Source organism: Balaenoptera physalus, assembly GCF_965194825.1.
Source record: "Balaenoptera physalus genome assembly, chromosome: 1".
Classification (NCBI taxonomy): domain Eukaryota; kingdom Metazoa; phylum Chordata; class Mammalia; order Artiodactyla; family Balaenopteridae; genus Balaenoptera; species Balaenoptera physalus.
Window position 1 is genome coordinate 178153227 of NC_138882.1, and position 72089 is coordinate 178225315.

The 72089-nt window shown below is 37.0% G+C and overlaps 1 protein-coding gene across 6 annotated transcripts; it reads left to right on the forward strand.

Moving 5' to 3' along the window:
* Nucleotides 1-7626: 7626 nt before the first annotated feature.
* On the forward strand, nucleotides 7627-42801 carry HNRNPR (heterogeneous nuclear ribonucleoprotein R). Of its 6 annotated transcripts, none has more exons than XM_082451418.1 (11): nucleotides 7627-9009; nucleotides 12262-12430; nucleotides 14677-14795; nucleotides 15348-15455; nucleotides 17606-17719; nucleotides 30114-30290; nucleotides 31879-32013; nucleotides 33451-33666; nucleotides 38512-38661; nucleotides 41262-41383; nucleotides 41520-42801. In XM_082451418.1, the coding sequence occupies exons 2-11, from the start codon at nucleotides 12274-12276 to the stop codon at nucleotides 42130-42132; spliced, it is 1911 nt and encodes a 636-aa protein (XP_082307544.1). In that variant the 5' UTR covers nucleotides 7627-9009; nucleotides 12262-12273; the 3' UTR covers nucleotides 42133-42801. The 6 variants fall into 6 exon arrangements, with proteins under 6 accessions (XP_082307544.1, XP_082307543.1, XP_082307545.1 ...); XM_082451417.1 differs by having other exon boundaries at nucleotides 7629-9009; nucleotides 12265-12430; XM_082451419.1 differs by having other exon boundaries at nucleotides 7646-9009; nucleotides 12265-12430; nucleotides 31879-32014; nucleotides 33461-33666.
* Nucleotides 42802-72089: the final 29288 nt, after the last annotated feature.

The window sequence follows — 72089 nt, forward strand, 5'->3', positions numbered from 1 at the left end:
GTGTTATGTGGGATCTTAGTTCCCCAACCAGGGATCAAACCCCTGCCCTCTGCAGTGGAAGCGTGGAGTCCTAATCACTGGACCATCAGGGAATTCCTGATTCTTGTTTTCTTTCTTTCTATTTTTTTAAAATTAAATTTATTTATTTATTTTTGGCTGCGTTGGGTCTCCGTTGCTGCGCGTGGGCTTTCTCTAGTTGCCGTGAGCGGGGGCTACTCTTCGTTCTGGTGGGCGGGCTTCTCATTTCGGTGGCTTCTCATTGTGGAGCACGGGATCTAGGCTTGCAGGCTTCAGTAGTTGTGGCACATGGGCTCTGGAGCACAGGCTCAGTAGTTGTGGCTCACGGGCTTAGTTGCTCCGCAGCATGTGGGATCTTCCCGTACCAGGGCTCGAACCCCTGTCCCCTGCATTGGCAGGTGGATTCTTAACCACTGCGCCACCAGGGAAGTCCAATTCTTGTTTTCCTGAGTTTGACTGAGGAAATGGAAGGTTGGAAAGGAGAGCTCATTTTGCTAACTTTCTTTTCACTTCCCCCCCCCCCACTTTTTCTATATTCCCTCAACAGAACCCAAGGAGAGCAGAGAACTCATTTTTAAAAAAAGGACAAAAATAATTTCAAATTCAGAGACTACCAACTTCAGGTTTGGAAATATGAAGGCTTAAAAAGACAAAGGTTTAACTTTATTGGGTTTCATTCATCTCTTCTGGCCGTGTACCATAATGATTATGAGACTGGAATTTGGAGTTACATCAGAGTCTGAGTCTCAACTCTGACCTGGGAATTAGTTTCTTCATCTGCAAAAGGGAGATGATACCTTTTGGTACTTGCCTCATATATTGTGAGCATTAAATGAGATAGTATGGCAAATGCTTTAAAACGTTAACTAGTATTATGAAGTCTATGTAGGTATAATCTCCATGGGATGTTTTCTTTTCTAACAAAGCTACCCAAACGGTTGTTGCTCAATGTTGAGACCTTGTGAGGCCACAGTTTTGTTCTTACATACTGTCATTTCTCAGAACATGTTCAAACTGCATTGCAAAGCCAATTTGCAAAGCACATAAGGAAAATGTTCTCATTATCTTATATCACAGTTTGCTTTGGGCTCTAAATAGTATTTTCTAACTTATTCATCAGATTGACAATGATGGCTTTTTGACTGGTAAAAATGTCTACCTCTACAAATGAAGAATCTGCCAATACTAAGACTTTAATTGAAAAGGGAAAAAAAAAAAAAAAAGAAAAGGAGCTTGATGAAGTAGCTCAAAACTCGGTTTGAGTCTTTGTTCACCTGTGTGGCTTTGAGCAAATGTTTTAACCTCCCTGAGCCTTGTTTCTTCAATAAAATGGGATAATATTACTAGCCTTTAAGATTTCATGAGAGGATCAGCAACAGCATTTGTAAAACACTGGAACATAGTAAGAGCTCCATAAATGGTAGTGATTATTGTTTAAAACGTTGTGTCACTAAGATGAAGAAACACTCTTTCCATTTTAAAACAGCTTGATGAATTTGAGAATTAGAAGGGAACTCATTGGGCCAGCTAGGATAATCTTCAAAAGAAAAAATGCAAAAATGATGATAAAGCAGGCACGCAAAAATGATGATAAAGCGGGCCTTGGGGTAAGTTGACTACAAGCTATTGCAAGCCACCCATATGGCAATTTATTTTTTAAAAGAAGCATAATCCTAGGAGGTAAAAATGAGAGACAGTGTTCAGCTCTGGCCAGTCTTGATTGGAGCACTACCATTTTGGAAAATGGTAAATAAAGACATTTATTATTTATTTATTTATTTTATTTTTGGCTGCGTTGGGTCTTAGTTGCAGCACGCGGGATCTTCGCTGAGGCATGCAGGATCTTTCCTTGCAGTGCGGGCTTCTCTCTCGTTGTGGCGTGCGGGTTTTCTCTTCTCTAGTTGTGGCGCGTGGGTTCCAGAGCACGTGGACTCTGTAGTTTACCGCACGCAGGCTCTAGTGGAGGCGTGTGAGCTCAGTAGTTGTGGCGCGCGGGCTTAATTGGCCCGCAGCGTGTGGAATCTTAGTTCCCTGACCAGGGATCGAACCCGCGTCCCCTGCATTGTAAGGCAGATCCTTTACCACTGGACCACCAGGGAAGTCCCTCTATATTATTTCTTTTTTCCTTTCCCTTGTGTGTGACTTTGAACTGTGTCTGGGATGGCTTAACATTGTTAGTAGCAAGTGAAGGCATTTTGAAGAGGCTGAATTGATGTAATCTTGTTTGGAGTCTGAGGAATAGACTGTTTCTTTTAGAATCATGAAAGGGACAAGCAAGATGAAGATTAATCTAAGGATCCAGTAAAAAGGTTTGGTAATTTTAAACATTCTTTGTTAGTTCAGGTTGTAAGTGGTAAAAGTCAAAGCTTCAGTTTGAATATTCTGGTGCTCTGTAATTGTTTTAAGAAGCAAAAGCATATTGTTCATTGACATACCAGTCAGACCACAGATTTGGTCTGTCACAGGGCAGGGCTGTGGACTCTCGCTGTGCTGTGTTACCTCATCTTAAAAGGTTAGAGATAGCTACCCACCACCAGTCCCTCCCATCAGGAAACCTGCACAAGCCTCTTAGATAGCCTCATCCACCAGAGGGCAGACAGCAGAAGCAAGAAGAACTACAATCCTGCAGCCTGTGGAACAAAAACCACATTCACAGAAAGATAGACAAGATGAAAAGGCAGAGGGCTATATACCAGATGAAGGAACAAGATAAAACCCCAGAAAAACAACTAAATGAAGTGGAGATAGGCAACCTTCCAGAAAAAGAATTCAGAATAATGATAGTGAAAATAATTCAGGACCTCGGAAAAACAATGGAGGCAAAGACCGAGAAGATGCAAGAAATGTTTAACAGAGACCTAGAAGAATTAAAGAACAAACAAACAGAGATGAACAATACAATAACTGAAATGAAAACTACACTAGAAGGAATCAATAGCAGAATAACTGAGGCAGAAGAACGGATAAGTGACCTGGAAGACAGAATGGTGGAATTCACTGCTGCAGAACAGAATAAAGAAAAAAAAAATGAAAAGAAATGAAGACAGCCTAAGAGACCTCTGGGACAACATTAAACGCAACAACATTCACATTATACAGGTCCCAGAAGGAGAAGAGAGAGAGAAAGGACCCGAGAAAATATCTGAAGAGATTATAGTCGAAAACTTCCCTAACATGGGGAAGGAAATAGCCACCCAAGTCCAGGAAGCGCAGCGAATCCCATACAGGATAAACCCAAGGAGAAACACACCGAGACACACAGTAATCAAATTGGCAAAAACTAAAGACAAAGAAAAATTATTGAAAGCAGCAAGGGAAAAACGACAAATAACATACAAGGGAACTCCCATAAGGTTAACAGCTGATTTCTCAGCAGAAACTCTACAAGCCAGAAGGGAGTGGCATGACATATTTAAAGTGATGAAAGGGAAGAACCTACAACCAAGATTACTCTACCCGGCAAGGATCTCATTCAGATTCGATGGAGAAATCAAAAGCTTTACAGACAAGCAAAAGCTAAGAGAATTCAGCACCACCAAACCAGGTCTACAACAAATGCTAAAGGAACTTCTCTAAGTGGGAAACACAAGAGAAGAAAAGGACCTTCAAAAACAAACCCAAAACAATTAAGAAAATGGTCATAGGGACATACATATCGATAATTACCTTAAACGTGAATGGATTAAATGCTCCAACCAAAAGACACAGGCTTGCTGAATGGATACAAAAACAAGACCCATATATATGCTGTCTACAAGAGACCCGCTTCAGACCTAGGGACACATACAGACTGAAAGTGAGGGGATGGAAAAAGATATTCCATGCAAATGGAAATCAAAAGAAAGCTGGAGTAGCAATACTCATATCAGATAAAATAGACTTTAAAATAAAGAATGTTACAAGAGACAAGGAAGGACACTACATAATGATCAAGGGATCAATCCAAGAAGAAGATATAACAATTATAAATATATATGCACCCAACATAGGAGCACCTCAATACATAAGGCAACTGCTAACAGCTGTAAAAGAGGAAATCGACAGTAACACAATAATAGTGGGGGACTTTAACACCTCACTTACACCAATGGACAGATCATCCAAAATGAAAATAAATAAGGAAACAGAAGCTTTAAATGACACAATAGACCAGATAGATTTAATTGATATTTATAGGACATTCCATCCAAAATCAGCAGATTACACTTTCTTCTCAAGTGCGCATGGAACATTCTCCAGGATAGATCACATCTTGGGTCACAAATCAAGCCTCAGTAAATTTAAGAAAATTGAAATCATATCAAGCATCTTTTCTGACCACAACGCTATGAGATTAGAAATGAATTACAGGGGGAAAAAACGTAAAAAACACAAACACATGGAGGCTAAACACTACGCTACCAAATAACCAAGAGATCACTGAAGAAATCAAAGAGGAAATCAAAAAATACCTAGTGACAAATGACAATGAAAACTATAAGACACTGATGAAAGAAATTAAAGATGATAAAAGCAGATGGAGAGATATACCATGTTCTTGGATTGGAAGAATCAATATTGTGAAAATGACTATACTACCCAAAGCAATCTACAGATTTAATGCAATCCCTATCAAATTACCAATGGCACTTTTTACGGAACTAGAACAAAAAATCTTAAAATTTGTATGGGGACACAAAAGACCCCGAATAGCCAAAGCAGTCTTGAGGGAAAAAAACGGAGCTGGAGGAATCAGACTCCCTGACTTCAGACTATACTACAAAGCTATAGTAATCAAGACAGTATGGTACTGGCACATAAAACAGAAATATAGGTCAACGGAACAGGATAGAAAGCCCAGGGATAAACCCACGCACCTATGGTCAACTAGTCTATGACAAAGGAGGCAAAGATATACAATGGAGAAAAGACAGTCTCTTCAATAAGTGGTGCTGGGAAAACTGGACAGCTACCTGTAAAAGAATGAAATTAGAACACTCCCTAACACCATACACAAAAATAAACTCAAAATGGATTCTAGACCTAAATGTAAGACTGGACACTATAAAACTCTTAGAGGAAAACATAGGAAGAACACTCTTTGACATAAATCACAGCAAGATCTTTTTTGAACCACCTCCTAGAGTAGTGGAAATAAAAACAAAAATAAACAAATGGGACCTAATGAAACTTAAAAGCTTTTGCACAGCAAAGGAAACCATAAACAAGATGAAAAGACAACCCTCAGAATGGGAGAAAATATTTGCAAACGAATCAATGGACAAAGGATTAATCTCCAAAATATATAAACAGCTCATGCAGCTTGATATTAAAAAAACAAACAACCCAATCCAAAAATGGGCAGAAGACCTAAATAGACATTTCTCCAAAGAAGACATACAGATGGCCAAGAAGCACATGAAAAGCTACTCAACATCACTAATTATTAGAGAAATGCAAATCAAAACTACAATCAGGTATCACCTCACACCAGTTAGAATGGGCTTCATCAGAAAATCTACAAACAACAAATCCTGGAGAGGGTGTGGAGAAAAGGGAACCCTCTTGCACTGTTGGTGCGAATGTAAACTGATACAGCCACCATGGAGAACAGTATGGAGGTTCCTTAAAAAACTAAGAATAAAATTACCAGATGATCCAGCAATGCCACTACTGGGCATATACCCAGAGAAAACCACAATTCAAAAAGACACATGCACCCCAATGTTCATTGCAGCGATATTTACAATAGCCAGGTCATGGAAGCAACCTAAATGCCCATAGACAGACGAATGGATAAAGAAGATGTGGTACATATATACAATGGAATATTACTCAGCCATAAAAAGGAATGAAATTGGGTCATTTGTTGAGATGTGGATGGATCTAGAGACTGTCATACAGAGTGAAGTAAGTCAGAAAGAGAAAAACAAATATCGTATATTAATGCATATATGTGGAACCTAGAAAAATGGTACAGATGAACCAGTTTGCAGGGCAGAAATAGAGACACAGATGTAGAGAACAAACGTATGGACACCAAGGGGGGAAAGCCAGGGGGGGTGGGGGTGGGGGTGTGCTGAATTGGGCGATTGGGATTGACATGTATACAGTGATGCGTATAAAATTGATGACTAATAAGAACCTGCTGTATAAAAATAAAAAAAAGAAGAAAAAATAATAATGGCCAAAAAAAAATCCCCAAATTAATAGAAAACACTAATCTACACATCTAAGAAGCTCAAAAACAAATTGGATACAAGATTTGTTTAAAATCCAAAATCATTTACTGTACTAATAAAGGACAAAAACCACATGATCAATAGACAAAAAACATTTGGGAAAATCCAACATCCATTCTAAAAAACTCTCAACAAATTAGGAATAAAAGGGAAGTTCTTCAAAGTAATAAAGAACATCTACTAAAAACGTACAGCTAGTAAAAAAAAAAAAAAAAAAAAAAAAAGGTTAAGAGATATAGCTGGGGCTTCCCTGGTGGCGCAGTGGTTGAGAATTTGCCTGCTAATGCAGGGGACGCAGGGCACGCGGGTTCGAGCCCTGGTCTGGGAAGATCCCACATGCCGCGGAGCAACTAGGCCCGTGTGCCACAACTACTGAGCCCGCATGTCTGGAGCCTGTGCTCCACAACAAGAGAGGCCACGATAGTGAGAGGCCCGCGCACCGCGATGAAGAGTGGCCCCCGCTTGCCGCAACTAGAGAAAGCCCTCGCACAGAAACGAAGACCCAACACAGCCAAAAATAAATAAAAAAAAAAAAAAAAAAAAAAGAGACATAGCTGGAGCTCTCCCTAGCAACTCATTTTTATTATATCTATTTGTATACTTGTCCTGACTTGTCAGCTAGAATGTAAGCTCTCAGAGGACAGAGATTGTTTTATTCATTTTATATTTCCTGCTTTCAACACAGTGATTTATATGTAGAGGGTGTACAACAAATAACTGTATAATATTGCATTCACGAATGCACACACACACAATTGTTTTTGAAATGCAAAGCTCAGATGACCATATTTTCCAAATCAAAAAAATCAAGATATATGGTCTGAAAAGGTGGAGTATACTTAGGAGGACCATATGGGTGAATATTTGAAATATTATCTCAGAAAATATTGGGTGATAGAATCACTTTAATTACAGTATCCAGTCCAGGGGTTCTTATCCTGTGTTAAATGGACTTAAAAGAATCTCTGAATGGAATTCACTGGCCCTTCAACTTGGAAGGGAAAAAAATAACTTTATTTTCACTAATATACTGCCAAAATTAAGCATTTTCCCCATTGTGAATGTAGGCAACAAACCAGAGAATTAGCAGTACTTTTCACTCTGTCACCAATAGGAATCACAGATATTTTCATACACATTATAGTTGTGGGATTTCTTGAAATATCTCCTCATTGCTTACATTTCAATAGTTCTTTGACCTGCTTCACAATCTTGATATTTAATATTTAAAGAAAAAGATTACTATGTCACAAGAGTTTTAAAAATGTATTTCCTGATTGTATTTCAAGATTTGTAATGCTACGTATTTTACGCATTTAAAAACCTAAAAGATCCATAGCTTTTACCAGACTGTCGAATGGCACAAAATAGGTTAAGAACCCTCGAGCTAGAAGCAGATTTATGTGAAGCAAATAAAGGTTAAGCTTCAAAGTCCCTTTACCATGCCCTTCCAAGACTCTGTTCCTAAATTTGTATTCATCATTTTATATTATTTTTCTAAAGGATCCCAGCATTTGTATAAGTTTCACACCCCATAATACAAAAGTTGGATTCACCGTGACGTTTAGCCCAGTACCGGGCACATAGGTTTTCCATAATTAATTTTTGGTTGATAGCTTCTGGGAAATTTAAACGATCCTCGAAGTTATCTGGAAATCTTGCAGACCACCGCTTGGCTTCCTCCACTTCCCGAGAGGGATGGGGCAGTGGAGATGGGGTCGGGAAGGAAGGGCCGTGGGATGAGATAGGTTTGGACTAAGGCAAGACAGGGAACAAGCCAGTAAGGGGTGGAAGGTGAGAAATGCTTAGGAATAACGGGAATTAGTCTCCTTTGGGAATGAGCCCTTTTCCTTGCACGGCTCCTTTGGTTTCATAGATGCATACATCTGCCCTATCTACCTTGTGAATATTCATTAGCTCCAAACCCCGTGAAGAAAGGACTCTGCTCTGTCATTTGTAGGTAACATTGCTCTTGAGAAACGCCCACTTCAGCGATTTCCCTCACATTCTGAGCTGCTCCCAACGATGTGTGGAAGGGAGCCCGGGAGTCAGCTTTCCGAGCGTTCCAAGGGACGACTTTCTACACGAAGAAATTCTCCAACAAAACAGACGAGCCAAATCCTTAAACCGCGTTCTAACTAGAGCCCAAAAGACGACCTAGAGGGAGGCCGGACCGCGTGGCGGTGGGCGTGTCTGGGGCGAACGCCGGCGGCGGCGGCTCCCGGGGGGATTACCGGCGCTGTGGCGCCAGCCAAGGGGCGGGAGGGCCGCGGCCGAACAAGCCGGTGCGGACGGTAGGGGGCGGGGCTCCGGAGGCGGCCTACTTTTTCGGCCTCGCGCCGGCGGCAGACGAAGAGGGAGGAGCCTCGGCACCCTGGGACTGGAGCACCGTAGCCTCGCCTCCACCCGAGGCTTCGCCACAGACCCCTTTGTGTTCCTGCCCCCGCCCCGGAGGCGCCCCAGCCGGCGGCGCTGAGTTCCCTCATTGGCTCAGCCGACGGCTTCATCGATTGGCTCCCAAGTCGTCCGGCGTGGTGCGCCTCTTCTCGCTACTATTGGTCATCTGAGCTGCTCCTCAGGCCGCCGCGCGCGGTGATTGCCCGGCCGCTCGGAGTCCCTGGAAGCAGTTCCGGGAAACCCCGCGTGCTGCCGGGATCGCGTCTCTGTCCATGAGGGGGGGAGGGGGTGGCGCGCGCGCCATTTCTAGTCGTTTTCAAAGCGCCTCGCGCTGATTCTCACGGGCCCGGCCTCCGGCCCCAGCTCTGCCCCGGTGAGTCTCGCGCCGGCCCGCGGGGGGAGGGGCCGGGAGCCCCGATCCGACCCTACTGGGCCCGGCCGGGGCACGGCGCCTTGTCCCCAGTTTCGTTTTCGCTCCGAGGCCCCGGGGTGGGGGTGGGGATGGGCTGGTGGTGGCTTCAGCCTCGTCCGGCCGCTCAGTTGAGGGCCTGGCCCAGCCGAGGCGCCTCCTCGCCTTCGCTCATCCTCCCCCCGCCCCTCCAACCCCCGGCCCGCGGTCCGGCCGGCCCGGCGCCCTCCGCGCAGGCTGCCGGTCCGGGCGCGCTTTTCCCGCCTCCGCCCGCTGCTCCACGCGGCCGGGCCGGGCCGGCGGCCTGGGGCGCCCGCGGCCCCATTGCCTCTCCCCGCCGGAGCCGTCTCGCTCCCGTATCATCCGGCCTAGCCACGAGTGGGATGTGTTGATGATCCGGACCGGCACGGGGAGGGGGTGGGCAGAGGGCGGGATGCAAACCCCGGGTGACCTGAGCCGGGAGAAAACTTTTGTGTGAAGCAGAGGCCAAAAGGCTGGTTTGTGTAGGAAGCCTCCCTCCCCTCCCCCATTCTGCATGCTGCGAGTCGAGATTTGAAGGAAAAAATGACTACTAGAGGCCATGAAACTTAGCCTTCGAGCGGCGCCTGAGATACCTAATTTTAAGACTGTCATAGGCGCACGAAATTGGAAAGGCGATTCTTTTTTTTCTGCGGTAGAAACCGTAATTGCCAAAATTTAAAACTTGAAGCCACGGGGCTCTTGAAGGGTTCAATCCTTTCACACTACCTGTTTCAGATTTTTGCTGTCCTCCGGAGGCTGAATTTATGTCTCATGAGTCAGTTGTAGGTTAAGGGCTTGACACTCCTAAGCCATGAGATAACCATTAGTCTTCATTGCGTTGGTTCTTTTAAAGCCGGTCTCTTAAATGTGAAGAATTTTCACGAGATGTTGAGAAAAAATCAGAGAGGGGCTAGTGTCAGACTTCCCAAATCTCCCAGCAGCCCTTATTTAAATTTCTGCTTTTCGCAAAAAAGTTTAGATCAAATGACTTAAGTCACATTAGTGTATTTGCTGCATCCAGAAATATGGTTTGGCTGTGTGGCATCATATTGAATACACACAAGAGTTTTAAATGGTCTCATATGACATGAAAGTCTTTTTTTAAATGAGCACATTGTATTTGGCTTGAAGAGAGCTTGTTCCTTGATCCGAAAGGTTTTATTTTCTGGACTCTAATAGTTGTACTTTTTTGTTGTTGTTAAAGTTTACAGACTTTTTTTGGTAAATTTCAAACAATTTCAGAATCAACTTGTAGAGAGCCTTTGCAATGAATGGTAGTCATAAATATTTCTGTCTTGTGCTTAATATGCAACTTGTCTTTTTGCTTTACACATACTTAAAAAAAATACCACCTTAACAGATGTTCGTTGAACTTTTCTGTTAAAAATTTGCTTTCTTTCCGTGACTAATAGTATTCCAAGGTGCAGTACTGCAAGGGTCTTGTGATACGGAGAACTTTTGAGTTCTGATGATCTTATGGTCGTATTTGGGGGTGGGGGAGCATGGAAAACTCTATGTTCACAAAGATGTTTTGGACTTTAGGATGCATCTTTATAGAAGTAGGTTGTATTAATCAGTAAACTGTTCATCTTACACTATAAGTAGTTTCTTGATGAAAAGTGCCAGTTTTGAATGTTTTTGTTTTTGCACGTTCATCAGAATTTGAGGCTTGCCTTGAGAAACATTTATCCACCCAGCGATTAACCACGGAGTCTGCGTCTGTATAGACATTAGAGGGTTACTAAGTCTTAATAATGTTTTGTAATCATAAGAAGTCATGATATTGTTTATCCCATTTTCAAAGTAACCCTTTCTGCATTTTCCTCTCTTCCTACGCTGTATTACCTCCTTCTCGGTCTTCTTCCCTTTTTCATTAACTTCAGCTAAATATCGGTGGACTTTGAAATGAAGTTGTTTTAAGTCGGAAAACTGTACCTGGTGCATTTGCACAGTGTTTTGAAAAGCAGTCTGGAGGTGTGGTTATCTTACGTATGGGTTTTAGTGCTTTTTAGGAAACTTGTATTTTCTTTATAGCTGACTAGGTATCTTGAGCTTCATCAAGAAAAGTAGGCTTTTCCTTGAAATCCACCTTCATGTCCTTTATTTCAGTATTCGTTGCAATGTCTTTATTCTGGTGCTTATTATCTTCATCACATTATAATTTCACCACAGACAAATGCACTTTAACTTTAATTCCGTCTTTTGAAGAGGTAGTATAGAGACTGGCCTTGTATGGTTTTATTATTTAATCTCTCTCTTCGGGGAGTTGATCCATTTCAGCATTACATACAGGTTGAACACCCAAAATGATTTGGGTAGGTTAATCTGAGACATCTGACCTAAGTTTATCCTAATTAGGTAATGTTTGTTGAAACTATTTGGAAGGAATTAGTTATCCGTTCTAAAATACGTTTTTTAGGTTTATTTTACTGACATGAAAAATTCAGTATACACTCATGATTTTTTTTTTTTTTTAAGAAGCAACCTTAGGGGTGGGGGGGGGAAAAAAGAAGCAACCTTAACTATAGCTCACTTTTTATTTTATGTGGACTTAAAACAATCATTTAGCTTTTAAACCTGGTCATTTTTTCTTTTAAATCTGTGAATGGGAATAGCAAATTAATTTTAGAACAAAAATTAATGTCAAGTTGTGTTTTTTGTTTTGTTTTAAGTGAGGCGGAGAAAACCCAAATCACCAGAATGTTGAACTAGAGACAGCAGGGCATTTATTTCACACCTATCTTGGATTTGAAGCAGAGCTAGGAAAATTTGAAAGTCCTTGAACCTTAAGTTGTCTGTGGGTGTTCATTCTGTTTTTAAACCAAACTTTTTAAAACTGTGTAAGAATTGAGAGCTTGAGGGGCTTTTTAGGATTTTGTGGTGATTTGTTGATAAGCTCGTCAGGACACAACAGCTGCTTTTGTTAATCAGTGATTCTACCTTAAGTAAATTCAAGGCTTTATTTAACCTAGTGTACATGAAGTTCCTTAAATAACACTTCCATGTACATTTTCCATGGTTTTACAGAATTATTATGCAAATTTAGGTCAGATACATCAGAAAAGGCATCATAAAATAATATTTTGATAGAAGTTATTAGCAGCATGTATACAAATTAGTTTAGATAAATCATGCATTGTCCTACAAACTAGTTATTTCTGGCTTAATGTAATATAGCTCCTGAATTTTTTCCAGCAGCATAATAAAATGGCTAATCAGGTGAATGGTAATGCGGTACAGTTAAAAGAAGAGGAAGAACCAATGGATACTTCCAGTGTAACTCACACAGAACACTACAAGACACTGATAGAGGCAGGCCTCCCACAGAAGGTGGCAGAAAGACTTGATGAAATATTTCAGACAGGTATAATATACATTTCTTGTTTCTGACTGGTTATGAAAGTGAGGGCAAACCACTTCGAATTTTATAGACTTTTTTTAAGGTTAAATATTATTGTTTCTGATCTATATAGAGCTGAATGTTACTTTCCCTTCATTGAGGGCATATTGGGTTTGACTTTGATATTCTTATTTCATTATTTCCAAGACTTCTTAGTGTTGAATATGCAGTCTTAGTTGTTTCAGAACAGTACATCAATTTGTCTTAGATTTACCATCAATTAATATATATGTTTCAGCATATCAAATTTTACATTTTTTCTTAATCTAAATCAGTCATCATTTTGCTTTTACTTTTCTACTTTAGCTTCTTAAAGTGATTGTTAAAACAGCTTAGGTCTGATTAGGTGGCATAATAAGAGGACTAGTTAGAGTGTATTGTCTGAAATGATAATAAATGTCAGACTCCTTGAGAGTTTGTGGCCTGTCTAGTTTCTAACAGACAGAAATCCCCAACTCTCAGTAATTTGGAAGTGTTTGGTTTGTAACAGCTGCTTTTTTTTTTCTTTCTTTTTTTTTTTTTTTTAAATCTAGGAGTCCCATGCTTAAGTGCTTAAGGAAATTTGAACATTTTAATATGGTGGTTGTAAGTGGTTTGAAGTTCTAAAGAGGGAGAGAAATATATCCCCTTAGGAAGTGTTGTTCATAAATAAATGTGTCCTCCCCCTTTGGGACCATAGATGGAAACTTTCTTCCTCTGTGTTTTGTGTGCCTATCCAGATTCTGGGAGAGAGAATTGAACTGTCTCACAAATGTGTCTTAAGTACCGTAGTAACAAATTTCTGGGGTTTTTTTGTCCTTAAAACATTTTTTTTTTTTTTAATCTGAGAAGCTCAAGATAATTTTAGACATTAAAATGACTTCTCAAAATGACTCCTGGGTGATGGTCCCATTTGAAAATCAGTCCTCAGGAACTTTCTGTGACATTCTGCCATAGAGAATTGGCAGTGATCTGCTTCGAGATACTCTCTTGTAGAGTGTTCTGTTACTAGTAAGAGGCCGATGGTTTGGGTGTAGGGTTGGATTGACAGAACGGACTGATGGGTATCCTGAGTTGTGGCTTTAGGTGGTGATCTGGAATATTCAAGTAAGGAAACTCCAATTATTTAGGCATGCTCATTTTGAGCTCTTAAATCATGGCAACATTTTTTTAAAAGTAACTTCGCAAGTGACAGTATATATTATGGAGTAAAGTTCTTTTTGGCTTTACCAAAATGGAGTCACTTTTGATGTTAGTTCATATGGATTTGGGGGTTTTAATCTGCCAAATATTTCCATTTTACTTTGGATCAATTCTGAAATATATTGAGAAATATAAAATTTAACAAACTTAAGAAATTATACTTAAACTTAGTAAATGTTCTGTGTGCAGTTAAATATACTGTATATATATAGAATGCAGTGCATATATTTTCTGTATAGTTTGCTCGTTAAGTTCACAGTAAAGTCCTTTTAATGCCATTTGCAAAAATTGTCATTGTTGACAGTGTTGTGAATGCCACAGCATCTTTTAAAATCTCATTGTGACACTTCTGAAGAACAAAAAAATGCCTTAAAATATGACTTTCAGAATTGATTAATCAAGCTGCACTGGCATTTATAGAAAAGTTTAAAATTATGCCTTTCCACATTCTGACTGCAGCAAAATAGATGTTCAGATAAACAGATGAATTTCATTTTATCTTAGGTGTTAAGGAGGGAAAACCTGTGACACTTTTTGGAGAGTGGAAAGAATTATTTAGTAAAAGAGGTTCTCTCTTATTTTTTTCCCCACTTCTTGTGTGGTTAGCGATAACTCCAACAGTGCATGTAATTTGAAGGTTGCTCCTTGGGAAATACAGTGTGTTCTTATCACCCTAACATAACTTGTTATATTAATGCTTAATCTGTAGTACAGTGTGTACATCAGATTTAAGTTCCGGAACTTAAACGTTTTGGGGAGTGGGAAATGGGGTTAGGATTTTTTTTGGTTTTTTGGGGGATATGGGGATTGAAATTCATGTTTACAAGTGTTGACATTTTATCTTTTGTTTTCATACTTGTACTCTTGACCTTTATAGTATTTGTATAGCTGCCTATATGCATATAGTTAAATGAAAATTTAGTTAGTGATAGTATTGAATATAACAATTCTTGATTAAACACTGATAACACAGTTTAGATTTTCCCCTTTGTTGCAATAATGTTACCCCTTTTCAATTTAATTTTTAGGATTGGTAGCTTATGTCGATCTTGATGAAAGAGCCATTGATGCTCTCAGGGAATTTAATGAAGAAGGAGCTCTGTCTGTACTACAGCAGTTCAAGGAAAGTGACTTATCACATGTGCAGGTAAGGTCATTATTCAGAAATGTCTTTGAACAACTAATGATCTGAAATTATTTTACTGTTACTTTTTTTCCTGTGGAGGAGTGGTATTTTTGTTTCTGACTACCTCTGCTTCTTTTAAAAAATTAGCTTAAAGAAAAAAAGATCTACATGGCAGAGAGTTTTCAGAAACACAAGCATAAAGTAAAAGTCCCCCACTCCTTTGTAATATTTTTGGATTATGTGATCCTGTTTTATTATCTTGGAGGGAAATAATGTTGGTGGGAGGAATAGATTCAGGATACCTGGCAAAATAGCCCAGACACATTTAAATATCAACCAATGGAAGACTGTTTTGCCAGTGTAGCAGGTAAGCTCCCTAGAGGTCTTGTGTGTCTTAACTGCTCTCTGCTCCAGTTTGGCATGTAACAACCACTCTGCAAATATTTGTTGAGTGAATAAATGAGTAAATATTTTGTTAAAATTCTGGTCTTCTGAAATTTAAAGTTAATTATGTATTTGACCCTTCATCAATTCCTGGTGATTCTTTTTCATTGAATTACTTGGCTGTTCTAGAACAAAAGTGCATTTTTATGTGGAGTTATGAAGACCTACAGGCAAAGGGAGAAACAGGGGAGCAAGGTGCAAGAGTCTACAAAGGGACCCGATGAAGCAAAGATCAAGGTAAAACTTGACTTGGATAGTTGTAATGAAATTAAATTTAATTATGAGATCAAATGCTTCTTTTCATGTTTCCTAGAAACAGCTTTTATTGCACGTAAAAAAAAAAGAAAAAGAAAAACTAATGTTTGGAACTGAGATAATTTAGGGAAAATTAAGTAAGAAGAATTTTGGGGGCAGACATTTAATTATATGTTTGGTGAAAATTCCTAAACATACTCTCCCTTATTCCTTGTTCTTTTGGCTATGAATGACATATTTATTGATACTTCCAATAATAGTTTTTTAGATTGATTCAATCATGTCTCTTCAGTTTCTTTCCAAGTATTTTGTGTCTTTTCTCTTGCTGAAGAGGTGTTTTAATAACTGCTTTCCTCCTTCTCAGTTTTTATTTACTTCAGTTTCTTTGTTTGTAAACTGGGAACAGTAATAGTACCTACCTCATGAAGTGTGAAGGTTAAAGGAATTAAGATAGGTAAAGTGCTTAGAGTAATGCCTGGAATGTAGCGAGAACAGTGTAACTATGAGCCATTATTATTATTACTATTATTATTTAGATAAACTAAAAGGTGAATATAGGGCTTTTAGTAAAAGAATTAAATGGATATTGATGTTTTGCTGCAGTGATGGACTTTTGGGTTTGAAATAGTTAATTTATTTAATGTTGAAGTTTGTACAATTCTATGTTTTAGACAAGAAATATAACATAGTTTTTATCATGTAACTAGCTTATATAAAGCTCCTTTGTACCTTTTTTCCCTCATCTGTAAAATGGCACAATCCCATTCTTACATCTTTTAACTAATAGATGAAAACTCTATTTGCTGTAATGGTTGTTTTTTAAAAAACTTATTGCTGTTCATTGGATAGATCTGTATTATTTCCCTAAAGCTGGCTATTTGCTCTTGAGAAGGTGCATATTATATATGTAATATGTGTATATTACATATTATACAAGTAATGTATAATATGTAATATGTTTTGTGTGTATTCTATATTACGTGTATTTCTGTGGTTAAAATAGTCAAAGGTAGAAGAATGGAGAATCTAAGGTAACTGGAATCCCGGGGTTCCTCCAGAGATATTTTTGAAAACTATTGAACTTGGTGATGTCTGAAGTCTCTTGCTGCTCTGACATGCTGTGATTTTAAAAACCTGAAGTGTAAAATTCTCCTTTCTAGGTAGATTCCATTTCTTTTTTTCCATGTGTCTTTGTTCTGTAGGCCTTTCATATGAACACAAACCCTTAAGGGCAAGGACATTATCTTCTTTTCTATGATTCCTCTTAATACCTAATATAATGTTGTGAGGAAGGTTGGAAATCAGGAAACATAGTTTGTTTTTTGAAACCTGAGAGTATATTCATTTGGTAATTGCCAGATGTTTTGAGTCTGTGCTGTATGAGAAATGGTCTGGTTTTTATGGAGCTTATGGTATAGTAGGAGTACAAAACAACAGGATTAAACAAAATAAAGGTTAAATTATTTGAGTACAGTAGAAAGAGTAGGACGATGTGAGAAATAGTAAATTAGAGAAGCTGCATAAAAGAGCTAGGACTTGATTTTTTTAAGGATAGAGAACTTTTTTTTTGTTAGTTGTATTATGAATTTATTATTGTCAGTATGATATGGACACTCAAATCACTTTGATATCCTTTAATGCCAGCATCCTCACTGGAATTAATACAACCTTTCCATAATGTTCTTTAAAGGGGATAGAGAACATTTCATTTGAAGAGTCACTGGATGTAAGTATGCTACGTAAAGGGAGCAAATAAGGAAAAAATCTAATTGATGTAGAGGGGGTGCAAAATGAGGAATACTGTGGTACATAAGTATGAATAGGTAGCCTGGGGTCAGCTTATGTCAAAGTTTTAGTAATCCTTTCCCCTTTTTTCTGTTCTCATAACAAAAAAGTGATGTGTGCTTGGAGACTTAACTTGCCTGCAACTCCTTCCATTAAGTGTATGGAAAGGAGAAGTAAAAGTCAACACGTGTGAGAGGAACCAGTGTGAACTTTGTGATTTTTTTTCCCCTAACTAAAATACATAACCTAAGATGTTAGGGAACCTTTTGGAAAAGATTTATATTTTGATTTGTGTGTGTATGATATTTAATATTCAACTATAAATAATTATGTATAATTATCTTTAGGCCTTGCTTGAGAGGACTGGTTATACCCTGGATGTAACCACAGGACAGAGGAAGTATGGTGGTCCTCCACCAGACAGTGTGTACTCTGGCATGCAACCTGGAATTGGAACAGAAGTAAGTGTTCTTCAGCTGTTCGCTAAAATCTTTCCAGTTTGTAAATAATTCTGCCTATTGTATGATGGGGGAAAAAACTGATTTTTTTCAAAGAGTAGCTATTATTATTTTTTTGGATATCCATCTGTATTTTGCTGCCATCATAAGTAGGGATAATCATGTGACTGGTAGATACCCAGACACTTTGTAAAGGAATGTAGAGTGTTTGGAACTGGCTACTAAAACTATGCAACTAACAACACACCATTTTAGGTCCTTGGGGTGAGGTTATTAAGGAGAAACAATTGCTTTATTCTGTTTTTGTTTTTGTTTTATGTCAGTAATTTTGAATGGTGCTTGTCCTCCCTCCTTGACCCTCCCCTTCATCACATAGAAGATACTCAGTGTTTACAAAAAGATTTATTGAAGGGAGTGGGTTGCGCAAGGGAAGGATGTAGAATCAGATAAAAGGTTGAGCACATTGGTCTATACTTGAACAAAGAAGGAATCCGTCCTCCATCTGTGTTTTCATGAAGGTCTCTTCATATACCTTTGTGCTAGCCTATTCTCATCCTTTAAATGGAAAAAACTGTGTGCCAAAAGGTAAGCCCTGTTATTGCACGGACCTTTTCTGTTTGGTGTCTATTTAGTACCTAGCATAATGCCGGGAGTATAGTAGGCACATAGTATTTGACAAATAATTGGTTATGGTTTTTTTCTTTGAGTACTGTAATCCTGACTTCGTAACTTAAAACTTAAACTAGGTTAAATGATAATCTTACAGGATTTTCTTTAAAACAAAGTGATGGCGGTAGCTTCCTTAGGTGATGATGTCAGTTAAAATATTTAGGTGGTATTGTTATGTATCTCCTACTTATATTAGAATTCTAAGAAATCTTAAAAGTTTACTCAAACGTTGTCAATGGCACCCTTCTAAAAGCTGAAACTTAACTTTTCAGGTAGTCAAAAGCAAAGATTATTATTTCTGGTTTGTGACTAGATAAATAAAGACATCACCATTTAACATAACACTTTAGATGTATATCAGAGCTAATTCTAATTATGTTCTGTGTATGTAGAATGTTCTCTGTATGTAAATGTTTACAGTTACTGGTCTTTGTTCCCTGAACTTCTTTTATACGTTATTACAGTTAATGTTCTGTTTCTTGATATTTAACATTATTAAAAGGGCTCTAAGCATTTTTGGTTTTTTTGATACCTGTATCAGCTACATATGTTTGTTTTGAGTCTCAAAAAACTACTGTAAATTACTTAATGCTATATAATTATTGATAGAGTTGGGATTGGGACTCTAAACCATCTACATTCCTTACAGGAGCAAGTGTCATTGAAACAATATACAAGTGAATGATATCTTTAGCCTTTCACTCACTTTTGTCCTCTCATTAATCCCCCTCCACCATCCTTTATCTTTAATGTTCTATTTATGTTGTGAACCCTGTAAAATCTACATTTATATTTTATTTTTAAATATGGAAATATAGTTCAGCTTTCTTACAGGGACTCCTACACCATACGTATTTTTTTCTAATGGTTTTAAATTTTGTTCCTGGCATCAGGATTTTTTTTTCCCTTACCTTAAGCCCTCATATAAAATGAATAAAAATGGAATTGATGCTTTGCCTTTTTTCTTGTTCTTGAGGCAGCTTGAAACACCTCCAAGAGGAGAATACATTTTGAAAAAGTTATCTGTAGTATACCATGTGATATCCTTATCAATTATTGCTACATTTTCTTAGTTTTGTTTCTTTGACTAATTATAAAATCCTTAGGAGTAAAAATTGTTTGTATCATATGGTTCTGTTCTTCACAATGTCGAATATAGCCTGGTGTAAAATTAGTTGGTTGTATCTATCTCATAATTATAGAAATAAACTTTTTTTATTAGATTGGTTTCATTAATGAGCTCTTTAATGGAAACTTGTTTTATCTTTGCTTTATGTAGATAAGGAAGGAGTTTGCTAGTACTTTAAGATTTCACTGGAAGTATTTGAACAATTTAATAGAGTAAACTTTGGAGTATCCAGTTAGAAACAAATAGTATGCTAATTGTAAAATATGTATACATTCTCTTATATTGCACTCCCTCTTTAGCAGAAAGATGCGTTTTTCTGTATGTTAGATGTCATTACATACAGCAGATATGGTTGCAGCAAAAATCCCTATATGAGATCACCAGCCTAAGCCACTCTTGTCAAGCAGTTTGTTGCAATAAGAGTGCAGTGTAAAAGTTTGGATTTCTCCCTTAAATTTAGATTTCATGAGATTTGGCCTATATGTTTTGAAAATTAAAGTTTTTAACATACTGGGTTGATGATAGGTTTAGTACATAATTGGTTTTAACTGGTGTCATATTGATGCTCTAAGGTTTGGGTTTTTGTTCCTTTATGGTTCATTACAGTTACTAAAAATTATTATTAGCTCTTTCTTTTAATGTTTTATTTTATTTATTTATTTATTTTTATTTTTGGCTGCGTCGGGTCTTCGTTGCGGCACTCGGGCTCTTCGTTGCAGTGCGCGGGCTTCTCTCTAGGTGTGGCATGTGGGTTTTCTGTTCCTAGTTGTGGTGCGCGGGCTCCAGAGCGTGTGGACTCTGTAGTTTGCGGCACTTGGGCTCTCTAGTTGAGGCGTGCGGGCTTAGTTGCTCCACAGCATGTGAGATCTTAGTTTCCCGACCAGGTATCGAACCCACGTCCCCTGCATCGGAAGGCGGATTCTTTTTTTTTTTTTTTTAATTTATTTATTTATTTTTGGCTGTGTTGGGTCTTCGTTTCTGTGTGAGGGCTTTCTCTAGTTGCGGCAAGCGGGGGCCACTCTTCATCGCGGTGCGCGGGCCTCTCACTGTCGTGGCCTCTTCCGTTGCGGAGCACAGGCTCCAGACGCGCAGGCTCAGTAGTTGTGGCTCACGGGCTTAGTTGCTCCGCGGCATGTGGGATCTTCCCAGACCAGGGCTCGAACCCGTGTCCCCTGCATTGGCAGGCAGATTCTTAACCACTGCTGAAGGCGGATTCTTAACCACTGGACCACCAGGGAAGTCCCCCAAAATTGTTATTAGCTCTTGACTGAGGAAGTTGAAATTAGGGTCAGTGCATGAGACTGACATTATTAAAATTAAGCTATGAGAAGACTACGAGGTTTTATCTTTGGATAAAAGCTACTGTAAAGGGCTTCCCTGGTGGTGCATTGGTTAAGAATCTGCCTGCCAGTGCAGGGGACACGGGTTCAAGCCCTGGTCCGGGAAGATTCCACATGCCGTGGAGCAACTCCAGAGCCCAAGAGCCACAACTACTGAAGCCCGCGTGCCTAGAGCCCGTGTTCCGCAACAAGAGAAGCCACCACAGTAAGCCCGCGCACTGCAACGAAGAATAACCCCTGCTCACCGCAACTAAAGAAAGCCCAAGCATAGCAACGAAGACCCAATGCAGCCATAAATAAATAAATAAATGAAAATCTACTGTAAATTAACCCTATAAGTGAGTACTCATTAATGGACGTAGTTGCTAAGCACTGACCTTAAGATGAGAAATACACAAGAATGATAAGTATCAATTTTGAAATGTGTTTTTTTTTTTAGTGTGCCTTGGCTCTCAGACTTAGTCTGGTTATAGTGTCTTTGTATCCTTTTTTTTTCCTTTTTCTTCCAGTTTTATTGAGAAATACTTCACATACAGCACTATATAAACTTAAGGTGTACAGCATAATGGTTTCACTTACATACATCATGAAATGATGACCACACTAAGTTTAGTGGGCGTCCATCATCTCATAAAATTAAAGAAATAGAAAAAAATGATTTTTCCTTGTGATGAGAACTCTTAGGATTTACTCTCTTAGCAACTTTCTTATATAACATACAGCCGTGCTAATTATATTATGTTGTACATTACATCCCTAGTACTTATAACTGGAAGTTTGTACCTTTTGACTACCTTCATCTCGTTCATCCTCTCCTCAACCCTGCCTCTGGTAACAACAGATTAATCTCTTTTTCTATGAGTTTGTTTGTTTGTTTTTGAAGTACAGTTGACTTTCAACACTATGTTAGTTCCAGGTGCACAACACAGTAATATTGATAAATATATTGATATTTCTGTAGTTTCAAAATGATTACCATTGTAAGTCTAGTTACCATGTGTCACAGTATCTTTGTATTCTTCAGCTGGTATTGTAAAACTGTTTTAATTTGTTTCCATTGACAAATGTAATCTCTGTGGAGATCATGTCTATGTAATAAACTCTTGTTTAAAGAGCATAGCACTGATGATCTGTGGAGGAATTCAAAGGAAATGGTAGATTGGGATCTAACTCTTTGGTGTATTAGCTAGTTGAAGTGTTAAAGAACCAGTGTATTTAACAGACCTGTAAGTATATGACTTTGTAGCATCTGACTTGAATTACATATAAAGAAAAGCTGCTTTGTTTGCAAAATAGCGAATAGGAGCTGGATAATGGAACAACCCTAGTAGATAATCAAAAGACACTGTTGAGGGACTTCTCTGGTGGTCCAGTGATAAAGAATCCACCTTCCAAGGCAGGGGACGCGGGTTCGATCCCTTTTTGGGGAACTAAGATCCCACATGCAGTGGGGCAACTAAGCCCGCACGCCTCAGCTAGAGAGCCCGAGTGCCGCAAACTACAGAGTCCACGCACCCTGGAGCCCGCGTGCCACAGCAAAGAGCCCGTGCCGCAATGAAAGATCCCGTACCCCTCAACGAAGACCCCCCCCCGCGTGCTACAACTAGGACCCTATGCAGCCCCCCGCCCCCCAAAAAAAGACACTGTTGAGCTATCTGGTTACTTCTGTTGATTCCTTCCAGAGTCTCAGAGGGCTTCCTCTATTACTGTTGAAGTAATGAGTGGATAGATAATAGACAGCCAAAACTTTCAAAGCCTTATTGCCTAGTGAGTAAAGGAAGAACTGTTGTGAGGGTATTCACTAGATTCTTTTGGTCCTGGAGGGGGAGGATTAACCTGCACATGATTGAGTGGTTACTCTGAACAGCTCATATGGAGCCAGAATGGCTCAACAAGTTAATAAAAGGAAAACATTTATGTTACATTTTAGTTAATTAAAAATTGAGCTTAAAAACTTTAAAAAGAGTGATCTTAGTTTTTGAATACTATTTATTTTCAGCCTTTTTAAGTTCTTTTAATGTCCTAAGTTAAATTGATCTTGAAATGAGACCATCTCCTATTTCTCAAACGAATCAGTATTTTTGGCATGTTTCTTCATGGACCCCAGTGATTATAATATTGGGCACTTTGTTAACCATAGGTTTGTGGATGTTTCTTTTATTTATTTATATTTTTAATTTTAATTTTTTGTTTTGTTTTGGCCGTGCCACGGGGCATGTGGGATCTTAGTTCCCTGACCAGGGATCAAACCCATGCCCCCTGCAGTAAACGCATGGAGTCCTAACCACTGAACCACCAGGGGATTCCCTGATGTTTCTTTTAAAATAGAACAGTATTCTTATGGAAAAGCTATAAGTTGGACTTCTAACATTCAAATGATAATTTAGAGTATGAGGAGCTTGCTGTTATGAATTCTTTCTGTAAGGTAATCATTAAATTGCTTTTCCTGAAAATACAGATTTTTTTCATTTTAGGTATGCTTAATGAAGCAAACCTGAATGGTTCTAAAAATATAGACATGTGTTACGAAAGAAGTATAATAATCTGACACTTAGCTTCCTCACTTAGGTGTGTTCAACTATTTTTTTTTTTTTAATTTATTTATTTTTGGCTGCGTTGGGTCTTTGTTGCTGCCCGCGGGCTTTCCCTAGTTGCGGTGAGCGGGGGCTACTCTTTGTTGCGGTGTGTGGGCTTCTTATTCGGTGGCTTCTCTTGTTGCGGAGCGTGGGCTCTAGGCACGCGGGCTTCAGTAGTTGTGGCTCACGGGCTCTAGAGCGCAGGCTCAGTAGTTGTGGTGCACGGGCTTAGTTGCTCCGCGGCATGTGGGATCTTCCTGGACCAGGGCTCGAACCCGTGTCTCCTGCATTGGGAGGCGGATTCTTAACCACTGCGCCACCAGGGAAGCCCCTCAACTGTATTTTCACAGTGCCACTGCATGTGCTTTCTTTGCTTTTGCCTGTATTTGTAATGGGTAGGGAGAAAATATGGATGGTGAATGATGTAATTATGAAGCACAACTGCATTATGTTAATAGAAACAATATAAAGCAGAATTTACTTCCCAGAACAGTTTTAAAATACTCAAATACAGATTTTCTCAAATTTAAAAATATTCAAACCAGGCTAGGCCTAGTGTGGCCAGAGAACCTAGCCACACCAAAAAATACATTTCAAAATTAATACCAATTACTCTTGTGTATTTTTTGTTTCAGGATACCTTTTATCAGTAGCTTTTTTTTTTTTTTTTTTAAGTGTCGTGCCCTGTTAATGAATGCTGATTTATAGAGTTGATAATGTTGTAGGGTGATATGGCTGAAGCTAGTGAGAAGTGGTCAGATTCTGGATAATTTGAAAGCATATCTAACAGAATTTATTGATGAGTTGGATATGGAGATATGAGAGAAAGGAGCCAAAGATGACTTTAAGACTTATGACCTGAGCGGCTGGAAGGATGGAATTGCCATTTGTTGAAATGAGGAAGGCTATAGAGAAGAGCAAATTAGCAGGACTGAAAGATAGTAGTTCAGTTCTGGACATGTTATGAGTTAGATGTCTCTTAGACATCCAGATGGAGCTGTTGAGTGAGCAGTTGCTTATATCATGGAGTTCATAGGAGAATTCTGGCTGGAGATTATAAATGTGGGAGGCATAAGCATCTAGATGGGTTATTTATTTATTTGTTTGTTTATTTATTTCTGCCTTGGGTCTTAGTTGTGACGTGCAGACTTCTCTCTAGTTGTGGTGTGCAGGCTCCAGAGTGTGTGGGCTCTGTAATTCTGGCACGCAGGCTCCCTAGTTGTGGCACACAGGCTCTAGAGCGTGCGGGCTCAGTAGTTGCAGCACGGGCTTAGTTGCCCTGCGGCATGTGGGATCTTAGTTCCCTGACCAGGGATCGAGCCTGCATCCCCTGCATTGGAAGGCGGATTCTTAACCACTGGACTACCAGGAAAGTCTCTAGATGGTATTTTAAAACCATGAGTTTGGATGTGTCACCAAGGAAGTGTGTGTAGCTAGAGAAAAGGTCTAAGACCTGATTCCTGCAGCCCTTCAACATTTAGAGTTTGGGGAGACAAGGAGGAACTAGCAAAGGGGACTGAGAAGAAAGAGCCAGTGAGGTAAGAAAAACCAGGAGTAGGGTGTCCCAGAAGTCAAGTGAAGAAAGTTTTCATAGAAGGAAGAATGGTTAATTATATCAAACTTCCCAAGTAAGATGAGGACTAAGAATTGACATTTGATTGTGACAGCATTGATGGCATTAATGACTTTGACTGGAATGGTGGTAAAAGCCAGATTTGGAGAAGATTCAAGAGACTAAGGAGATGAGAAATTTGAGGCAGCAAGTATATATGGCTCTTTTGAGCAATTTTGCTACAAAGGGTAGCAGAGAAACGGGGCAATAGCTAGAAGGTGTTATAATCAAGATATATATTTTTTTTAATTTAAATTTTAAGGGAGAAATTATAACATACTATGTGCTGATAGGAATGATCCACATATAAAGGGGGAAATTGATGATAAAATTGTTGCCGGACCAAGTGTCCTTGAGTAAGAAAGAAAGGATGGGATCTAGCGCATAAGTTACAGTATGAGGTAGATGTTCATTCGTATATTCATTCAAAGATGAGCAGCTGTTGTGTCCCTGGCACTGTGTTCAGTGCTGGGAATAAAATGAGGATCAAGATGTGGGCTCTCTGCTCACATGGAAATTGAACCCTCTTGCTGATGTTATTCCCAGATAAGGATCTTGAGACTCACTAATTGAGAAACTTGCTCAAGGTAACTAAAATGTAGATTTGAATCCCACATAACTAAAAACTCACTGTTTCTCAAATTCTCCCTACCTTTAAGCTATCATCCTACTACACCAAGCCACCATCATCCCTTGCCCTATTAAGCTGACTGGTCAGCCTGTTTTTCCATACAGTCCACTTTCTATCCAGCTGCCAGAATATTCCTTGTTTTTTTTTCTTTTAATTAATTAATTTTATTTTTGGCTGCGTTGGGTCTTGGTTGCTGTGCGTGGGCTTTTCTCTAGTTGCGGCGAGCGGGGGCTACTCTTCATTGCGGTGAGTGGGCTTCTCACTGCAGTGGCTTCTCTTGCTGTGGAGCACGGGCTCTAGGTGCGCGGGCTTCAGTAGTTGTGGCTCGCGGGCTCTAGAGTGCAGGCTCAGTAGTTGTGGTGCACAGGCTTCGTTGCTCCGTGGCATGTGGGATCTTCCCGGACCAGGGCTCGAACCCGTGTCCCCTGCATTAGCAGGCGGATTCTTAACCACTGCGCCACCAGGGAAGCCCCAGAATATTCCTTTTAGAACATAGGTAATACTCAGTTATTTGTCTGCTCAAATCCTCTGTCTTCCCAAGAAATAAAACTCAAACTTCTAACCATGGTTTAACTTAATCTGGCCCCTGTTCTTCCTTTCCCATCACTGTCTCCTGTGTGGACATTTTATTTTATTTTAATTTTTTAAAATAAATAAGTATTTATTTATTTGGTTGCACCAGATCTTAGTTGCAGCTGGTGGGCTCCTTAGGTGTGGCATGCAAACTCTTAGTTGCGGCATGCATGTGGGATCTATTTCGCTGACCAGGGATCAAACCTGGACCCCCTGCATTGGGAGCATGGAGTCTTACCCAGTGCGCCACCAGGGAAGTCCCAGATCTTTTATTTTAATCGCTGGCCTATTTGCTGTTCTTCAGATATGTCAGTTGTACTCCCCATCTTTTTGTACTTGTTCTATCACCTTGGAATGCTCTTTCCTCAGATTTTTACTTAATTTTCTCTTAGGTCTCAGTTCAAATTCACCTTCTCAGGGAGGCCCTTCTATTAAAATACAACCTCTTCTTTCTTTATCCCTTTTCTTTGCTTTTTTAAAAAATATATTTATTTATTTATTTGGCTGCGCCAGGTCTTAGTTGGGGCTCGCAGGACCTTTTTTTTTTTGTAGTTGTAGCATGTGGGATCTTTTAGTTGTGGCGTGTGAACTCTTAGTTGCGACATGCATGTGAGATCTAGTTCCCTGACCAGGGATCGAACCCGGGCCCCCTGCATTGGGAATATGGAGTCTTAGCCACTGGACCACCAGGGAAGTCCCCCTTTTCTTTTAAACATTTTTTTAAAATAAATTTATTTATTTTATTTATTTTTGGCTGCGTTGGGTCTTCGTTGCTGTGTGTGGGCTTTCTCTAGTTTTGGCGGGCGGGGGCTACTCTTCATTGTGGTGTGCAGGCTTCTCATTGCGGTGGCTTCTCTTGTTGTGGAGCATGGGCTCGAGGCGCACGGGCTTCAGTAGTTGTGGCATGCGGGCTCAGTAGTTGTGGCGCACCGCCTTAGTTGCTCTGTGGCATGTGGGATCTTCCCAGACCAGGGCTTGAACCCATGTCCCCTGCATTGGCAGGCAGATTCTTAACCACTGCACCACCAGGGAAGTCCCTTTGCTTTTATTTTACTTAGCCTTTAACACCTCCTGAAATCATATTGTTTATCTTTTAAATTTTTTTGTCTATCAGTAGAATATAAGCCTCATTAATGCCTAGACCTGTCTGTGGTGTTCACTCTTATCTCTAGAATGTAGAAAAATACATGGCTTATGAGTCCACGTCTCGTGAGAGGTCTGGACAAGTTCTCTGAATAGGAAGGGAGCCAGTTATCTGTATAGGGTAGCATTATACATTGGAGTGACTTCAGCTTATATTTAAAAAATAAATTGGATATGGATGGGAATGGGAGGGATTAAAAATATCTGAGGTTTTTATTTATGAGAGTATTATTTCCTCAGTCATCTTGGGGTGGAGGGGGGAGCAGAAATTAGGTTCTCCCAAGAGAAATGTGGGGAAAATCAGAGGAGCTGACTGACAAGGGTAGGTTTTAGTCATTTTGATTTTTGGATAAAGGAAACGTTTGTTACAAATATATTATACCTTTATTGTAAAATATTTAGAAAATATAATAAGGAAAATAAAGTTAGAGTAGTTTTTTTCATGCATTGGTAACAACTTTTAATATTCTGATACATAGTCATTCTTATCTATACATACATTTATAATCAAAAAACAGAAATTGGCATTGCTAAACTTACTGATGATTTGGGGTAAAATCAGGACTACCAGAGGAAATGTTTAATAGGTAGTTGGAGATCTAGAATTAGGTCTTGGGATGTATGGGATGTATTGAGAGATGACTGTAGAGTTGTAGCCTTTGGGAATGGATATGATCCTTACGAGTGAAGAAAATACAGTGAATTATGGGAAATAGGGCCATAACTTTGGGAAACATGCAGATTATTATTAGATGGATAGACGAATCACCATGGAAAGGATAGAGGAGTAGTTAAAGATAAGACCAGGTTAGTGGAGGATTCTGAAAGCTTAAGGGAAGAGAATTTTCAGAAGATAAGATCACCAGTGTTAATGCTTGTTGAGAAGGCAAGGATGATGAGACTGAGGAAAGAAAGACTTCTGAATTTGGTCCTTAGAAGTCCATTAGTGACGTTAGGGCATACAGATTAGTGATAGAAGAAGCAGCCAATTTTTAGAGAGTTAAAGAGAGCGTAGATGCAAGTGCTTTTCAGAGTGAGCTTTTATTAGAAAGATGGTTCTGTAGGGAATGTCACTCAGATGATGCCTGATGTCTTATTTATACTTCTCGTAGCTGCACAGTACTAAGCATACAGTAGATGTGTTGAAAGGAATAACTGCATGAGTGAAATAAAACAGATATGGGCCATGTGTTCAAAGCATTTAAAAGTGAAAGGAAAGATATAGGCTAAAGAAGGGTTTTTTTGTTTGTATTTTGTTTTGTTATGGGAGATTTGGCATGTTTGAAGATGGAGGAACCACTGGGAAGGAAAGAATGCACTGAGCAAAATAGGACAGTTGAAGAGATGAAGATTTGCGATTATTTCCAGAAGAAGGTAGTGAGAAGAAATGGGCTTATTTATTAGGGTTAAGGAGCTAACCTTTTTTTGGAAAGGAGGTAAACTTCTGAGGTATAAAGGAAAGAAGTGAAAATAGATGTTGAGAAAGGTTTTTAGCACTGAGAGGAAAGAATGTTAGGAAACCAATGGCTTTTCAGGTGATCTCCTTAGAATGAGGTTTAGTGAACGAGGATTGGAGACTTTAAGGAGGTAGACAAATGAGAATAGCTGTCGTGTGAGAACTGTGCTAGAGATTTAGAAGAAGACCTCAAGTTTTACCAGGTAGCAGTGAAGGTGAATCTGATTATTTTGAAAAGGATTGTCTTAAGATAGCACAACTGTAGTAGAGCTTAACACCAGAAACTTAATCTCTAGTAATAATATTGGCATCTTTTGGATTGCTATTATTATTACTTCATTAATCAGGTCATTTCAGAATATGAAATGTTGATGTAGATGAGTTTCACTAGAAAATTCATCTCATGCAAACACTGATTTACTCTTTAAGACTTTGTGTGTGGATTGCAAATGTTTTAACATAAAAGATTATTTTCAATGTTGCTGACATGGTGGAAATTTGAAGAAAATTGTAGTCTGATATTAAATACTGAGAGGGTTTTTGATTGTTCTAATTTATCATTTAATTTATCATTCTTATATAACTTAATCCTACTTACTATATAATTTTAACTAAGCACACAAAATCTTCAAATGTTGAAAAATTTTTTTCATACTTACTTACTTACTTAAAATGTAATATCCTGATAGAGAAAGGGATAGATTGAAGCACTGGAGTTTTTTTTTTTTTAAGCCGCGCAGCATGTGGGATCTTAGTTCCCTCACCAGGGATTGAACCCGCGCCCCCTGCATTGGAAGGGCCGAGTCTTAACCACTGGACCGCCAGGGAAGTCCCAGCACTGGAGTTCTAAGTAGTAAAGAATTTGGAGTTGAGGAGAAAATATGAGGAAGACCTCATCAATCTTTCTTTTCAATTATTGTTTTTATAAAAATGCAGAGGTGTTTCCATGAAGATTCATACATGCCTTTTATTCTGTTTTTTTTGTGAGAAAAAGACAAATTATAAAAATTCAAAATTTAGAGTTGTTACTACAAATTTTGCACACTTTTATTAATCATTTTCCATTTTTCAATATAGAATATTGTTCTGTGTTGATGCCCTGAAATTCATTATAATAAAAACTAAGGTTAGCTTTGCAAGATTCAAATTGTCCCCATTTTCCCTTAACCATCTTTCTGTCCCCACCCCCTAAAAAAAAGGCAGCTAGGCTTTGTGGCTCTAAAATCAAATGCTTACATTGGGATTCTAACACAGAGGTTTTATTTCAGGTCTTTGTAGGTAAAATACCAAGAGATTTATATGAGGATGAGTTGGTGCCCCTTTTTGAAAAGGCTGGTCCCATTTGGGATCTACGTCTTATGATGGATCCACTGTCTGGTCAGAACAGAGGGTATGCATTTATCACCTTCTGTGGAAAGGAAGCTGCACAGGAAGCTGTTAAACTGGTATGTGATAAGCAAATGCCCACTGTCTAGCAAGTCATTATTTGAGAGAAATACGTCAATTAAAAACATTTGCAGTTAACATTGTTTCACTTTCTTTAGTTTTTGCTTTGAAAGTTTTTATATTGACTGAGTTGGTATGTGACCGTTGGCTATTTTTTTCTGATTATAAAAGTAAAAAAGAAATGAAAATACCCAAGAAATAAGGTGTTAGAGAAAGTCTCCCATAATTCTAAGAAGTTATTTATTAGAGTGATTAGTATCTAAAGTGTCATTGAATATTTGGCTTCTGCAGGTCTCTCTTTTGATCTTAGACAAAAATGTCAATTCTTGCTGTTAAACTTTAGGGTAGGATTCTTAAAGTGTGATGAAGTCTGGGATGGGTTCTGGGGAACATAACTGGGCAACGGTGACTTTTAGGACACAATTCAGGAAATGGCTGTGAATCTCTCTTGTTTTTGTCATAGCCTAATCATAGTTTATTTTCTAAGTATATTCTTGTTCTTTTCTATCTTTTTGTTTCCAAGCCCTCCAGTTCTCTCTGTCTTTAATCTTTCTCTCTTTTTCTACTGTTTTATAACCAATCTAGTAATTTCCTTTCTGTAGGGCCTTTTACCCTTTGTCTTTATTTCAGAGTAGTAGTAGTAGTATTAGCAGTTATGCCAATTAACTATATCTTTGCTCCTGTTCTGTTAAGATACAACCCTCTCAGTAACCCAAAATAGCAATATCATTGTTCCTTGGCATACTCTTTTGCCAGACAGCTAAAGGCCTCACTTAGTCTAGTTCTAGTTCTTCTAGAATGGTAACCTCTTTCACCAAGGCTTTTGGTTTTATTAGTTGCCTCAAAATTAGTTCTACTTCTAGCTTGACCCAGATTTTAGTTTTTATTATGGACTTTTCCTTCCAGTTTGTTTATTCAGTACCGAGAAGTTTTCAAAGCTTTATTTCCTTGTTTCTGACAACATATGGATGATTTTTTTGAAAAAATTACATATCTTTTAGTAAACTAATAGGTAAGTAATGTTAAGCCATTAAAAAGCTAAAGTTTATCAAGGAAATCATCACCATAGCCATTTAAATGAAACATTTTTTATTCCTATCATTTCATATAATTTTATAAGTATTGTGTTTGATATGTAGTTTCAGATGTTGGAATTCTGTGTTTTATGTAAAATGTGAAATTCTTCTAAATTTCTTTACATTGATTAAACATAGCTGGTGTTCTTTATATATTGTTATTTTGCCTGTGGCTTATCTATATCTAATTTCATCTCCAAGGGCAGATGAATGATCAGTCTCAGGTATTTTTTCTGAAATTCTCTGGGAGAAAATCTTCAGATAGATAATACTGAAATATGAAATCACATCTTTTTAAAGATAAAGTGAATAGCAGTGAAGGTTAAAACTAAAACGAGAGGCTGTAACAAGTTTAAAAATACACATTTTATGTTACGGCAAGCATGAGGGAGCTCAGTGAGTTCATTAAGCAGGGAGTGTTTGACCTTAAATTGTTCAATTTTTTAGATTGAGATCAGTTGTTCTGAGTTTGGGGTGGTTGTGGGGTGTCTGGTTCTTTTCTTCCTTTCAGTGTGACAGCTATGAAATTCGCCCTGGTAAACACCTTGGAGTGTGCATTTCTGTGGCAAACAACAGGCTTTTTGTTGGATCAATTCCGAAGAATAAGACTAAAGAAAACATTCTGGAAGAATTCAGTAAAGTCACAGGTAAAACAAAAATGTATTTAGAAATTAGTTTTGGGAAATCTGTGGTACTATTTATAAGTGCAAAAAAATGAGGTGTATCTTAATCTAAGAATTCACATGTCTATTCAGTGTCTAAATTGCCTCCTTTCTTCTTTTTAGTGGTTTGGACTAAGCAGCTTCCCTCATAGCCTCAATTTCTTGGAATGTCCTCTTTACTTTGCCTTAATTGAACCCTAGCTTTTGACACAGTCTTTGCCCTGGTAGCCCTCAAGTGAAGGAAGGCTTTTCCCCCTTGACATTCAGTGTGCTTTAGGGCGAAGGGGGTGAGAGTTCTTAATCCGCCTTCTTCCTCTTACCTTGTCTAGATCAGATTTTTCCAGATTTCCAATTCTAAATCCATGGAAGTGATTGAAAAGAACATTTTATATCACAGATTTATATACATTTATATATAACTGAAACAAAATTTAACAAAATTATATTTTCGCTTACTGCATATGATTTAGTCTGACATTTCCTATTCCATTTCATTGTTTTAAATGCTAATGGAGATCCACTAATGCTAGCTGCATTTAAAAAAACACTTTTAGACCATTACTTCTCCATCCCATATAAAAACCATTATTTCTTTACATTTTTGTCATCCCGACATATACTACAGATAAACAATCCTTTCCCCCTCCTTCAAGCTGTCACCTATTGCTCTTCTGGTTTCAGTCTTGCATTAATTGAAGATTTTTTCTGGTTCACAGTCTTTCTCTTCTGCCCGAAATTGACTTATTGTTAGGACTTTTAACATCTATGTGGATGAACCATCCAATGCTGTAACCTCCTAGTTTTATGACTGCCTCATCTCTGGTCCTTCACTTCAGCTCTCCCACATCCAAATCACATTCTGGATCTTGCTGCTAGGAGTAAATTCTAAGCACTCTTAAGGATATGGATGGTATTTAAAAGTAGGGACCACCTAGAAAGAACGTATATGGAAAGATGAGGGTACAGGACTAAGACCAGAGGTACACCAGTTTTAAGCAATTACTTTTATTCTTGGTAAAAATAGTAACTTTTAAAAAGTTAGATTCAAGGATGATTTTTGGTCATGATTAGTTGTTGAGTGTTCTCTTGGATTTATATTATAATTTGGTTTTTAAGTTCCTTGGTAGTATTTTCATAAATTTTAAGCTCACGTTATGTCAAACACTCTAAAACGTTGTATGTCAGAATACAGTAGTTGGACTTGTTCATGGCTGTACCTTCAGGATCCCTAAAATTTAAAAGGGAACATAAAATACTGTCCCTAGCTCCATATCTAATAACGCTGATTTAATTGTCTACTAGGTAATTAGCAAATCATTTTGAGGCTTCTTCAGTTATTTTTTGCTCTTCGGCAAGTGGATTTAGGTCTGCCTAATCGCTAAATGTGTGGTGGATGCTTTTGGCTTATATATCTGGCTGTTGGTTTAACAGAGGGTTTGGTGGACGTTATTCTCTATCATCAACCCGATGACAAAAAGAAGAATCGGGGGTTCTGCTTCCTTGAGTATGAGGATCACAAGTCAGCAGCACAAGCCAGACGCCGGCTGATGAGTGGAAAAGTAAAAGTATGGGGAAATGTCGTTACAGTTGAATGGGCTGACCCTGTGGAAGAACCAGATCCAGAAGTCATGGCTAAGGTAAATGCAATTGCTTGGGTTGGGGCTGCGGTTGTCATTTAAATTTTGTACTCAGAATAATGCTCGAATATTTCAAATTTTACAGTAAATACAAATTGTAGCCCTTGATCTTAACCATTTAGACACCAAATTTAACAGTCTGTCTTGGTATCCAGCAATTTCCATTAACCATTCCTTTTTCTGCAGATTAAATGTGTAAAAGGAACTGAAATAAAATCCCTTCAATTAAGTGTTTGTTTAGTGCTAGGCACTATGAGAGATACAAGGTAAAAAAGTTAAGAAGAAAAGAAAAAAGACAAGGTCTTACTGAATAAAGAGAGAAGTAATGTTCTGGTGATTATGAGTTATAATCTGCATTGACCATACTATGACTTTTATTACATGGCCATGAACTATATTTCATTGAGATTTATAGTTTACTTTCCTTTTTCTTTTTTTAAAGCTTTTCTTTTTTAATGATCAAGCTCCCTTAGAGTATTGTCTCCATGAAGACAGGCAAAGGGCTATCACGTTTGCTGTTATACAGTAGTGGCAAAATATGCATGGCAAGTCCTGTAGCGGGCCCTCACTTTCCTCCTAAGTCCTGTACTTGCATTGCCAGGATCTTTGCCTGGTAAAGGATGGTTCCAAGGGATCTGGTTCTTAGGCTTTCCTCTGGGAGACTCCTGGGGTTGAAGGGACACGTCTGAAGTTGCATCTCTGCTGCTTTTAGTGAGTTTTCGAGTATTTTGGTGTATGTCTCTTTCCTTTATGGAGGCAGCAACTCTGTGGGTGGTGATAAATGAGTGGTTGGATTATTCTGGACTGAGAAGTCTTTTCCTCAAGCTTTTTATTCCAGATTCTGAGGAGACAGTCCTCACTCTTGATTAGTTTGGAGGAGAGCCCTGGTTTATACTAGCATGGTAAAAGTTTTTGTAAGCAAAAGCATTTTTGGATTAAGCAAAGAAGATTCATTGAGAATGAACTGGAGAGACTCAGATGTGTCGCTCACTCTTTTTCTCATATTCTTTGAGTAGATAGGTGTCAAGGAAAGAGACTGGGAATCTAAAGAGCCCTGATTTTTTATTTTTATTTATTACTAGCTTGATTTTAATTCCACTTGTTTCTTCTCCTAATACAATTGTGACTTTGAGCAAACTTACTGAATTTGGATGTTATCTATTTTATTGGAGTTGGATAAATCTCTGTACAAGATCTCTTACAACTTTGAATCTACCTTGTAGAAACTGACTGTAGCCTGTATTGCATTTCCTGTAAAAACATTTTAAAAATAGCTTATAGATTGAGAGGGGAATGACATCCCCAGAATATCTAAAGTATAGCCAGTAATTTGCTTATTCGACCACTTTTCACATACCTCTGGTAACCTTTCAGATTGAAATTCATCCTAAATCTTTTTATGAGATTAGAAAAACCTCATGATTTTATTCTAGTAACTATTCTTCCTGGATCAAAAACAAGTTTCAGAATGAAAAGGAAGCCTCTATAAACTTGAACAATGCCGATTTGAATAAACTTGATTGAATAATGCTCCTTTATTGTTTTCTATTCCGGGGTTGGGCAAGGGGGAGTATACCCAATAGTATAAAGCTTCTGCTGTTGATTCACTGTATCAGTGTTATCATTCATTGAAGATTTTTTTGCCAAGTTGGGTCATTTCTATAATCAACCAGAACCAAAGAGCCTAAATGTATCTTTCTTTCTTTTTTTTTTAATTTTAATTTTTATATTGGATTATAGTTTGATTTACAGTGTTATGTTAGTTTCAGGTGTACATAAATATATCTTTCTTAAAGGGACCTTTTTCCTATTGAATGTTTTAAACACAGTTTCAACTAGTAATTTTTATATAGGATGCTTTGGTTTCATCTCAGAAAAGAATAAAAGATCCATGTTGAGTTTTAAAAAAAAGGTAAATAAACCAATTGGAGGCCTGTCTAATGTAGAATTAGACTTCAGTGTGACAACATTGAGAAAGATAAAGGGTGTAATGATAGAGGTGGAAAACTTTCCTCCCTTGAATTAATGTCTTCTCCCCAAATCCTTTTTACTCAGATAGCCCTTTATCTGAGGCGACAATTTGTTCGGTAGGTGTGTTAATTTTTTTTTTTGAATGAGTAATGTATTTCCTTAGTTCACAAATCAAAATTATACATAGAAATTCATCCTAAATCCTAAGTAGGAAGTCCTACTTCCACCTTTAGCCTCATCTACCATGTCCTCCTTGTCCCTTGTAGACATCCAGTGTTAATGGTCTCTGGTTTGTCCTTTTAGTGCTTCCTTGGACAAACACAGGCAAATATTAGTATATATTCTTTCCTTCCCTACTTCTTGCACAAATGGTTACTGGTAGCTGTATTAATGATCTATGTTTGCTTTATTCACTGTCATATTTCATCTCTAAGGAAGTATACCGTTATTTTATGTACCACTAAGAAATTATAAAATGCTGCCAATTAAACTATGACAAGTGCTTATCTGTCACATTGACTGTAAATTGGATCCCTATTTGGAGGTATAAAAATGGGGGAAAAAATCTTAGCAACAGTGTATCCTCGCATTTTTTTCAAAGTAGCTCTTAGAGCTCTTCTTAATTTTTTGACTACGTAATTTTCCGTTTTGTAGATGTACCATAGTATATTCAACCAGCTGGGCATTGGATGTTTCTAATCTTTTGTTATTATAGTACTCCAGTGAGTAAGCTTATATCGTTTCAGTTAATTCAAGCGCAAATATATCTGTAGGATAGATTCTTGAGGATAGAATTGTGGGCCAAAGGGTAAATGCATCTGTAATTATTAAGATATTGACCATATTCTCTGTAGGAGGTGTACTTGTATTCTGCTCCCCACCAGCAGAATACAACAGGCTGATGTTCCTCATCCTTGTCAAAAGAGGATAGGATCAAACTTCTGGGTTTTGCCAAATCTCATAACAAATGGTACCTCAAAGCTGTTATGATTTGCTTCTCTTTACTAAGCATGCGTGAGTTTACGTTTTTTATACATTTAAGGACCATTTGTGTTTCTTTGTATGAACCATGTATTCATGAATTTTGCCTGTCTTTCCATTCATTTTGTTTTTCTGTTGATCTTTTTCTTATTTTCTGGAGCTCTGATATGAAAGAGATTAACTCTTTGTGATATAAGTTGTTTTCTGACTTTGCTTATGGTATTTTTCTACTGTGTAGAAGTCATTTCTTTTCAGTAGTTGAATTTTTCAGTCCTTCGTAGTTTATAGATTTTAAGTCACAAAGCCTTCTCCAAGTGCAGTGTTACATAAAGAAATTGCCTTTATTTTCTTCTAATGCTTTCAACATCTCCCCCTTTTAAATTTTTTATCTATTTGGACTTTATCCCGGTGTATAATGTGAGGTATGGATCCAATTTTCATCTTTATTCAGATTAACACTACACTGATTAAATGATTTAAGCATTGAATTGATAGAGTTTGTTATGTCTAGTAGGGCTAGTCTCTAAATTTTGTTCTTATTTTTTTCCTGGCTCTTCCTGCTTGTTTATTTTTTCATATGAACTTTAGAATCAGCACATCCAGTTCTGGGGGGTAAAAACAAAAACTTGTTGTTTTAGGGGGACTTAGGGACCATATTAAATTTGTAAATTAAATTAACTTAGTAATAAATATATCTTGGTTCCTTGAAGGTCCTGTTCACAGTATTAGTTACTTTTAACGACATGGCAGGAGAAGGAACTGATAATTTATATAAATTGGTAACTAATAGAATCATTTTCTTGGTACTTTTCATACTTTCTATCATAGCACTTTTTTTTTTTATTGAAGTATAGTTGATTTACAATGTTTTCCCAGTCTCTGCTGTACAGCAGAGTGACTCGGTTATACACATATATACAATTTTTTAAATATTCTTTTGTATTATGGTTTATCACAGGATATTGAATATAGTTCCCTGTGCTATACAGTAGGACCTTGTTTATCCATTCTGCATGTGATAGTTTGCACCTACCAACCCCAAACTCCCAGTCCATCCCTTCCCCCCGCCCCCCGACCCCAGCCCTTGGCAACCACAAGTCTGTTCTTCACGTCTATATCACAGCACTTTTTTTTTTTTAACACTTCCATAAATTGCCATTTATTTTCTTTATAATCTTAACATTTTAGTAGATTTACAATACCGTATTTTTGAACAGTTTTGTATACTTTTTTTTTTAAGCATTAATCTATATACCATTTACCTTACTAAAAATAGTGTACAGAAATACAGTAGCACAGTGTCATTAGCCTCCAAGTTACAATATACTTCTTTTTTTTTCACACACACACACACTGTATTTTATTTTTACAAGCGATAAACTGACATGAAGCATTGTAAATGGATGACCACAACAAAAGCAACAATGATTGTAATTACCAAACACGAAACACACTCATACTATGTCATAATATTGACATTCAGTCCCCAGTAATCCTCCACTGTAACAGCTCCTTTACTTTGCAGTGAAAATTGATTTGTATACTTTTTGCCTCTCAGTCCTTGTGGGATTTTTTTTCTTTTTTTTTCTTTAAACAGAAAGTCACAAAAATTATAATCATCCTCATCAGTTCGCTCAGTCCCATGTAATTAATTTATTTTTCATCTTGATCTTTTGTTAGCACTTTTATGAATTCATCAGTTTTCCATTAGAGTTCTGAAAATGCTTATTTATTCAGTTCAGCAGTATAGTCAGTTACCAGATCACAGCACTTTTAACACTTAATGTTTTAGAGAAGAAAAGCCTATGCCATGAAGATAAGAAGAAATACTTTAATATAGGACTTCAGCTAAAATTAAGTAGCCAATGCCAATTTGTATATTTGTTATATTAGGTGAAAGTTTTATTTGTGAGAAACTTGGCTACTACAGTGACAGAAGAAATATTGGAAAAGTCGTTTTCTGAATTTGGAAAACTTGAAAGAGTGAAGAAGTTGAAAGATTATGCATTTGTTCATTTCGAAGACAGAGGAGCAGCTGTTAAGGTAGAAAATTTAAATTTTGTTTTTTGATACTTGAATTTTGTTGAAACTTGCTAAACACATAAAGTGACTTTAAAAACAAATAAAATTGTTTTCAGCTTTTACCGAACTCTGGAACTTTCTTTTAATAATCTCTGTGAAGTGGTAGTAGTATAACAGGTAAGACTCCATATTTCAAAGCCTGATTATTACTAACTGGGTTTGTGATCTCAGGCAAGTTATTTTTAATCTCTGTATTATTTTTGTAAGCCTAAGGTTTGATAGCATGATACCTTGGAAATGTTACAAGGAATAGTAATTAGCTGGTGTAAATACTAAAATGGTAATGAGTGTACTGTAACTACTTTGTTTACCTTGGTTTGTGGACCTATGAATGGAACTGAGCAGTGTACATGGCTTCATACCTAGTACAACACATTTAATTCAGTAGCTGTGCTCTGAGGGAATGGTTAGTTCTTCATAGTTTTGCCTTTCTTTAGTCATTTTAGAATTCTCATAGTATTGACTGTGTTTTGCCAGTTTCAGTAGTTTTTAGAAATATTTCTTGCATGGAATAGTTAATTTATTTGTTGATGATAGTATTGAAAGGTGTGAAAAAAGTCTTTTCATACAGTATCTAGAACATATAACCCGAATACTCTGCTGCTTTCTGATGATAATGGATCAGCACCATCCTTAGTGGGTGAAATTTCAGGTTTCTTCTTCCTCTTGTTCCTCTCTCCTTTCTGGGGGAAGGCGGGGGAGGGGTGGAGGGGAGGGGGATGACAAAAGAAAAGACAAGACAAAATAAAAGCTTTTTTATGTAATTGGGGAGATAGGTCTGAAATCCTTGGTGACTCAGACCTGGTTCTTTTTCTACATGTTCTGTCGGTTAAAGTGATGCCACCTCTAATTTGAGCAGTTTTTGTTTCCTGCTCAGGGTACTGCTTTAAAATGTGCCTTACAGAATCTTTGACTAGTTAGAATTTATTGGTTTGCTTTTTCATGGAAGCTAATTAGTGAGACAATATTGCTTATAAAATTCACAGCTTAATACAGAATTTAATGTGTGGCTTCTGAATTGCCAGTGGTACGAAGGACAGATAACTAATACATTTATACCTTCTAAATACTCCTTTTGAATCAGTTGGTATTAAATAACTAATTAATTTAAAATAATTTTCAAGGGTGGTTTGCCAAAGAAGTCTCTGAAATGATAAGATTTCTAGCTCAGTAACTGGAAATCAGAGGATGGCCAGAGGGGAGAGTAGACAGATGCCCCATTCTCTCGTTTATACCAGGAAGCTTTTCTAGACTCATTTAGTTGCTTCAGTTGAAGCAGCCAAGAGCTAAGGTGGTAAAGGGGAAAAACTAGTTAGAGGAAGATACTGATTTAATCTTTGTCTAGATACTTGTAAAGCACTAAATGTTCTGTATGGATAGAGCATTTTATTATGTATATCCAGAGAGGAAAAGGTTGTATAGGGAACAGAAAAGCTGTGGTGAGGAGGTGAGACTTTGTTACTGAGTTACCTGAACCCTGAACCCTATGGCAGAGGCTATTAGGTGGAACTACATAAATAAAAAACTAGAGCCTAGAATACTTTTGATTACTGCTTTCCAGGTGAGTACTTGAATCTTCATTAGTTCAGGCCTTTGCTAGGCTTTGTGCTTTTAACTATTCAGGCAAAGTATGTTCCAGGTTAAGCATTGTGGGGCTTTTTTTGGTCAGTATCTTATTGAATTTCACTGATAACCTCATTTATGTTTCAAATCCTTAAAATTTTTATAGAACAACAGTTTAAGACCTACATGTTGAATGCCACATGTTTGTTTAAAAATTTGAATCCTGAAAAGTTTGTTACTACTGGCACTTTTTCCAGATGTGAATTTGCTGCTTTGGTTTGGCTAAGCTTGGAAGTTATTTGGAGTTAAGTTTTTGGATTTAAGTAGCAGCAACAGGCAGCTCTCTGGCAATCTTTTATCTTTTTTTATTTTTATTTATTTTAATTTTAAATTATTTATTTATTCATTTATTTAATTTTTGGCTGCATTGGGTCTTCGCTGCTGCACGCGGGTTTTCTCTGGTTGCTGAGAGTGGGGGCTACTCTTCGTTGTGGTGTGCGGGCTTCTCATTGCGGTGGCTTCTCTTGTTGCAGAGCACAGGCTCTAGGCGCCTGGGCTTCAGTAGTTGTGGCACACAGGCTTCAGTAGTTGTGGCTCGCGGGCTCTAGAGCGCAGGCTCAGTAGTTGTGGCGCACGGGCTTAGTTGCTCCGCGGCATGTGGGATCTTCCCCGACCAGGGCTCGAACCTGTGTCCCCTGCATTGGCAGGCGGATTCTTAACCACTGCGCCACCAGGGAAGCCCCAATCTTTTATCTTTTTAAATATAATGGTGGGACATCAGTTTTGTTCTCAACATAATTTACACATAAGAATGTAAGATTGAGGGGAACAAGTACTTTCTTTGTGTATTTTTTTTTAACTTGGTGGGTATATTCATCTTGCAAATTAAAATAGTTATGAAGTAAATTGCTTATCAAGTGTATTAATGGCACAGATATGTTTGTTATGTTTAAAGTACTGTTATGTGTAAAGTAAATTTATTTCCTAATTTTGTATAGGCCATGGATGAAATGAATGGCAAAGAAATAGAAGGGGAAGAAATTGAAATAGTCTTAGCCAAGCCACCAGACAAGAAAAGGAAAGAGCGCCAAGCTGCTAGACAGGCCTCCAGAAGCACTGCGTGAGTCTACATTTTAGTAAATACATCTTTGAACAGAGAATAACTTGATAACAGAGATCAGGTAATTTAAAAAGTCAGGAAGAGTCTTGAAGCAAACTAACTTGTTTTTTCTTTTCTCCCTTCCCTCCATTGCTAGGTATGAAGATTATTACTATCACCCTCCTCCTCGTATGCCACCTCCAATTAGAGGTCGGGGTCGTGGTGGGGGGAGAGGTGGATATGGCTACCCTCCAGATTACTATGGCTACGAAGATTACTATGATGATTACTATGGTTATGATTATCACGACTATCGTGGAGGCTATGAAGATCCCTACTACGGCTATGATGATGGCTATGCAGTAAGAGGAAGAGGAGGAGGAAGGGGAGGGCGAGGTGCTCCACCACCACCAAGGGGGCGGGGAGCACCACCTCCAAGAGGTAGAGCTGGCTATTCACAAAGGGGGGCACCTTTGGGACCACCAAGAGGCTCTAGGGGTGGCAGAGGGGGTCCTGCACAACAGCAGAGAGGCCGTGGTTCCCGTGGATCTCGGGGCAACCGTGGGGGCAATGTAGGAGGCAAGAGAAAGGCAGATGGGTACAACCAACCTGATTCCAAGCGCCGTCAGACCAACAACCAACAGAACTGGGGTTCCCAGCCCATCGCTCAACAGCCGCTTCAGCAAGGTGGTGACTATTCTGGTAACTATGGTTACAATAATGACAACCAGGAATTTTATCAGGATACTTATGGGCAACAGTGGAAATAGACAAGTGAGGGCTTGAAAATGATACTGGCAAGATACGATTGGCTCTAGATCTACATCCTTCAAAAAAAAAATTGGCTTATCTGTTTCATCTTTAAGTAGCAATTTGCTGCCATTTGTATTGGGCTGAAGAAATCACTATTGTGTATATACTCAAGTCTTTTTATTTTTTCCTCTTTTCATAAATGCTCTTGGACATTATTGGGCTTGCAGAGTTCCCTTATTCTGGGAGTTACAATGCTTTTATCCTTTCAGGCTTCATTTTAGCTTCAAAACAAGCTGAGCACACTGTTAAATCATGATTTTGCAGAACCTTTGGTTTTGGACAGCTTCATTTTTTGGATTTGGGATAGATTACCTAGCAGTATGGAGTATGCTGTAAATAAAAATACAAGCTAGTGCTTTGTCTTAGTAGTTTTAAGAAATTAAAGCAAACAAATTTAAGTTTTCTTGTATTGAAAATAACCTATGATTGTATGTTTTGCATTCCTAGAAGTAGGTCAACTGTGTTTTTAAATTGTTATAACTTCACACCTTTTTGAAATCTGCCCTACAAAATTTGTTTGGCTTAAACGTCAAAGCCGTGACAATTTGTTCTTTGATGTGATTGTATTTCCAATTTCTTGTTCATGTAAGATTTCAATAAAACTCAAAAATCTATTCAAAACATTACCTATTTCAAATTCAATTGTGTCCTAAAACATTATTTTATTCGTAATCCTTGCAAGGAATATTGTTTTCGAACTATAACTGCCTATGTGAGTGATCAAATTCATGCAAAATTTCTTGTCTATTCCAGTATGTATCGTGGATATCAGACTGAGAATTAGACTAAATTCTAGTATTTATTCCAAATAGCACTGCACTGATTGATGTTCTCTCATAGTCTTTTCTAATTTGGCAATTTTATCCTTTATTTTTATTAAAAACAGGTTCAAAGGCTTTTGAACATTCTTGCAGGCATTGGATAATTTGCGTTAAATAAAATGGGGTTGGGGAAGCAGACTGCAATTTATTTTGACCCACATTCTTTCTATAAAGGATAATTTGTTGTCTGAAGACCTTATTTGCTGGAGTGAATGTACATAACAGGAAAAAAATGTTAGTACTGTGGCGTCAATTGCTCTGCGGACTAAACTTCATGTAAACTTTTAGTATACATGATTGTGACTACCACTTCAGTTACTGGTTTAGGAATATAATTTCCTATTGCTATGTAAATTTACTCTGAGAAACACTCATGCCTTATTAAGAGAGGCTTAAAAATATCCAGTAGTCCTACTTCTGCTTTCTGTTAATAACCTCTTATTTTAATTTTTTTTTACTACTCGAATGGCTAAAGTTTTGTTGGCCAAGTCATAGCATCTATTTCCATTTCCTTTAGAAATTCTGATTTATTGTAACTACTTTTTTTTGCTTGAGAATAAAAGGAACAAAAGAATCTGACCCTAACAGTGCAGAAAACTCTATCACTTTCAAATTACCAATAAAATTTTCCCTTCTATTCTATTCTTAGGTGGATCTAAAATGTTTTTAAATTATAAAAATAAGCCATTGGAGAATAATTAAAATGGGCACATCTTTATTTTGTGTTTTGTTCTTGTTTGGTGTCTTTTATGACAGGAGTATTAGATTTCAAAATTATAAGCCACTTAATTCCTTGTGAGCTCAGGTAGATCGTATTTTGGGTTTCAAGGCTTCTCTTTTGACTTTGAGGAGGAAAATGAATATTTGCTGATGAAGGTCAATATATCTGATTTCTCTTTAAAAGTACACTTATTACATAGTACAGTAAGTTAACAGACCTTGTTAATATTCCTTTTATGTTTTAGAAGCTGATAAAGGAATTATATATAATTGCTGTGTATAGTAGTGTCAAGTTAACATGGGTATCTATTCGATGAAGCTTAGATCTGGTTGTTTTTCTTATGCCCATGTATGCAAGTAAAGACACCAAACATTCTTTAAATTCTGCCTTTAAACTTTGAAAATACAATTTGAAGCTATAACTATAAATCTAAATTAGACTTAAGTAAAACCTTAATTTTTCTTGGAAAGAAGAGAGGATCTAGAAATAAAATTTGAATTGTTTGTATTTATTACAACTTAGATGTTACCAGCTACAAAGTTCTTAGGAACAAAATTAGGAATGGGAATAGAAGTGATTCTGAAAAAGTAATATATGTGCTTACCCCGCCCATCCTAAAATATAAACCCTAGCAAGAACATAAGAATCAAACCTAGGTTCCCTGTCAAAATCCTTTTCTTTAATTACAAATTATATTTCGCTCTCACCAATTAAAAATATATCTATAGAGGTGTCCCTCTAATGTTGCCTTATAGGTTTTTTAACGGACAGACAAAACTTTATAAGCATTAAATCTCACTCTAGAGCTTTTCCCTTGTTGATGTCTTCTTGTGAGCTATTACGAGAAAATAGCTGCAGAGCTGAAATTTTCACAGAAGTAAATTTAACAATCTAAATAATATACAAACCTGAAAAATGTCAGTTGAGGAGATTTTTATTCTAGATTTGCATGAGGTTTTTTCTTAAATAGGCACAAATTATGAGTTCTAGGAAATCTGATTTCCGACTCTCCTGCCATCTTTTTTGTTCCCCAACCTAATTCATTTGGTTTTATTTCTGAGCCTGCTACAGTAACGTGTGTGTTGGGAAAGATTTTTACTTTATGTTGAGGATGACCTCTTCTTTGTAGGTACCCTCCTGAGATTGACATATATATGCCCCCTCCCCATAATGAAATACTAATTTTTATTTGATCACTCATTTATAGCAGTTGCTTAAATGTATGTATTTATATGATGGTGTTTTAATTTTTTAAAAGCAAAAAAGTTCTAATAAGTAGCCAGATTTTTAATAATTCCAAGTTTATTTGATCAATTGATGTGGAAATTGAGTTACTATGGTTCTGTAGGTAGTTTTTTTAAGCAAAAGAGTTCAGCATAATTGTTTTTCAGTTATTCTAGTTACTGGGGTTATTCTGCATAAGAAAGCCCAATGCTTTCTGTTAGTAGATAATTTTTCTCTCATTTGACTTTGAAATGTGATTTAGGAGTTGAACCCTCTTTTTAAAAAGGTCAGCATGCATCAAAATAAATTATATATATTAAATTCCAGAAGAGAAGGGACGTAAAATTCCATTCCTAGCATAAAGCCATATAATATTCTTAAAACTCATTGCATCATTTGCCTCCTGCCCATTTGGATAATCATACCTACGTTTTATTAATTGTGTATTATTTGTAAAATCAAACCCTTCCAGTAAATACTTGCTATAAGGCTATCACTTGTCAAAAAGACTTCTGAAGATGTTAAAATTTACCATTTTGACTTTTCCAAAGAGAATTTTATTATATTGAACTATCCAGTATTCTTAAAACCAACCGAAGTATATAGAAGAATTGTTAATGTTGTCCTTTATTATCTGAAGCCACTTAAGTGAGCAGCTAAGAAAAAGCCTTATAGAAAGAGTGCACTGGATTTATAAGTGTGTTTATGTTTCTCTGAGAATGGGAGCTTCTGTTAACTTAGTTGTTCTAAGACAGTGGACTGGGTGACTGACTAGAGAATCCAGAATGACAAATCCATTGACCAGGCATGTTTACTTTTGCATTAGAAGTTTGTTGATTAGTTTTTATTTTTGAAATGCAAACACTAAACTTTAAAAATATTGCATATTTAATGTATTGGTCAGTAATTTAAATATTTAATTGGAAGTGATCATTATTAATCTTTCTAGGAAAGTTTTTTTTCCTTTTAAATATATATACATATATACTTTTTATTTAGAGGTTACCAGAAGCTCTGGGTTTTTTGTTTTGTTTCTGTTTTTTAATCATTTTCAGATGTTATCCAGAAATCTGCAAGTGTACTTTTCCTGTTTTAACTCCTTCCTTTTATCACCTGACTATCAGGGAAGCGAGGTTGAGGCTGCCCTGACCTGACATGTCATGATGTCGACTTGCTAGGTGGGGTTCGCTGGGGACGATAACCAGTGGAATTATTGGTAAGAACTTTTTTTTTTCCTATTTTTTTTTTTTGTCAGTAGTGGGTCATTAAGTTTGGGAGAATGCCCATATTCTGTAAGTGGGCATTTATGTCAGCCTTGTAGAAAAATAAGGCTTTAATATTAGGTAATTTGGTTCTTAATAGGAACATATAATAAGTACTTCATACTCTTTATTCTCAAATTCGTAGATTAGCAGGAAAGGCCTGCAAGTATGAAGTAATGAAATATTCAGGGTATATTTTAAGTGGTCAAGATAGACTCTAAATAAATCTCTTGGAGAAACAGTAAATTTGCTTTGTTTTATGTGATTTCAATCCCTCTAATATTTTCCTTATATTTACATTTTTATGGGGTAGATGAGCATATAATGCATCTTTAAAAATATTTATTGCACATGAATGTTAGTAAAAAATAGGAAGGTGTTAAGAGAATGGAAGGTTTAAACACCAGGATAAATTATTTTTTAAAGTCCTCCAAAAGAGATACTAATATTATAAAATGAAACTTAAAAGTTTTAGCAACTTGACAAACAAGAGTGGGCTCAATTTAAAGGTACATTTGATATTATGACTTTAGGTCAAGAGGAAATTACATAACTGAAATATTAGGGCCTTGAATATAGCAGTAACACAAATCTATCAACTTGTGTTTCGTCTGAAACCCAGGACAGCTGATGGGATTAGTAGATATTGATAGAATTAGAGTAGATTTTTAGGTCATTACTGAAGAGCAAAATCTCGTACTCAGGGGATTCTATGATGGTAAAGTATAAATTGAGGAAATTAAATGTAATAATTAGGCATTTCTGACTATTTACCACATAAAAAGTAATTGTATAACATAAGCACTGGTTAAAAGTAATTATGAAGTCTCATGCCTAGAACCTCCTCAGTATTCTTATGCCTTCTTTGTTGGTTGGGCATATCAGTCTAGGGAGAATCTCCTAGGTATTAATGGGCTAGTCAGTGTCATGAATGTAAACCTTTATCTGTAAGCTTGCTATAGAGTAGCTGTATATTACTACAATGAAATTATACTTTAAGAACTGCAGTGATTGTATCATTGTGTTAAAGTACTTGTTTCTCTTCTGACACATTTTATGCATATATCAGTGATAGAAAAGATTTGGGTGTTGAACTTTTAGATTGCACTTAATACCGTGTTATCCTAGGGAAGTTTTATAATTAGCAATAGGAACACTCAAGTAGTGCTGAGGGGTTCGTATAACTTAAGGAAAATGCAGTGTAAACTTGCTGGCTTTTATACACTAACAATAAAATACATTTCATGGGACCAAAAAAGAAGGAAGCATTATGGGGGAAAACTTAAATTCCTCAAATATAAAAAAGGGCTTTCATTTTCTGTAGTAACTTTGTCAGGATCCCATGAACATTGCGTATCTTGATGTCTCATTTATGATGGTTGGACAAAGGGGACTTCTCTACCCTGTTCAGTAACATAGATAGAATTGTACTTTAATGAGTCTTATTATGATGTTTAGTACTGTTATAAGGCTATTTCTATAATTGAGCTGAAAGCTCCTGCAAACATTACATTGCTGATACGCATACAGTAACATGAGAATATTAAAATAGGAACATTTGCAAGACCATTTAATCAGCAGTTTAATAAAAATTAATGCTTTTGGTACAGTGTTCAGGTATCATAACTGTGTTGGAATATTTGTACAATGTTAAATATTTTTAATAAAATCTAACATGTTCAAAGTGTTGTGTTGGTGATTTTGGGTGGGGTGTGATGGGTTCAATTGTGCAAAAAAGATTCAATAATACTATAATTGAGACTTTTGTAGTCAAATGGAGTTCTTTTCCTCAAATTTAGTACTAGATATTGGGCACCTGTTCAAGTGAAGGTAGTGAAGGAGTGGGATAGTAAAAATAAAAGTACCGAATGAACTCTAGTGGGTTTATTAGAGTATCAGGAAGTAGCTTTACTGGGGTTAGAACTGGGTCTACAGGTGTCAGATGGGATTGTTGTCTTTGGCATAATAGGCTACTTATAAAGCTTCTCTGATGAAATTGTGGCATATCCACATTGGAGATGATCCTAGAAAACATAGAGTTGGGCAAAGGGAAACACTTGTACAGTGCTTTCAGTAGGCATTTTATTCTCCCAGTGTCCTTGACCCCTTGACATGACATTTCAGCAAGTGAAGGAGAAGTGAGGGAATATTTGAGAAAGGCTATGTTGGAGGATTTAGGTGCATCACTGGGAAATATCTCCAGTGTGTAAGAAATACCATATAGAGGGCTCTCTGTTTCATACTGATCCCATTGTCTGAAAGATAGCCCTAATCTAGTAGTATTTCTTGTGACTTCTTTTCCTTGAAGGTGTACTTAGTTCCTTACCAGTCAAAAAGGTGGAAGCTCTGCAACTCAGGATGGAAATTTACTGGAAGTAATGTGCTCATTCCTCTGAATACTGTACCATTAATAACAATAAGGATTTAGTAGGAAAGTGACCTAATGATTTGTAAATAAATCGAGTAAGAAGCCATTCAGAAGGAGTAGTAATACATTCTGCCTTGTGTCTTTTAAATGAAGACTGTTAAGTAAATGTGAGCTATGGGGAATAAAAAGTGTACCCTATTGTTTGAGAAAGAGTAGACAAAATTCTTTGGTCAGTATTTTCCAGAAAGAGTTTACTGTTTTTATTTTCCTTTTCCCCCAAATCAAGAGGTCACTCACTGAGACAGTAAGGAATGTTCTGACAGCAAAAATATCTAAACTTGGACACCTTTAGGAGTTGGCAGAGCTGGGGATGGGGGCGGATTGGGGCAGGGGTGGTGCAGCTCACAGGTTCATGGTGTATGTTTTCCAAAAATAAAAGGAGGTTGATTTTTCATGATCATTTTAGGCTTAGGCTCTATTGGTGTCTTTTGGCTCTACCTAAAGCCCTAAATTTATTTATTTTTAGAAATAAGATTTTATTAAGTATTTTCCCTATGGAGTATATTTTATTCACATAGGGGAATATCTTCCTATTGCTGTGAAAGAAATCACATTTCTGTTTATTTAGACTTGAAATCTGTGACTGAACTCAAAATCATGTATAGACATTTCCTCAAAAAACTAATAAGCAGGAGTAGTGTTTTATTCACCTGTTTACTTAAAATTCCCTAAGGGTGATTTTAGGCCTAGCTGTCCATTTATTAAGAGGACAGGAGGTTAAAGTAGTCATAAAATTGTACAACTTAGTCATGCCTTTTAAAATAATGCGAGGTTTGATCACTTAAAAGTTTTTTCCCACAGGGTTAAAGGTGAGGACCAATATTGTTAAGTATAGTAAGACTGGTGAAAAAGGAGCTCAGCCTCAGTTTTCAAACATGTAAAGGGGAAGATATTTCCTTAAATATGAAAATATTGCATAATTAGAGATCTCGTGTACTATATTGAGCACTTTTTAATAGAATCTGGAGACGGAGACATCTATACAGGTGGTTCTCGGGGTGTTAATTTCAAGCTTCTGCCAGGAATCCTTTAAATCTGCAAATTTCAGTTGCCTAGGTTTTTAAGTAGATTAAGCAGAGGTTAATATATTCTAAAAGGCCATTACTGTTTATCAGCTAAATCACTATTTTGAAATTTTGTGGGAAAAAAAGTGAAAAATATTATCAAGACAAATCTTGTTTTTATCTGAACCTATTGATTATAATGGTATGTGTTTATATATTTTGTTATGTTCAAGTACCTCAGTTGCTTTGGTCAGAACGACTTGGGCATACTTCTGGCAAGTTAGGTATAACTAAATATTTTGGTTAGATGGTACATGTTTAGCATTGGCTTATCATATTGAAACTTTCTTTCCATGCTTCCTGTTAAGAAGTATATAACCTTATCAGATTAATAATATTTAAGTATCATCTATGTAGAGTTGGTGTGGAAAACAATTTGATCTATTTAAATATAACCAACAATAAATATTGTTATTGAAATGTCTTTTTAAATCCTGAAGAGTAATATAAGTATGCTTGTTAGTTGTAATGTAATTTTTATTTGACTTTTCAAAGGTGGGAAAAAGATAAATGAGACCATTTGTTGCATTTATCAAAATAATTTTGCAAGAACTTCTGGTGATTATTTTAACTTTTTAGTTAAACTGTTTAGGTCACAATTCACCATTCAACAGTGTTTCTCAAACTTTAATGTGGATGGGAGTCCCTGGGGATTTTTTAAAAATGCAGATTCTGATTCAGTAATTTGAGACGGAGCAAGAATCTTCACTTCTAACGTGCTCGTAGGTGATGTCAATGTGCCTAATTACACTTTGAATAAATAACATGGTCATAGATTATATCACATTTGGGGCGTTTTTAGAGAGTAGACCTTAGTAGAAAAGATACCAACAACAGATGTTTACAGTGGTTTGTAGGATGGTCGGTCTAGGGGGATCTAGTTGAAGATTAAAAACTTTGGTAATGGGCACCACAAATGTTAATTGTGTTTAGATCCCAAGGAAAGGTTAAGAGCATAATCTGCAAGAAAATGAAATGAGTTTAGAAAATCAGGCATTAGTAGATTTAGGGAACTGATGGAAGATAAGGAAAAAGCAAAAAAGACTAGGTGGCTGAGGAAGTGTCATGGCATGTTTATTTAGGAATTACATCAGAAAACAGATACAGAAAGTCATAGAAGATAAAATAAAAATAACTTCTGACAGCTCAGGAAGGGAAGGCTAATAGGTAACAAAAAATAGCCGTGTGGTATTATTTTTCTTGAAATCTCTGACTTTAAAAAAAAAAGTTAACATTCATTAATCAGATCAAAGTAAGCCTTTGGTGGTGAAAAGTTAAAGCAGATTAAGGAAGAAAATCATTAAAGATGACTTTAAAAATAATTTATATGGATTAAGGTCAACAGATGGGAAATGTAAAGAATAGAAATGGCAGGTATCCATACCAAAAATGGTATCCATTTTTATATAAAGAGGGACTAGGATGTAGTCCCTGGGAACTGATAAAATATCTTACTTTCAACTCTAAAACTTTATTTTGAAAAATAAAAAAATATTATAGATGAAGTATGGAAAAGAAATATTTTGCTGTTTCCTTATGCCAAGCATTTTTTTTTAATGGTAGGTTAATAATACTAACTACTGTGTGGGTATTGTGTTACCAGGCACTGTGCTTGCTGAAGGAATCACTTTATATTTTGTGTATTATGTAATCAACAACCCTTTAAGGTAGGTGGTATTGTCCCTACTTTAAATATGAGGAACTCAGAGATTGAGATTTAAGTAATATTTTTTGCATAGCTAGTGGTTCCAGAAAGTGGCAAAGCCAGGATTCAAACCCTGTTCTGCCTGACTGAGTATACACTCATAACTACTAGGTTAGGAATAGGCCTAGGAGGTCAGGTTAGATGTAAATGTTTAATTTTATGTTTACTTTAAAGCTCTTTAACTCATGCCTAAAATAAAGTCACACTAATTTGAATTTAGAGTAGCTTTGATCCTTGAACAACACAGGGTTTACAGGGACCAGCCCTCCTTGTAGTGGAAAATTCACATATAACTTACAGTTGGCCCTCCTTATGCACAGTTCCTCTGTGTATGCCATTCCACATTCTCGGATTCAACCAACCACAGATCATATAGTACTATATAGTATTTACTATTGAAAAAAATTCACATGTAAGTAGACCAATACAGTTCAAACCTGTGTTGTTCAAGGGTCAACTGTAAAGTCCTAGATTAAAATGGATTGCTAAAAGGAGTGTGTGTGTGTGTGTGTGTGTGTGTGTTGTGTGATGTTGATAGTTCAGTTGCCATTTGTGTTGTTTTTCTTCCATTATTCATTTATAAAAGTTTAGGCCAAAATATCATATTGGACTTTGGTCTCCAGAAAAGCCATTTTTAACTAAGCAAACTTACAGTTGATTTGGAAAGGGAATGCCACTTTCCGATTGACTTAAACAAAATTTTTTTTTTACTTAAAATTTTAAAATTTCACTTATTTTATTCACAAAATCCAAATTAATCTTCATCCCTGAGTTTAGTCTATACTAGCGTTTAAAGTATTGGGTTTTTTTAAATTGAATTCTTTTAATTTTTAAAAAATTTTTGGCTGTGTTGGGTCTTCGTTGCTGCTCATATGGGCTTTTTTTCTCTAGTTGCGGCGAGCAGGGGCTACTCTTCGTTGCGGTGCGTGGGCTTCTCATTGTGGTGGCTTTCTTGTTGCAGAGCATGGGCTCTAGGCGCAGGCTTGAGTAGTTGTGGCTCGGGGGCTCAGTAGTTGTGGCTCGCGGGCTCTAGAGCGCAGGCTCAGTAGTTGTGGCACACAGGCGTAGTTGTTCCGGCGGCGTGTGGGATCTTCCCGGACCAGGGATCAAACCCGTGTCCCCTGCATTGGCAGGCGGATTCTTAACCACTGCTCCAGCAGGGAAGTCCTAAGTATTTTTTAAAGTGTTATTGTATTAAGCCATTCCCATCATCTATCTAACATTTGGTTTCAGTTCTTCTACATTTTTCAAGGACATGGTAGAAAAGTTTGTTAAAGGCCTTCACTTAAACCAAACCTCAGTGTGTGTGTGTGTGTGTGTGTGCACGCGCACACACACACACATACACACACACACACTCAAGATACAGAATTAGCATATAAAAGGAGCTAGTATACTCAGCCGTAAAATTGGTCATGTAGAGAACCTATTTTCCTTCCCTGATGCAGAAAGAAAGGTGGTCTGTAAAAAAAATTTTTTTAATAAAAAAAATTACGGCTTTAGATTATTCAGGGTTTTCTCTACTGTTCTATTTCATGAAAATCTGAGCTATATAAAAATGGTATATAGGTAAACAGATATCAATATTTTTGTTAAAAGCCTATTAATTCTTAAGGACTGTAATGTCTTGCTTCTAGAATTCTATGTAATTTGGTCTGTTGCTTAAAATAATTGGGTATTTCAGAATAGATTCAGGGATTCCCAGTACTCAGCAGTCCTGAATTTAAGTCACCATGATGGTAACGTGATGCTATAAGGGATTAGCTGAAGACTTTTTATTTATGATACCTAAACTTAAGTCATTTCTTTGAGTTTATAACTGATCAGTTGATCTGGCTCTAAGAAAACCAGCTCTCTCCTTAACGGAATTTTCACATGATTAGTTTTGTTTGGTGTAGACTAAATGTTTCCCAGAAGGAGATGATTAATGATTTGAAATATTACATTAATAAAGGATCTGGCCAATATTTTCTGAAAAGTCACTATCATTGCTGTTTTAAAAATAATATTTTTATATCAGCTTTAGCGTTGCTTTATATTTAAATCTGCAAAGTAGGTCAAAGCAATGATGAGTGCTTCTTAAAATTTACCCAAAGATTCTGTCTGGGGCAGAATATTTAAGTCTATAGATGTATAGTATAGTAGTCTTGAAGAAAGAAGTTTGACTAACTGTATTCCAGCAGCTGAACACTGACATTAATTCTCAGCATATAATTTGTGATCTTGCTTACCAATAAATATTTGGGAAAAATGTTTAAATAGTTCTAATAAATAGCAAAGTCAAATTGAGGCTTCATCATGACGTGGTGTTGAAAATTATTAACTTTACTCTTATTTTTATTAATGTAACATGTTTTTCACCTTAACAAGATTGCACATATACAGTTGCTTTCTCCATAGTGTGGGCTTTCAGTATGACAGTAAGAACTACCAAAAATTCCCCATACTGGATTTTGTCCTTGAGAAGTATTATAACAGTAATTAACTTTTCTTTTTCTTTTCAGAAAGTACAGTAACATCTTGATCAACCTGTTAATGCGTAGGAAGGGATATAATCAAATAGATTCATCTTGTATATTATCAACCAAATCTAGATAATCAACTAAAAGTCAGTTATTTATTGAAAAGGTTAATAAGTCTAGTCTATACCTAACATTGATAATTGATATGTTGTCCTTCATTTTACAACCATTGAGTGTTTTACGTTTCAGGAGTTAGAAATACAAAATAGTAAGTCATCATTATCCTCAAAGAATTTAGAAGAGATTCCAGGAGGCAATAATAGATTTATAAATAGTAGGGATCATCAAACCAAATCTTCCAGAAAAAACACCATTGGAAATTTGAAAGGGGTTCTGTGCTCATAATAAAATATTCAGCTTATAATTGGAGTACCTGAATAATGTGTATGATTTGGATTACTCCTAGAGAGAAGAGCTTGTAAAATGTATATATCATGAATTTTTTAAACTAAAATTGTTTAGTATCCACTGGATATGATCAAAGTAACTTGATTTTAGGAATTTTCACTGTACAGTTCAAATTTTAAAATGTAAAGGTGGAGTGACCATATGAATTTGAAAGAACAAATGTGAAGGTAGGTTTCCTTGTATTTGTATCTATTTTTCCCTTACTGAAAACTGAGCCTTTAAGTGAGAAATCCCTGGTCAGGGTTGAAATAATGGGCAGTTCTTTGAAATATTTCTTACCTCCCTGAAGATAAACAGACATACAGATGTTGCTTTGTTCAAATGGAGTAGATTCACTAAAAATAATTTTTTTCTCCATTCCCTGTAATTCATAAGGCCCCTCATGAGGTCAAGCTGTTTCAAACTCCATGATGTCTTAAGAAAACTGGTTAGTGTCTGATAATACACACTGTTATTTCTGTTTTTCACCTATGAACATTTTCTCTTTTAAGAAGTTCTAAGACCTATAATTGTTAGCCAGAACTTTTAGTCAATAAGAGAGAACTGAGGTTAACACGTTGAAGTGGTTATAATTTCAGTCAAAAACAAACTTGGCAGAAGAACTAATACTGAATGCTTCCAATGGGCTGTCATTGTCTTAAATAAGTGTAAATGTGAAAACTGAGACAGAGACATTTTGGTCCAAGGTCCTCCTGACTAGAAGTGGCCAATCCTGAATTGACCCCAGGTTGGTCTGATACCAGAGCTCGCATTTTAACCACCACTCTGTACTGCCTTCTGGGTTTTACTTGCTGTGTGCAGTCTTATCTGGTAAATGTCATTAGGCTTCTTTGAAATATTGAATAACTGGGGTATTACTAACTAGTTGGTTAGACTATTAGTTTCCCCAGCTCAGAACTATAGGTGGGGCCAAAGACTAGTTTCATAGAAATGACAGCGTAAGAATTATTTTGTGTTGTGATGGTAAGACTAATGATAGCCTCTGAATAGCTGAGAAGCTTCCCTTTTGTAAATAAATACTGCTATCAGTGTAGCCTTCATTAATTGAACCTTCTTAAACCTATTTATGGTTAACTACTCTCTTTTTAAACTTTTTTTTGTATTTGTGGCTTTTGTCACAAGTTTACTAATCATCTTGTGATTTTTCTTTTTACCAATTTAAAAACATTTCCTAGTTAGTGTTTCAGGATTTGTTTTAAATTACTTTGAATAAAATGGAGCCAGACTGTGGTATCTTATCTGCAACCACTATGATTTTACATGGAATTCAATTTTATCATCTTAATTTTCTTTCCAGATTGGAGTTCTTACTCTTTGAAGGTAAAAGCTACTTTATTTTTGTAAACACTTCTTAGCTGCCCTGTTTTGTACGTTCCCTGGCTTTCTTTCATGTCTTTGAAGTGGCTGCAGGAAGGTCATGAAGTATGGGTGCATATATAACCCGGCTTTGTGTAGTGTTGATTATCTTTTTTTTTTTTTTTTTAACATCTTTCTGATTACCTGCAATTGTTATCGTTCTGTTTGTTTGTGTGTGTTTTCGAAGTAGGGCATTATTGTTTAACTCATGGTTTGCCTAGGCTAGGGTCATAGACTAAAGATAGAGCAGAACCAGAACTTATTGCCTTATTGTTTTCCACTCACTTTGATTCCTGGAGAAAGAAGCCTATGTGTAGTATGCATAAGCAAAGTTGAATGGCATCCTGATTGCCTGTGAACTTCGGGAAAATCAGTTCTCAGATAGTAACTGATATGTATATGTATATACATATATGTATATGTGGCTGGTGAATAAACAGTTTCGCAATATCAGAGATGGGACTTGTGACCTGGAAGGTATTAATCAAAGTCAGGCTGGCTCTAGTTATACTTAGCACCAAGACCAGGTTCAGAATTCCAAATAGGTATCTGACAAACCAAGGTGCCCTGGGTTGCTTTGAGGTTCCATCCAGCTGTGTCCTGTCTAGGAGATTCATAATTACAGATCATTTTAATTGCTGCTCAGTTAAAGCCAGCATTGCTAATGACAGCAGTGATCTTCAGGCCATTTCAATTGCCCTTTTTCCCAGTCATTATCCTTGATCGTCTTGTTATTTTTGACACAATTGAGTAAACCTTCAAAGCTTTTCTGGCTTTGGCTGGCTGTGGTCCACAGTATGTGTATTTCCTTGTCCCTTGTAATGCCCTCTTCCTGTGTCTTTTGTCCCTCTGTAGGGACTTCAACCACTATTAAGGCTACTGAATTTTATATCTCTAACCCCACTCTTTCAGTGTCTAATCTCATATGTACCTCCAGATCACATGAAACCTGATAATGCTGAAAAATAGTTACCAGTCATTTAACTAACGTTTAGTGAGTACATGTGTTCCTGGCACTGGGGGTACAAGGAGCAGCATGTGGCAAAGGAAACAAAACCTTACAGACATAGCCATGAAAGAATTACGTGTTTTGGGAGCACATTTTGATCCTGTGGGTTGCAATCTTAATAGTTCTCCTGTTGGATTTTCTGCTAAGTCATACTGATTCTTCTACAACGTCTTTTCCTTACTTTCTCTAGTTAATCTACTCTCCTAGGGTGGGAGTTCTTAACCTTGCAGGAAAATGACTTGGAACCAGTGTAGGAAAAAATATCGGACCAACCATAAGAACTGACAGTTGTGGGACTTCCCTGGCTGTCCAGTGGTTAAGACTCTGTGCTTCCAATGCAGGGGGCGCGGGTTGGATCCCTGGTTGGGGAACTAAGATCCCACATGCCGCACTCCACACGATGGCGGCTGAAAAAAGAACTAACAGTTGTACTTCACTACTTCTGTTGATTGGAAATTTTGTATTAAAAGATTCTAGGAATTCAGCAATACTTTTTAAGTGAATTATTTTATTAATTACAACAACATTTACATTCAGATTTAGACTGTACTTTTAGAGAGCCACCTTTATGCTAAATAATGTACTAGGGTCTGAAAATACACTGTGGGTATAAGGCAGTCTTCTCCCATTATGGAGCTAATATTCTATTAAGGGAGAAAATTCACATTAAGTTGGCTTGATGTACCCCCAAATCTAGGACTTACAGGTTAGGAGGCATTGCTTTGTGTCTTACAAGTCAATTTCTAGATTATTACAACTCTTCTCCTAATTTTCCTACCTGATCTCTCTCACTATTCTATTTGTCCTATACAGTTGCCATAATAATTGTCATACAAATACCAATATTCCCATCACATCATGGTGTCAGATCTGAATTCTTGAAATTTGAGACCTTTTATATACTTCGCAGGCATCTTTCCTTTCCAACCTTTTATTCCTTTCCCATTCTGACATTCTAGTTAAACCTTTACTGTTAACCTTAGGAAGGTTAGACTGCCTTTGTCCACCTTGCTGTAACTCATTACTTCCTAGCAGTTACTTTGGAGATTATTCCATTTTTTAAAGACATGGATTGGAATGTGTTATCATTCATGAAATAACAGGAATATATGGTTATACTATGAAAATTGCTATGTACAAAATGATTTCTAGACTCCAACCAGTGGCCCACTTCCGGGAGCACTTGGAATCACTTAAGTGGCAATTTGACAACAAAATTGTACTGAAACTTATTATCTAGATGCAGTGGGTAAGAAAATCTAAGTAGAAAATGCAGAAGTGTTAGATTTAGTCAATATGGATATGAGAGTTTGCATCAGGTTTTGAGGATGAACCTAGTGACTCACAGGGAACTTAAAATTCTCTTGACAGGTAAAGAGCAATCTTTTGCTTTACAGTTTTCAGAATTCCACTTCTTAAAAGTACACAGACCAAACAGAAAAACAGCCTAGTTGGCCATTCTTGGCCTAAAAATTACATAGGTGGGTACATAGAATTTCACATGCTGTTGTATTTTCTGAAAGCAGAGGCACTGTTATATTATTGCAGTACATGTCCATATTGCGGTAGTCATCCATACTGTGAGTGAGACTGTTTAAATCTGTGCTTTAATCATGGTGATAGACTCCCTTAGACAAAGCCTGTTAGACCTGTTTCCTATGTTCCATGCTCTAGCTGTCTCTTCCTGGGGAAATTAAAGTACAAAAAGAAAGGCTTCTTGATATTTTTAATTTTTGACTTGATATCCAACCCTTCTCACAGTAGTCAAGCAATAGCTCCCATTCAGTTGAGTTCCTGCTGTGTGCCAGTCACATGCAGCTAGGCGCTTTATATTATCTTGAATACTCACAATAACTCCCATGTTAGGCACTAGTATCCCTATTTCTAGTGGGAAAACTTAGGCCCAGAGGGACTGAATGATATCACCAGGGTTGTACAGCTAATTTGTAATAAGGCAAGTATTAGAGCTAAAAACTTTCACTTTTATCTTTCTCTGGAAATATATTTTGCTTTTTAGAGCTAGAGACGAAGCAGTTTCTTAGGTTAGATTTATTGTGGGGAGTTTTGAATTACAAGCTAAAAACAAGGTTTATTCTAGAATATAAGGTTTAAATTTGTAAAATTTAATTTGCTATTGTATGCTTCTATTGCCCTGCTCTTAGCCTCATAGAATATTTTCTTTTCTACATTTTGTGATTGATATATGTTTGCTTCTTTATATATATATACGCAAAAGCTTTAGTTTTGTAGGGGAAAGGGATACAAGAGGTTAAGTTGGTTTTATACTTGCAAGTAGAGTCTGACCACTTTGATTATTCTCCCAGCAAACTTGAACATTTAGTTCACCACATTTAACATACGTATAACACTATATATATAAGGGCATACTGCCTTCCACCTCCTAATATCAATAATAATAATTGATGCCAGGCAAGAAGAGTGTTACCTCATATTTGGATCAGCTATTTCTACGTAAAGAACGTTTGAAAGAATTTGCCTGAAGCTGTTCTGAAAGTTAAGTATCATTAGATACATTGGCAAGACCTGGACTCAAATTCCAGCCATTAAGGGAGCCCATTGGGGAGATCCCTGCGTTTGCCCTTGGAAAAATAAAAATAATAGTTGATAAGGAAATAAAATTTAGGTGAATCTGTGCTCTGTTTAATGCTGATGGCTAGCATTTGTTAAGTGCTTACTGTGTGTCGGGTACTGTTCAAAGTGCTTTTCAGGTGTTCTCTTCACAGCTTCACTTTTACAGATGAGGACATTGAGAGGCCGGAATGTTTGTAGTAGAGCCATGATTCAAATACTAAATAACTGATCTGTTCAGAGATAGAGCCCTGCGTCTCAATAAACTAGAAGAAAAAAAAAAAAAAGAGCTCCATCATGTTGTAGAGAAAGGTTTTTATTTTATTTTTAATTTTGGTGTTTTCTCTCTTCCTTTCCTCTCTGCAACTTACCTCTACCCCATGTTCTGTGTAAATTCCCCCCCCCCCCCACATTTTAAACTTTTTTTCCCCTCCCTTTTCAAACTATTTCAGCATCATCAGGAGCAGTAAACTGGAAGTTTATTCATAAGTTTAGAAATTTTATAAAAGACTTCAAAATAATTATACTTAATTGACCTATGTCTTGTCTTGAAATTTTTCATTTTGAACTATGTTTTTTAGGGGGAGAGCTATTAAAGTGTTTTCTCTGCATGTTTATGATACATTTTAGATCTCCCACATTTTTTCCCTGGATATTTGTCAGGAGATGGTGTAGAGGTTTGGTAAGTAATACAGTTTGATTTTGTATGTCTCAAGAGTTTCTCATTAAGTCACATAACTGAGTTTTCTTTATTCTGACTTTTTTCTCCTGGTGATTCTGTTTGTAGTATTGACTGAAAATCCTTACACTAATGCTAATTTTGATCTTTTTTTTCACTAGCATGTATTGGAGCCCTCAGACTTGAAGAAGGACATAGGTAAAAAGTATAATATGGAACATTTTCTACATTAGGGTTATGAAGTCTTTTTCCTTTAGTTGCATACTTGCTGTGTTCAATCTGAAAAATATTTACGTAACAATTTAAGTGGTATAGGTTTTGCCAAAACGATTATGGATATTTTGATTCTCTTAATTTTATAAACATATATCAGTTCTCAATCCTTCAGGTCAAAAAAGGTGGTCTCATGTTATATTAGGAAGTACTTAGAAATTTATTTCCTCTCTGTGTGAAATTTTATGCAGTGCTTGAGCTACTTAATTGTAAAGTGAATAGCAAATACTTATCTAAAACTAACATTTTAGATTTATTGGAATCAGGCCTTACTGCTGTTCTGTCCGAAATGCTTTCTTCCCCAGAAGCCTCAGTGGATATAAACCCCATATCGTATCTCTCACATATCTGAGCCAGGTGTGCCAAAGTGAACCCTGCAAGTTCTTTTCTATGACTAGAAGTTGTGGAAGAGCAAAAAACCTTGGAATTGTCATAGTCATTTATCTGCTCATAAAGTTGTTTTAAAACATCCTTTATTTTAATTTAGAAACAAGGTATGCTACACATTTAAAATTTTTAATTTAGTGACACCAAAAATTTTAACACATTTTTCTGTCAAACAGGTGTTCTTTGAAAACTAAATGTCTGCAATTATTTTTTTACTTGGAGTTACTTGAAGTTTGCTTAAACTCCATTTACTTGAAGTAGAACTTCGCAGTGAATGAAAAGGACTAGGTTCTTCCACAAAGTCAGTGAGAACATGAGTTTCTACGTATGGATAATACACATTCTCTCTTTTTCTTCTTTGTCTTGATAATCGAATCTCTGAGAACCAGGCTCTGCTCTGATAGCAGTGTTTTAAAAAGCTATAGAAAAAGAATACTTTCTTTTTTTTTTTTTTGGCCGCGCGGCTTGAGGGATCTCAGTTCCCTGACCAGAGACTGAACATGGGACACGGCAGTGAGAGCCCGGAATCCTAACCACTGGGCTACCAGGGAACTCCCAATAATACATTTTTTAAAATTCCACATTTTACATCTTATTTATAGTAACCTAATTTAGCAAGATCAAATTGGGAATTTCACCCAAGGTATCGGGTAGAACCATTAGTCTGTTGGAGAATTTACTTGGGAAAAAAAACTAGTGGAGGGAAGGAGAAGGTGCTGGTTGATAGCAATCAGAAATAAATGTTGTAAAGCATCTTTGGAATTAGTTTGTTGTAAGTGGGAAATTTATCTGGTATATAAAAATTTTATGTTTGTTTGTTTATTTTTGGCCATGCCACGTGGCGTGTGGGATCCTAGTTTGCCCGACCAGGAATTGAACCCAGGCCCTTGGCAGTGAAAGCAGGGAGTCCTAATCACTGGACCGCCAGGGAATTCCCCAAAATTTTATGTTTATTCATGGGATTTTTTAGAAATTGACCCATTTCATAAAGCAAGGAGAAACTTAATAAAAGTGTGGCTATTGACGCTTAGAAATATTATGTCCGTTTATTTTTAAAAGTGACACTCCAGGTTACATCACAGTCACTGGCAAAGTTCATTCAAATACAGATTTTCTAGTTTTCTTTGCCTTAGCATTTTTTAAAAAGTGACTTGAAAGTTTAATTTAGATAGGAAAATAAGGGCTTGATTAATGGAGCTGTGTATGATGGTATTAGAGTGCCCATGTTAGTATTTGCATGAAAGGGGGAGAGTGTAATAACTGATTGGCCAATGATTAAAAGATAGTGACACATTTAGGATTTCTTATTCTTTGAAGTTTGAGTTAGAAGTGGTTAACTGCCACCTTTTTAATTTGACTCTTGTTAATAATTTACATGAAAAGTAGTATTTACTCTTTACTCTGCCTTTAGTTTTAACACTGATTTTTTTCCTGAAATTTCCAAGAACTTAGCTCAATGTCTTTTTCGAAGAAAGGGGAGTGGGCAAAGCCCACAAATGTTGGGAGAATAGAATTACACGGGGAAAATTTTTTTCTTAAATTAAAAAAAAAAAAGAAGATAGAGAAGAGGTTGCAGGAAATGGAGTAGTGGGGTCAGCATTAGGAAGGCAGGAGATGACATGAATAACTATTAAGTAATCTGTAGTCTGATTTGCTTCCTATGTGGTTTACTTATAACTAACATGAAATGAGTGTTTCATTCCTTAAGTATGCACTTTGGGAAAAACAGGAAGCCAGGCTGGAGACACAGATCTACAGCAGATGCTCTCTATCCAGGTAGCAGTGGCTCTGATGGCATTCAGTCCAAGACCAACAGCATCTCCAACGGAAAAATCTATAAATATTCACGAATGTGATCACCTTCACCATCATCAGCCAACGGAGAGGATAAGGCTTCTTGAAAGGCACTTTGATGGCTTTTGATTATCAGGAAATTTTATATAGAAAAAAAGTTGAAATTATGCTCAAGACTTCTTTTTTTGGTTTCTTATTCTCTTGATATTTCACATTTCACAACTAAAATAATCGTAACGCCTTGTTATCTTTTAAAATGAATTTTCATGAGCTGAGGCTACGGAAATCTCCATTTCGTGGGCATAATTAACACTTGACCCTTTGTTTATAGTTATGTACAGAGCATCCCCAAATTGGGAGAGATTGCCTCTTTAAAGTTGGTGGCCATCTTGGCTCAGTGTTAACAAGGCCTAGTCTACAGGTTCAGTTTTGCTTTTGGCTTTGTCCTTGAGTAGAGAACCAAGTTGAGAGAACCAAGTGGAAGTGTTGGGACCAAGCTAGCAGCTATACTTAAAATATATATGAATCAACTGTACTGTTTTTGAAAGACCAGTTATTGAGCCCACCTCAGTCAGGGACACTGAATATTGGGTTTAAATAAAACAAGAATGTTACTCATTTTATATGTTCGAAATTAGTATTTTAAAGAAGCATGTAAACACTTAAAAGTGTAGTTGCATTTGTTGTAGGCCAAAAAAATATGGCTGTTATCACTAGGGTATGACTCATGTGGTTCTTGATTATTTACACTATTACAGGAGAACACAAATATGCATAGCTCCAGGTAATTTAACTTTGAAGTGAGAGATTATAAGCACCTTTCTATGTGAGATAGCCAATATCCTTGGTGTTTACTTCAAATGAGTGATGAAAACTTGGTGCTAGGACCTCCACTTTTTCTTAGGTCCAGTGGTCAACTTATTATAAACCAGGCATGAAGAGAAACAAAAAATAATTAGTTCTCCATATCTTGAGCTTTATTCTCTTCAACTGATATAATGGAACAGGTATAATGATTACATTTCTCAGTTTCCCCCCACCCCTCCCCTCTTAAGTCTGTACGAGCAGTTGTGATGTCAGTGAAGCTGTGGTTAAGTATATTAGATTATATTAGAGGATTTGAAATATAAACAGTAGAAGTGTTTTGTAGTATAGATGTCAGAATAACCAGCTTCAAAATACAAACCCTGAAACTTAAATTGTTGACTGTTAACAAGAACAAAATACTACAAACTAGGATGTCTTTAAGAGCAGAAGTCTGCTGTTGCCAACTCGTGGCTCTTAGTTTAACGAATCTAATCCAGGATGCATCTCAACGCTGCAACAAACCGTATTTTATTTTTGCCTTATTTCCAGATACCAGTTTAACACAAGTGCTCGCCCCATTGCTTCGCTTTGAGCAGTGTCCTACTTTGAAAAGAAACTTATATGTGCATTTTGTCTTCCCTTTGAATAGTACTTTTTAACTGCAAACTAAGAAGCATTGAGCCTAGCATTCACACAGCTTGTTCTCAAACTCTGTTTTATGAAAATTTCTCAGCTTTTTTCAGATCATTCTAAATGGTCATTTCTTTTTTTTTTTTTAACGTCTTTATTGGAGTATAATTGCTTTACAGTGGTGTGTTAGTTTCTGCTTTATATCAAAGCCTTTTCTTTTTTAAACTGAATTTTGCTTTTTCTTTGTAAAGTTAAGAGTAGGTAACATGAGTCCCTCTTGCCCTTGGCAGTTAGAATCTGGCATCAGAAGCAATTGTTGCTGTGTCTGATTTTCATCCATGAACTTTTCTTTTCTGGGATGGAAGGCATATTGATTCCAATGTTTATTATTTAATTGGGCAGTGTAAATAAATTCACTGGCTCGCCTTCCTGTTTAGCGAACACCTAACCATGATATTTTATATTCCTTACACTTCTGGAATGCCACTTCAAACATAGAAGTTGTGAGGAGGAAAGAGGGTACTTGGACCATACTTTGAATAAAAGACATTTAGAAATTTTTTTTATTTCTTAAAAACAAAGCCAACTCCTTAGTACCAGATGTGTTCATTATACTTTTTGAGAAATTACTCTGGTCATTATATTTCTCATTCATGAATTAGTATTCTGCCCTAGTCCCTAAAGATAGTTTTATATGCTAACTTTTGTTTTACCTTTCTAGCTGCTAAGATAGATAATGGTTATTACAAACAGCATGTTTTTAAATGGTCTCCAGAGTGGACTGCTCAGCCAGTGATGGAGTGAGTACGTTGAGGAAGAATGTGTCATTTGGAATCCACAGCCATTCAACAAGGATAACTGCCTGATATATGGTCAGAATGCTCAAACTAATGGCATACCGATGGCTTTCTCTTCCATTCCCCTAAAAAGCAAGTTTGTGAGCCTGAGTTCCCCTAATCTAGCTACTCTCATTTATATTCCTAAAGTAGTGACCTAATTCTGTCACTTTTGGCTGTCAAAGGGAATTGAGATGTCAGCGTGTGAGTACAGAAAACATATTTAATGATTTATAGGAAGGAAAGAAAAATAGTTTTGTTTGCTAACTACTTGAAGTGTAGAATGTTTTGGTTTTCAGTTTATGATTTTGCAAAGCATAAAGACATTTCTTGGTTGTTAATTCCACATGAATTATTCAATATTTTTTATCCTCTCTTACTAAGTTAATTTCAATGCTAATTTCCTACGAAAGCAATTGAATGGAATAAGTCTTAATTTAAAGCTTGTACTAATGATAATCAGATACGGTTCACTTTTTTTTTTTCTGACTTAAGTGATACATAAGTACAATACTCATTTCAAATTTGACTGGCAAATTAGAAAATCAGTTAGAACAGTTTGCCAGTATTTTTCATTCCCTTTCTTAGACATGTTTTTCCTTTACACATTTATAGTGCAAAATAAACCAGTGGTGCAGACTCATACTAAATTGATCAACTTTTGTCTGGTCTTCATGGGAATTACATCTTTTTTCACTCAACATTTATTAAAGGAACAAACAAAATTTTAGGCTGTACCAAACTAATACCTTTAGCTTGACTAAGAGCTGAATTTCATAAAGGAACTGAGTATGTAATTCATTTTCACATACTTTAAGGTATGACTCATCCCTATTAAAGTTGTGAGACTCAAAGCTACGCCCGTATCACTTAATTTTATGTCCTTCCCTGTTTACTGTGTCTAACCTTCAAGATTTCGTGACTGATGCTGAAATGGAAGCCAACCATTGCAGAAATTTGGGGGAAAATGAATCTGAAGAATGCAAGGGGAAGTAGGAATTCATTTCTAGCATTCCCAAACCTGCTTTGTCACGTCAACTCCACTACAGTCAGAGGAAAAGAACTGAGTTCATGAAAATTACCAACTAAGCCTTACATCTGTCTTTAATGTTTTTAGGAAATATACTGAAAAGGTAAGTGAGATGTCTGTTTTGAAGAAAGACTTTATTAGGTATTTTTAAACCAGTTCTGTATTAGTAAAAATGGACAGCTTCGTTATTCTGGGCTTCAAAAGTCTTGTCCCCATTTGGTACGGTTCTCAGTAATTGTGGAGAAGGTGGAGTTGTTTCAACCAACACAAAGCTTTTCCTCTACTTCTCAGCAATTAAGCTGGATCTTGCATTGAAGTGTACAAAGTGCCAGTTTTTGTTGTTTTGTGCTCAAATCCTCTCTTAAAAAATTATTTTTAGTTGAGTTTTAATTTTACCCCTTACTGTTTAGAAAAACTTTTTAAATGCTTCAAAGTTCCTACCAGAACTACATTTGTATTGTATGTAGTCAAATAAGAATAAAATTATGGAGTTTTATAGATCTCTATTAACATCCACCTATATGGGTTTATAGATAATTTTTAAATTACTAGGATTAAATTGTTCCAAATTTATTAAATCCCTATATAATAGGCATTGTGCCAGGCCCTGGAATAAAAAGATGGACTAGCACACAGTTCATGTCCTCAAGAAATTCATTTTTATTGATACAATACAGATAGAATTCTAGTTTAGGGAATCAGAATCAAATAAAATGAGGCTAATTCCATTTCCCAGTCAACAATCCACTGTAGCTGGCATGTTAATCTGATATACGACAAATTGTATTTGAAAGATCCAGCACTGCATGTGTGTGAGAGAGACATTTACTGAATACTTCCTATGTTCTAGGTACTGTTCTACGCTCTTTATACATACATACATATATTTATTTAATCCCTATAACTATCCTATGAGATAGGTGCTATTTTTAAAGCCCATTTTCCAAGTCATTAAGGCAGAAGAGTTAACTTACCCAAGTTTGCACAACTATCATCTAGGACCAGTATTTGAACCCAGGCAAGCTGATTGCAGAGCCTGTACTCTTCAGTTTGGGTGTGATATTTATATGCAGTACCTGGCTAGGAGTACCCACAAGACTTTCCAGATTCCTTTTTTCTTTTTTTCCAGATTCTTAATAAAATTTGCCTAGTTTTAAAAAGGAAAGTTTCAGTAATATAGAACTACTATAGATAATAGTTGTCCAACTTTTTAGAGAACCAGAATTTCCCTTTTTTCAACTCTTGGCTCCAAGACAGTCATTTTGCATGATGATCTCCCCTCCTCCCCCTCCCCTCACTCCCCCCAACAGCGTGCGTGCACACACACAAAATTTAAAGTGCTGGCACAGAGAAGCAGAGCTTATCACCCTTATATTTTCTCTTCACTACCTATTGTCACTTATGTCCACCCCTCTTTCTTTCTGGAATATGGACATTTTCTTAAGCTGCTAAATGATGAGAAAATATGACTGCTGAGACTTTCCCTAGGACTCTTTAAAAATAGATTAGGCTCTGTACAAAATAAAGAAAAACTGCTGTGAGAACTCCAGGTAGGTAATTTACTTCCTGTTGTATGTATAGTTTCTGAAGCCTCTGCACCTCTAGCCCCTGTTTTATATTTCTGTAAATCTGATTTGACCTTTAATAAACTGTTTTCTGAAGTGAGTGGTTTTTTGGTCTCATTTCCCATTTGGATGTGTATCTCCTTTGGTCACTTGATATTATTGCCACCCTTTCAAAACCGGTGGTTTACTTAAAGTAAGAGTACCTACTATATACCTAGTATTGTTGAGGGTTTAAAAAAATATATGCCAAGGCTTTGCTTTTAGCTCAATGCAGGTGCCACCCAGTACTAAAACTTTGCAAATTTTTAAAGGAAAAACCTGGTGTTATAAAATCATTGTGAACGGTGGTTGATTGTATGACTCAGGCAATTGTGACAAGAAAAATCTGCCCTAGTGAAATCAAATTAACTGTTCCATAATGGTTAATAATGAAATTAACTGGAGAAGCAGTTTTGACTGTATTTCTTAAACATCAGTGCTTCTCAAACTTGAATACATATGGGAATCACCTGGTGATCTTGTTAAAATGCAGATTTTGATTCAGTAGGTCTGGGGTAAGCCTGAGAATCTGCATTTCTGTTTTAAAAAACATGTTGAAACACAATTCATGTAGAATTCACTCCTTAGAAGTGTACGATTCAATGGGTTTTTCTAGCATGCAGAGTTGTGCACCTGTCACCAGTCTTAATTCCATTCAGGACAGTTTTCATCATGCCAGAAAGAAACCCTATGTCCATTAGCAGTTATCCCCATTCATCACCACCCCAAGTCTCTGGCAACCACGTCTCTACTTTCTGTTGCTATGGATGTACCTATTCTGGACATTTCATATAAATGGATTCATACATTATGTGGATTTCTGTAACTGGCTTCTTTCATTTAGCATGTTTTCAGGGTTCATCCATGTTGTGACATGTACCAGGGACTTCATTTTATGGCCAAATAACATTCCATTGTATGGACATGCCACATTTTGTTTATACTCATCAGTTGATGGACATTTGAGTTGTTTATACCTTTTGGCTATCATGAATAATGCTGCTGTGAACATTTGTGTGATATTTTGTGGTCATGTGTTTTCATTTCTGTTAAGAATGTAACTAGGGGTGGAATTGTTGGGTCATTTGGTAACTTTTTAAAAAATTGTAACAATTAACATAATATCTACCGTCCTAAATTTTCAAGTACACAATACAGTACTGTTAACTGTGGGTGCAACATTGTGCAGTAGATCTTAGTCATATGTTAACTTTAACATTTTGAGGAACTGCTAAACTGTTTCTAAAGTGGCTGTACCATTTGAGAGTCTGCATTTCTGATAAGCTCCCAGGTGATAATGAGTAGGAGGCTGTAGACGTTTGGGCGCCTACAAAGTTAACAATTAGGAACATGAACTTTCACTTAATTCAACTTGCAGTGTCTGACTAGAAGCAAAGAAGGTGTTTTCCTTTCACAAGGCCTTGGTGCCTCATTTCTTTTAACATTAGTCTTATTGCATGTGGGCTTATTTAGCCTTTAAACTCTTCAAATGTAGATTGATATATCTAAAGGGGAAGAGAATATTCATTTTTAGTTGGAAGAGGCAGCTCTAAGTTGAGAATGCTTATATAATTGGCAGAATATTAATAAAGGTCTTTGGTAGTGTTCTACAAAAGTTCTGGGTGGCTCTGTATATGCTGGTGATAATATTTGGGGGAAAATAGATGAATGAATGAACGTCGGAATGAGAGGATGTGTACATTTCCTTCCAGTTGAGTTAAACGTTTTGATCCTTTCTAGATGCCTTCAGGGAATGAAGGGTATAGTGGTAGAAGTATACACATAAACAATTTAATACATTTTGGTGAACATTGGGATAGACCAAAGGTGGGTAGGTTCAAAGAAGACTCCCAGGAGACGGGAACTCCTAAACTCAATTCTTTCATCCATTCAACTAAGATTTGACTTAATTGGAGATTCGGATTCTGGGCTTGGTTCACAGTTTGATGGGGAAGATTATCTGGGCAAAAAGGGAGTTTAATGCCAGAACATGAAAGAAGTATAGCTTAAAGATCTGTGAGGTTTCCAGTGAAACAGCAATTACTTCCATTCCATATGAGGTCGGCTGACAGCTGGGGGTAGGAGGTGGTAAAAATCAGAAAACATTTCTAGGAGATGATACTTGAAGTGAAGCCAGGATTTTAGAAATAGAGGTGTACGAGAAGGGGATATTCTAAAATGATAGAGCAGAAGGCATTAAAATATTGAGATCATAAATGGTAGCATAAATGCCAGCTATCCTTTACTGAACAGCTACCATGTGCCCAAGTGCTGTGCTAAGCCTTGGATATGCAAAAAGCAAAACAAGACGCCTGCTTTTATAAATAGCAATCAAATAAGAGATTTTAAGTGCAATACAGTGTGATCTGTGTAAAACGCAGGAGTGTGGTAGAGGTGTAGAAGTAGTTTCAGGAAGGTGTAATTCTCTGGACTGGCCATTAGTTCTGTTCAGCTTGACTTGGTGGTACCTGAAGTGAAAGGAGTAGGAAATGTGAATGTAAAGATAAATTGAGATGTCCTTGTTGGCTGTTATTTTGACAGAAGTAGTCTAAAAACATGAATACGTGGCTAGTGCTAAGGATAGGGAGACAGCAGGAGTCTGAGTTTTGAGTTCTTTAGTGCTTGTATGACTCTCACGATCATAAATTGATACCTTAAGGGTACTTGGTCTGGTCCTCAGTTTCTAAAAAATGAATTATCTAATATACTCTAGGGCTTAACTTCTACCCCCATAGTTGGAAATCATCAACTGTCCTACAAAGATTGATTTATGGAGTAATTTTCAAAATAACTTCTTAAGGACAGATATTTTCAGCCTCTTCTTGGCTGTTCACCACCAAGAGTCTTTTGTTTTCCCCATTCCAATAGATAAAATTGCAGGACAAAACTCTTCATGCATTATATTGAACAGATTTTCACATGTCTTGGGAAGTCTGTGTATTATATATTGTGGCATAACAAATTACCTCCGAAACTTAGTAGTGTTTTGTTTTTTTAAGAATATAAGGTTTAATTTAGGGGATAGCATTGATGATGTAGACATCAATGTTTATATGAAACCAAAAAGGCTAAAGAGGAATGAGCTAGTGGCCCAAACTAAGAATGGGATATTGATCAAGGTAATCCCATTCTCATAACATTTATACTTTTTGTTCTCAGTATAAATTATTTTGTGGCCACTCAGTGCAGAACTGAGGCTAAGACATCCTCACATTGATTGTATTCCTAGGGTCCCCTCCAGTATGAGTTCTCACATGTCAGTGAAGACAGGAATCACTGAAAAATTTTCCAAAGTTAATACACTTACAGATTTTGCATCGGGGAGGATTTTCATATATTTCCTAATGTAAGAGACATCATTAAAGGCTTTCCCTCATTCTTTATATTCACAAATTTCTTTGAAGTGTGAGTTCTCAAGTTTTCTAAGGCATGTGGAAAAATGGAACACTTTCCAATACTGATAACATTCAATAGGACTCTCTCTCCAGAATGAATTCTCATATCTGTATAAATTGAGAGAACATTCAAAGCTTTCCCATAATCATTATATCCGGAGCATCTCATCATCATTTGGTCAATAATGTGAACACTTGTGCTGCAGAGCTTTCCACATTTCTTACATGAGTGCCAAAATTTAGCTGTTTAAAACAAACATTATCTTCATACAGTTAAACTGGGTCAAGAATTCAAGAGTGACTTAGTTCAGTGATCTGGCTCAGGTCTCAGGAGGTTGTGGTCATCTAGAGGCTTGATTGAGGTTGGAGGATTTGCTTCCGATTGGCTCACTCATATGCCTGGCAATTAGTACCGGTTGTTGGCAGGAAAAGTCAGTTTCTAGCCAAGTGGACCTCTTCATTGGACTGACTATGTTCTCCTGGCATGCAGCTAGCTACCCCCCTCACCGAGGGTATAATGTAGCAAGCTCCCGTCATTTCCACAATACACCATTGATCACACAGGTCAACCCCATTCAGTGGGAGGAGACTACTACACAAGAACAAGGCTACCAGGAGGTGAGACATTGGGGCCTTCTTGGGGGCTGGCTGCCACAACTTGGGATGAATTTGAGCTATTTGATGTCCCATTAAACCAAGTTTATAAAAGCTGGCCCTTGACATGTGCACTTAGAAATGCCTATTTATGATTCCTGATACATTTTAGTTATCTATAGTGATTGCTTCAAAAGTATTTTGACCTAAATATAAATAAATTGGTAGGTGTTTAGCATTTTCTAAGATTCGTGGACTACTGAATTTCTACACTGAGGTGGGTTCTAATATGTTTTAAGTGTGTATAAGGTGCTCAACAAATATTTGCTTAACTGACAAGAAGAGTGAGAATTCTCTTCCTTCTCCTTCAAGCTTATTTGATAAGGTAAAGGCAGGAATTAGGGATTGATTTGGAGGCTTGGAGGCCGGAGAAGGGTGAGGTGTGACCACTAGGTTTCTAGTTAGATTATCTGGTAGGTAGTAGCTATTTCCTGAGATAAGGAATGCAGGAGCGGGCCTGGGCTCAAGAGGAGCAACTAAGGATTTGAAGACAATTAGACTGATGTGTCTGGAGAAGCAGAAACTTGAATTTGGAATCTGTCTGCCTGAATGTAGTCTGAAGCTCAAGTGAGAGATCAAGGCTGTAGATAAACCTCCAGGAGAATCTGGGAAACAGGAGCAACACTGAGCCCAAGGGAGAGGAGCTTCAAGGAGGGGAAAGGTCAACAGCACCAAATACAGCAGAGTGAGAAAGGTGACTGAGATGTGTCCACAGA

Excerpts from the sequence above, each read along its gene's own strand:
- HNRNPR (XM_082451418.1), top strand. The coding sequence starts at position 12,274 with ATGGCTAATCAGGTGAATGGTAATGCGGTACAGTTAAAAGAAGAGGAA. Across the intron at positions 32,014-33,450 it reads AAGAATTCAGTAAAGTCACA|GGTTTAACAGAGGGTTTGGT; the intron begins GGTAAAACAAAA and ends TATCTGGCTGTT. Across the intron at positions 38,662-41,261 it reads ACAGAGGAGCAGCTGTTAAG|GCCATGGATGAAATGAATGG; the intron begins GTAGAAAATTTA and ends AATTTTGTATAG.